This window comes from Triticum urartu, chromosome 6A (genome assembly GCF_056163025.1).
Source record: "Triticum urartu cultivar PI428250 chromosome 6A, HENAU_Tu73, whole genome shotgun sequence".
Lineage (NCBI taxonomy): Eukaryota > Viridiplantae > Streptophyta > Magnoliopsida > Poales > Poaceae > Triticum > Triticum urartu.
The window spans coordinates 393,052,013-393,124,101 of NC_141878.1; positions in this window are offsets into that span (position 1 = coordinate 393,052,013).

Sequence of the window (72,089 nt, forward strand, 5' to 3'; positions counted from 1 at the left end):
GGTTTGCTAGGACTTGGTGGGTTAGAGGTTTGACATGGAAATTTGGGAGGCTTGAAAGCAAGTGGTAGGCATCGTAGCATTGGCATAGCAAAAGAGCGAGCATCTAGCAAAGCAAAGATAGTAGTGATTTCGAGGGTATGATCATCTTTCCTGCAAAGTTGTCAGAGTTGACTGGATCCTCGAAAGCAAACTCAACGGGCTCCTCGTTAGCGAACTCTTCTCCCGTCTCTACCCAAACAAGACAAAAAAGCAACAAGGACACAATCAACCACGTGCAAGGATCAAACAATATGATGCCAAGATGATATGCTATGCGGGATGCGATGCGGGATGCATATGCAAGATTTGACAAGGGATGCATGAACCTGGCCTCAACTTGGGAATCCAAGTGTGCCACTGGAAAGATGAGATGAAATCGCTTGAAAACGATATAAAGAACGCCGGAATCGGAGTTACGGTTTGGAAATGGCAAGCGATTCAAATATGACACCGGTCTGCGATTTATAGTAAGTAGCCATCTAAATGCAATGAGATGAACATGCTACAGAACTCAAACATGACAACAAAATACATGGAAGGGATGCATTCATCATGCTTAACAAAAGTCTAGCACTGAGCTATGGCCAATTCAGCCATTAACAGGTTCAAACAAGCATGGCAAAAATGCATATGGCAAACAGATTTCAGACTTAGTGAAATTAACACTTGTCTGGAATTACAGATCAGGTAGCATTCTTCGGAGCAACAAAACTACATGCTACAGGACCTGAACATGGAAAAGTAAAGCATGGCATGGAGCTACTCAAAGAGCTTAACAAAAGTTCCTTAGTGACCTTGAGCCAAAAGGGATCAGAAAATACAATTGCAAGAATGTGAACATGGCAAAAACATAAAGAGTTCTCAGACTTAGTGAAAACTAGAGCATGCTGAAAACAGATATCAAGTAGGCATGTTTACGAGCTCGATGCACTCACTACGGAGCAAGTCATGACAAACTAAGCATACACCAATCAAGAATACACAAAACGCAAGCTAGAGATGGCAAGAACAATAGCATAGCATGCACGGATCAACTACAACATCCTCGGCAAAATCGCTAACAAGTAGACAATCTGTCCAGATTCACGAAGTAGCAAAAGTAGAACTCGATTGACTCAAGCTAGGGTGCTCCATAATTGCAAACAAAGATATGGATGGATATAGCACTACAAGATTAACAAAACATCCTTACTGATCATCCTCAAAAGAGGCACGGATCACTAGGAAACAACATGAACATAAGGCCATATGAGATAAACAGCTCAAGGACTTGGTGGAAATGCTAAGTCCCTGAAATCAGAATTACCAAGTGCCTCACTTTGCAAGCTTGTGCTAGTCACCACACACATCACAAAAATACATGGGTTGCACCTCTGGAAACATGTCAAAACCCCTAACAAAACATATGTAGAACTCATGGGCGTAACATGCACACAATAATCATGGCAAAAAATGACAAATATCTAAATGGAGTAGCAGATCTGACAATAATCTCAAGTAGCCCTCTTCTAACAGAATTTCGGGCATCAAGATGAGCTCAAATGAAAATGATGCAATGAGATGAAATGATGTACTCTCTGAGATGAACATTTTGATATGCTATATGTCCAAAACGGAGCTACGGATGCAAAGTTAAGGCACGATGAACATGTGCATTTGAAACTGGAATCGCAGGACTTAGCCGAAATAACTACCTCCAGATCTATGGTTTGCCCGACGTGGAAATTGAGGCGGCCAGATCTTCGCCGGAGTTGAAGACGACGGCGGCCGGAGATGGTGGAGCTGCCGGAGCTCCGGGACGGCGGGGAGCTCCTCCGGGGCGGCAGGGCGCGACGGGAAAACGGCAGCGGCGCGGGGCGCCCGAGGCGGCAGGGTGCGGTGGTCGCGGCCGGCGAGCTCACGCGCGGCGGCGCAGCTCTGGCGGAGGAAGAGGCGGGCGGCGCGGCGCTGGATCCGGCATAGGTGGAGGGCGGCGGGGCTCTCGGGCGACGGCGGGCGAAGCGTGCCGCGGGGGCCGGAGGCGGGCCCGGCGGGCCGGCAGCGCGGGGGCGGCGGACGCGCCAATAGGGCGGCGACACATGGCGGCGGCGGGGCAAGTCGGACACGTCCGGCCCGAATCGGACGTGTTCGGCGGCGAGAGGTGGGAGGAGACTAGGTTAGGGTTGGAAATGACCCGAAATTTCAGGGAGAGACCTATTTATAGATGTAGGAGGAGCTAGGAGAGTCCAAATGAGGTGCGGTTTTCGGCCACACGATCGTGATCGAACGCTATAGATGATGGAGAGTGTTTTGGTGGGTTTTGGGCCAAATTGGAGGGGTGTTGGGCTGCAACACTCATGAGGCCTTTTCGGTCCCTCGGTTAACCGTTGGAGTATCAAACGAAGTCCAAATGGTATGAAACTTGACAGGCGGTCTACCGGTAGTAAATCAAGGTCGCTTGGCAAGTCTCGGTCCAATCCGGAAATGTTTAATCCCCACACACGAAAGAAAGATATAAATGACCACCGGAGGAGAACGAAGCGCCGGAATGCAAAACGGACAGCGGGGTAAATGCTCGAATTTAAGAGATGAACACGTATGAAAATGCAATGCACATGATGACATGATATGAGATGCATGATTATGACAACAACACACGGAGGCGAAAACCCGAACCCGAGAAAATAAAATAACTTAACGCCGGAAACGGCAAGAGTTGGAGTACAAATTGGGAAAGTTACATCCGGGGTGTTACAATACCGCTCCATGATTGGCTCTTTATTGTACTTATGTGCACCTAGGCCAGATATAATGCTTAGTGCTTGCATGTGTGCCCAATTTCAAGCTACACCGAAGGAATCACACCATAAGGCTGTGAAGCATATTCTTCGATGTCTAGCTCACACACCAACACTTGGATTATGGTACCCCAAGGGCTCGGCTTTTGATCTCATTGGATATTCTGAATCTGACTATGCTGGTGATCGTGGACCGCAAGTCAACATCTGGTACATGTCATTTCCTCAGACGATCTTTGGTATGTTGGTCCTCGAAGAAACAGAACTGCGTATCACTATCTACTGCTGAAGCTGAGTATATTGCCGCTGGTTCTTGCTGTGCCCAATTGCTATGGATGAAGCAAACTCTCAAGGACTACGGCGTCAACATGAAGAATGTGCCTCTCTACTATGACAATGAGAGTGCCATCAAGATTGCTCACAACCCAATTCAACACTCGAAGACAAAGCACATTCAGATTCGTCATCATTTTCTTCGTGATCATGTATTGAAGGGCGACATTTTTATTGAGCATGTGAAGACGGAAGAACAGCTAGCCGATATCTTCACAAAGCCCTTGGATGAGAAGAGATTTAGCAAGTTGCGGTGTGAGCTAAATATCCCAGAATCTTCGAATGTTTTTTGAAAAGGACACTCATCCTAACACTTATGCAAAATTGAAGACTTAGATGTGCAACACATGAAGAAACGTTTTTCTTCAATCAACAAAGAATAACACTCTTAGTGTGAAGAAATTAACGAAGAATTTGATTCTCAGAACCCTACCATAATTGTACGCGGTGTCTGAAATCATCATTCTTATACGGTGGGTCACGCCACCACCAAAAGTTGAAATTCCTCAGTTATTCATATTCTTCAACTTTGCATTGTCTTCACTGTTTCCGTCATTTTTCTTCATTGGCTATATATATATATATATGAGTTTTTGTCCTCTACAGCATTCACTTATTGCTAATTCTTCAAGTTGGTTTTTCTGTTAAGTGAATGTGATCGGACCCTTCCCCTCTATGCTATACTCAACCCAATCTATTTACAAATTCTTCATGTGCGTTCTATTTGAAACTCGTTCAAAATCTTCACCATGTCCTTGTCAGCTGAAGAAATTGCGAACGGAACTTTAAAACCTATCTTATCTAAATTTTCGGTTTTGCCGCTCAAACCGTTCCGCATCCCATGATATACTTATCCACTCACCCACGATCTAACACGATCTCCACTTCTCACTACGTGGGTGACACCTGTCATGCGAATGAGAAGGGTCAGGGGCACGTTCGTCCAATTTCTTTGGGTGAGCAGTTTTTCACCGTGGCTATAAATACACCTCCGTCCCTTCCTCACTTCTTTTACTCCTCCCGACCTCTCTCTCCAGCTCGAGCTTCTCAAACCCTAGCGCCGCCTCTACTTCTTCGCCGCCGGTGAGGAAGAGCTTCATTGCCTCGACCTCGTCACCGACGTACTCGCGCCGACCACGGAAATCTTCACTCCGCCGCCACCGTAGCCGTCTTCCTCCGCCGAGTTAGGGCGTGGAAGATCTACACAGACGAACTTCATCTCTACACCTCACTGTTCGTCGTGTTCTTCGTCTAGGGTAATTAAAAGTTACTTTTACTGCCTTCGTTGATTCGAATGATTATTTTCAAAATCTTCAAAGGTGTTTTTCTTCATAGCTTCACACACTAAACACCTCACAAGTCATCTGTTCTTGATTCGTTTCTCCAAGCATCATTTTTCTTCAAGATTCCTCAATTGTGTGGATCTTCGGTCTATACAACTCTGGAACCTAAGACAAAGAACTGTAAGTGTATCTAGTGCCCCTTAGTTATTTTGGTGTATTGAAGACTTATAGGTTAAGGGAATAATGCGTGTGTGAGTGTACACAGGTCTATAAGTCTATGAGGAGTTTGATATTTACAGGAAAAGTCGACCCCTAAAAATGAATATCTTCGACTGAAGACTTTGGTATTCTGAAGACTTTCTGAAGACTTTGAAAGTGAAGAAATTGGTGTGACCTTGAAGACTTGGTATTCTTTCGAGGAACATGAACTGAGAAGACTTTTGTTTTCGTAGTTTCATTTTCTCTTTCTTGGGTCATAGGAAACACCGTACTGTTAAAGGGGGTTGAGGAAATACTAAGGAAAAATTTCCACGTGATGCTCAACTCATAATCCTACACCTACCAATCCCTTCGAGTGAAGCCATTGGAAATCTCTTATAGATCAGTCAATTTCTTCAGTGAGAGAGACGAAGTTCTTCTGGTCTCTGAGGAATTTGTCCTGACTGAGGAGTTAGGATTTCGCCAGTGCGAATTGCCTACACAGTGAGGAACATGATAGCCTTGAGGATTTTTCTACTCAAAATTCCGACCGTTGCTGTGCTATGCGCCAACTGTTCCAAAATATCTATCCACCTAACGGTCATATCATTGAAGGGCATTTATGTCTTATCATGTCGGGCTGCTCCCTAGGCTATAAATAGCTGCCCCCTACAACCACTAGCTGGTTGGCTGCTCCGAGAGAAACTGACACTTGTCATTTGAGAGAAACCCATCCTCCGAGGACTTTGAGCGAAAATCATCAAGTGAGGAAAAACCAAAACCCAAAACCCAAACACCTACAAACCCCAAGTGATTGAGCATCACTAAAGAGATTGATCCTAAGTGGATCCGACGCTTGTTACCTTTGAAGACTGTGCTTCTTCCAGATGGTTAGGCGTCATGGTCTAGAGCATCCAAGAGGAATTGTGGATCGCCGAGTGACCAAGTTTGTGAAGGTTTGGAAGTCGCCTGAAGACTTACCATGAGTGATTGGACGAGGTCTATGTGACCTTAGTTCAAGGAGAATACGGTGAGGACTGGGTGTCTTGGACTAAGTGTCCTTGACTGGGTGTTCGGGACTGTGTGTCCTTGAGTTTAAATACTCAGCCGCTCCAACCAGACGTACAACTGAGACAGCAGTTGGAACTGGTCTACCAAATCATTGTCTTCACCGAGCTTACTGGTTCTATTTCCTCAACTCTTTCATTTCCTCATAACTGTGTTGTGTGTTTGTTCATATCTGTGTTTGAAGACTTTGACTGAAAACTTTCTCAATTTCCTCAGTTCAATTTCTTCAGTCTGTTTGTCTTCGTCCTGTGTTATCCTGTGATTAGGCTTCCTGTACTCTGTGCCTGTCTTCATTTCATCATGATGACTATGCTTGTATTCTATTATGTTTACTTTTGAGTACTTATTCCGCTGCTAGTAGTTCTTCGCTAAGGAATTTCCTCACCGGCAAATTCCTCAGTGAAGAATTTCGTAAAAATCGCCTATTCACCCTCCCTCTAGTCGATATAACGCACTTTCAATTGGTATCAGAGCGAGGTACTCCCTTGTTCTTTGTGATTTTGGTTTAACCGCCTGGAGTTTTAGTTATGTCGACCACAGGTATGAAGAAGGTGACATGCACCATCTTTGACGGTCACGAGTATCCCAAGTGGAAGGCCATGATGAAGAAACGCCTCATGGCGATGAACATCGAGTTGTGGACCGTCACTGAGATTGGACTGACTAATCTGTGCAAGATGGCGGATGCTGATGACATTCGCAAGTATACTCTTCTCAACCTCACGGCGAAGGATGTCATCTGCTCCAGCCTGTCACAAAATCAGTTTAGGAATATCATGCATCTTGATCATGCGAAGCTCATCTGGGACCGTCTCTCTGAGGTCTATGAAGGTCATCGAACTTGTCATGATCCTTGGTTTGAGGACTTCAAGGAATCTCTCAAAACGAAGACATTCGAACCAGAATCATCATCTTTCTGCATCATGCCTTATAGAAAAAGATGCTGAGGTAACTGAATGCTACCTATCCGAGTCCAGTGATGATGAATCTGGTGATGAATTTGGACCTAGCTATGTCAAACTTGCTTCCCTTGCTACTAAACAACAAGGAGCTTTGGAAAAAGCTCACTATATGCTAAACAAGAGCGATGATATGTTGGGTGAGGAAATGGATCAGTCAAAAGCTTTGGCTGAAAGTCTTCAGAGACTTCATACTAAGTATGACACCCTTCAAGATCAACATAACACTCTCTAATCGGATCATGAGAAGCTTTCTTATGAATTTTTTCAAAGAAAGCAAGACCTTGAGAAGCTAAGAGTGAGTTATGAAGATCTTCAGAAGGAGCGCTATTCATTACTTGCTCAACAAGTCAGCACTTCTCAGGAAGAATTTGTTCCTCCATGTTTGAAATGCATTGAACGTGAATCTGCTAATTCTTCACCTGAATGTTCAAATGCTGCTAATGTTTCAAATTCTTCACATGCCTCTGCTATCAATAATTCCTCATCTGAGGACATTGCTAGTATCACTGATGATGCAGGGTTGAAGGAATTGTACACGTCAGGCATGTACAAAAGCCTCAAAGGGCATCAGGCTCTTTGTGATGTGCTTAAAAAGCAGATCCTCAATAGGAACCCTAGGAAAGAGGGTATCGCCTTTGAGAGGAAACTCAATGCTGATGGTACATATTGGAAGCCTGAGCAGTACCCCAAAACTACATGGGTTGCTGCAAAGGGACCTCCAGTTGATCCATCTAACTTATCTGGATTTGCATGTGAATCTCCTCATTCTGATGATGAGTCAATTGACTCCAACTATAAGCTATTCAAAAATCAGAATGGTGAAGTATTTGCTAGATATGTTGGCATTAACTGCAGGAACGGCTCCCCTATACAGAAAATCTAGGTTCTCAAAAGATGTCCTGAAAATCTTCAGGTGAATGTCATCATGACACCACCTGTGAAGAATAGGAACCCCAGATCAAATTCCTCATATGGATCAAAGTCCTCATATGAACATCGTCGTGCTAACCCGTCTGTTTCGCAGGGAAGATCTAAGGATTATGGATATATGCATTATTCTTCAAATCATTATGTCCATAAGTCCTCGAAGAATTTCTCTGCATACTCTTATGCTTACTCTAACCCCTCTTATGTGAAACGAAATGGGCTGGCTTCTATGCCATCCTTCTCGTATGGAGCTCGCAGAATGATGAACTCTTTGCCACCCCTTCAGATGTGGGTGGTGAAGAAAAGGAACTAATCTCTTCTGCAGGGTCAGGTCTCCAGACGCACATAATCGTCTGAAGAATTTGCTGGAGACCTGAGCATGCCTGAAAGGACGCAGGCTAACCATGAAGAAATGAACTTTCATTTCTCACGTCCTCATATTGCGTTATTAGTTCTTTTACTTGATGAAATTGATTTGATGAATTGATGTCATATTCTTCACTGATGAAGTATATGAGTTTGTAAGCTGCACTAATTCATCTGCAGGATGATCAACCCAAAGCCACTGAGTGGGTCCTCGATAGTGGATGTACAAACCACATGACTGGTAACAAGAATATATTGATGGATGCTCCATTATCTCCATCACATCTGAAGCATATCATCTTTGTTGACAAAGGCAAAAGTCAGGTATTGGGTCTAGGTAAGGTTGTGATTACAAAGGATCGACACATGGACAAAGTCATGCTTGTTGAGTCCTTAGGATACAACCTTATGTCTGTCTCAATGCTTTGTGATCTTGATATGGTTGTTTTCTTTGGCAAGTGTCGTTGTGTTGTGGTTATGGAAGCTGACAATTCCAAAGTCTTCGAAGGCTTCAGGAGAGGAGACCTGTATATTGTTGATTTCTTTACAGGACCACAACCAGCCGTGTGCTTACTTGCAAAAGCTTCGGAAGGCTGGCTCTGGCATCGATGACTTGGTCATGCAGGCATGAGGAATTTGCACACGCTCGTGAAGAAGAAGCATGTCATTGGCATCGAGAATGTCAAATTCCTCAAGGATCACCTATGCGGAGCCTGTGAAGCTGGGAAGATGACCAAGGCCAAGCATCCAGCGAAGACTATCATGACCACCACTCGCCCATTTGAATTGCTTCACATGGATCTCTTTGGTCCTAATCATTATTCTGCTATTTCAAATGAAGCATCTCAATATGGCTTTGTTATTGTTGATGATTATTCTCATTATACATGGGCACACCTTGTTACTTACAAAACATGAAGTGCAGGAGGTCTTCAAACGATTTTCATCGAGGGCTTCAACCAACTTTGGTGTGAAGATCAAGCACATCAGAAGTGATAATGGCACTGAGTTCAAGAATTCTGGTCTTGATGACTATCTTGATGAACTTGGTATTACTCATGAGTTATCTGCTCCTTACACTCCTCAGCAGAATGGCATCGTGGAGCGCAAGAACAGGACTCTTGCTGAGATGGCTCGCACTATGCTTGATGAATACAAAACGCCCGTCGTTTCTGGACTGAGGCAATTGATACTACGTGCCACATCATCAACAAAGTATATCTTCACAAATTCTTCAAAAAGACTGCCTATGAACTCCTCACTGATAAGAAACCCAATGTAAGTTATTTCAAAGTCTTCGGTGCTAAATGTTGGATTAGAGATCCTCATCACAACTCAAAATTTGCACCGAAAGCACATGAAGGTTTTATTCTTGGTTACGGAAAGGACTCGCACACCTACAGAGTCTTCAACAACATTCTTCACAAAGTTGTTGAAACTGTAGATGTGCGGTTCGATGAAACTAACGGCTCGCAAAGAGAGCACCTACCTACTGTGATAGATGAACCAGCACCTGAGGAAACTATCAAGTTCAAGGCTACTGAGGATGTCATTCCTACTGAAGAATCTGCTGAAGAATTCATTCCAGAACATGAAGAACGTCGAGCTAATGCACCTGAAGAAAATGCTGAAGAAAATGGTGCTGAAGAAACCGCCGATCAAATTCTTCAACGACAACCAGCTCATCCTCGCATTGCAAAAGAAGTGCAAGTTGAAAAGATCATCAATGACATCAAAGCGCCAGGTCCTCTCACACGCTCAAAAGCTTCACATTTGTCTAACTTTTGTGGGCAGTATGCTTTTGTCTCTATTACAGAGCCCACTAAGGTAGATGAAGCATTTCTGGAGCCTGAGTGGATTCAGACCATGCAAGAGGAATTACATCAGTTCGAGCTTAACAATGTCTGGGAACTGGTCAAACGTCCAAATCCTCGCAAGCACAATATCATCGGCACAAAGTGGATCTACCGCAACAAGCAAGATGAAAATGGCCTTGTGGTGAGGAATAAGGCACGGCTTGTAGCTCAAGGCTACACACAGGTTGAAGGAATTGATTTCGATGAAACTTTTGCACCTTTTGCTAGACTTGAGGCTATTCGCATATTACTTGCTTATGCTAACCATCATGATATCACTTTGTATCAAATGGATGTGAAAAGTGCATTCCTCAATGATAAGCTTGAGGAAGAAGTATATGTTGCTCGACCCCCAGGTTTTGAAGATCCAAAGAATTCTGACAAAGTCTTCAGACTCAACAAGGCCCTCTATGGCCTCAAGCAGGCCCCACGGGCTTGGTATGATACCTTGAAGGAACTCTTCATGAAGAAAGGCTTCAAACCCGGTTCACTCGACCCTACTCTTTTCACTAAATCTTATGACGGTGAATTGTTTGTGTGCCAAGTATATGTTGATGATATTATCTTTGGTTGTACTGACCAACGTTATAGTGATGAATTTGCCTATATGATGAGTGAATAATATCAAATGTCTAGGATGGGAGAGTTGAAATTCTTCTTAGGTCTTCAAATTCGTCAACAACACAATGGCATATTCACATCTCAGGAGAAATACCTCAAGGATGTACTGAGGAAATTCGGCATGCAAGATTGCAAAGGCGTCAAAATTCCTATGCCCACAAATGGCCATCTGTGCACCGATGAAAATGGTATCGTCCGAGGAAATGATATCTAGCTCACACACCAACACTTGGATTACGGTACCCCAAGGGCTCGGCTTTTGATCTTGTTGGATATTATGACTCTGACTATGCTGGTGATCGTGTGGATCGCAAGTCAACATCTGGTACATGTCATTTCCTCGGACGATCTTTGGTCTGTTAGTCCTCGAAGAAACAGAACTGCGTATCACTATCTACTGCTGAAGCTGAGTACATTGCTGCTGGTTCTTGCTGCGCCCAATTAATATGGATGAAGCAAACTCTCAAGGACTACGGCGTCAACATGAAGAATGTGCCTCTCTTCTGTGACAATGAGAGTGCCATCAAGATTTCTCACAACCCAGTTTGGCACTCGAAGACAAAGCACATTCAGATTCGTCATCATTTTCTTCGTGATCATGCGTTGAAGGGCGACATTTCTATTGAGCATGTGAAGACTGAAGAATAGCTAGCCGATATCTTCACAAAGCCCTTGGATGAGAAGAGATTTAGCAAGTTGCGGTGTGAGCTAAATATCCTAGAATCTTCGAATGTTCTGTGAAAAGGACACTCATCCTAACACTTATGCAAAACTGATGACTTAGATGTGCAACACACGAAGAAACGTTTTTCTTCAATCAATGAAGAATAACACTCTTAGTGTGAAGAAATTAATGAAGAATTTGACTCTCAGAACCCTACGATAATTGTACGCGGTGTCTGAAATCATCATTCTTATACGGTGGGTCACGCAACCACCAAAAGTTGAAATTCCTCAAATTATTCATATTCTTCAACCTTGCATAGTCTTCACTGGTTTCGTCGTTTTTCTTATATATATATATATGAGTTTATGTCCTCTACAGCATTCACTTATTGCTATTTCTTCAAGTTGATTTTCTGCTAAGTGAATGTGATCGGACCCTTCCCCTCTATGCTGTACTCAACCCAATCTGTTTACAATTCTTCATGTGCGTTCTATTTGAAACTCATTCAAAATCTTCACTTTGTCCTTGTCAGCTGAGGAAATTGCGAACGGAACTTTAAAACCTATATTATCGAAATTTTCGGTCTTGCCGCTCAAACCGTTCCGCATCCCACGATACACTTATCCACTCACCCACGATCTAACACGATCCCCACCTCTCACTACGTGGGTGACACATGTCATGCGAATGAGAAGGGTCAGGGGCACGTTCGCCCAATTTCTTCGGGCGAGCAGTTTTTCACCGTGGCTATAAATACCCCTCCTTCCCTCCTTCACTTCTTTTACTCCGCTCGACCTCTCTCTCCAGCTCGAGCTTCTCAAACCCTAGCATCGTCACTACTTCATCGCCGGCGGTGAGGAAGAGCTTCACTGCCTCGACCTCGTCGCCGACGTACTCGCGCCGACCGCGGAGATCTTCACTCCGCCGCCCCCATAGCCGTCTTCCTCCACCAAGTTAGGGCGTGGAAGATCTGCACAGACGAACTTCACATCTCCTCACTCCAGTTCGTCGTGTTCTTCGTCCAGGGTAATTAAAAGTTACTTTTACTGCCCTCGTTGATTCGAATGATTATCTACAAAATCATCAAAAGTGTTTTTCTTCATATCTTCACACACTGAACACCTCACAAAGTCATCTGTTCTTTCGTTTCTCTAAGCATAATTTTTCTTCAAGATTCCTCAATTGTGTGGATCATCGATCTATAGAACTCTTGAACCTAAGACAAACAACACTTAGTGAAAATCTTCAAGACTCATCCGGTCAAATTCCTCAAACTTGTTCTTTTTGAAAAACCTTCTGAGAACACATATGACCTCTCCAAATTCCTCACAACTATACTCTGTTCACAGGTACACATGTCAGCTGCTGAATCACTAGGTTCTCATCAACTTAACTCATTTGCAGCGTTCCTCAAAGAAAAGTTGCATACTTCTTCAGAGAATTCGATTGTTCAAATTCCTCAACTAAAGAAAATGGCTGATGGTAAAAGGCCACAGAAGGGAGGAAAGAGGCCTGAGGTAAATACAACATTTGAGATCCCTGATGACATATATGGTGGGTACTGCACACCTACTGAGGAAACCAAGAATGAGCGCAAAGTGCGCATTCAGAAGATAGAGAGGAGATGGGCAAGAGAATGGAGGTAGTACAGATATGTCACTCCTAAGTATATGAAGAAATTCACACTCAATCCACCATGCCCAAGAGCACCACTGGCACCTGGCCAAATTGCTGATCCCACCAGCCTCAAGCGAGGTGAGGACTATCCAGATGAATGGGCCAAGCGCCAAGGCAAGTTGGCTAAGCAAGCCAAAGAAGCAGTGAGGAAATTCAATGAAGACTCTGCCGCTGCTGCTACCTCTGCTAAGGCCTTTGCTGTCAAGCCAAAGAAGGCTATGTCAAAGAAGCCTACGCGCAAGCCAAGTGCTTCATCAGCAATGCCCTCACGTCCAGAATCATCAAAGCCCTCACGGCCAATTCCTCATGCTGCACCTGTTCCTCCAAAGTCCTCAGCTCCTCCGCCAAAGCCTTTAGCTGTTTCGACCAAATCCTCAGCACCTGTGCATCTCGCTTCGTGCCAAAGGACTGCTGGCATCTCTATTGTCTCAGGTGTCTCAGCTAGTTCCTCAGCTGCACCAAGTTCCTCAGCTGGCCCCTCACTACTGAAGACAAAGGCCATTACTGGACGAGCTCCACGCCCAAGTCCTCAAAAGAAGCAAGTCGCTTTCCAAGTGCCGTCTGTTGAAGACGAAGCTGATGATGATGAACTTGCATAAATCATCAGAGACAGGCAAGTCAGGGCCGCTAGAGCCAAAGGATCAGAGGTGCCACTGCTTTTGGATCCCGAACTGATCCTCGACTACATTGATAATTGGCACAAGGACCCCAACACTCCCTTGCCTGACTTCAAGCTGACTCCTAGCCAGAGTCACATGCTGACCCACTTCATTCAAGAAGAAAAGTGGAAATTTGAGAAGGCCAGGCAGATCAAGAAAGTGCAGTACAAGAAAGAGCGCTTTCTGAAGAAAAACGTTGTCTCTATGACAACTGAAGAACTTGTCACTACTCAGACTGAGATTAAGAAACTCAGTGATGACTTTGACGCATATTGCGCTGATTGGCTTGGAGCCAAGGTTCGTTTTGTGAAACTTGTGGATAACTTCACTTCAAATGTTGCAGCCCCAACGCAACAGGAAATTCCTCAGGCTGAAGCATCTGCTCAGCCTATGGAAGAAAATGCTAGCACCGCTGATGACAATCAGGCTGCTGAAGATAATGTGAGTTCCAGTGCTGATGACTGCATTCCAGCCGCTGAAGAAATTGCCAGGGCACCCACTAGTGGTGTGCCTGAAGAAACTAAAGAACCCAAGGCAACTGCATCCGTTGTGTCTGAAGAAAATCAACCAGATTCCTCAGCTGCTCCTGCACCAACTTCAACTCCAACCCTTCCATCTGCATCAGATGTGAAGAAGACCAAAGCTGCAGAGCGTGCTGCAGTAAAGAAAAGGAAAGCATCAGCTGCTTCAGATTCTTCAGCTCCGAAGAAAATGAAGCCTGTGACAAGCTCATTTGCAAAACTGATTGATGCTGTTCCCATCTCAACCAGGCCATGAAAGGACCTTGTTCCTTTTGATGAAGAATATGTGATCCCCAGCGGATCTGATGAAGAAACTCCTTCTGCTGCTTCGTCTGAACCTTTGGATGAAGAAATTGAAGTGGATGCGATCCCTTCAACACCTATCATCTCCTCGACTATGCCTCAGTTCACAGCTGAAGAGGCCGGCGTTGAAGAAATGGAAGATGAATATGTGGACATTGGCTGCTCCACACCCGTAATCAGTGATGAATTCTGGGAAAGTCAGCATTCAAAATCTCCAATGTTCACCCCTCTACAGCAAATTCCTCAGTCCCCCACACAAACTTTTCACATGGGCTCTGAAGAAACTCATCCCACTGCATCTGTCCATGAGGAAATTCCAGCCACTAGCCCTGATGAAACTGCTGCTGCTGAACAACCAACTACGCAGACTGCCACTGAGGAGGAACCAGAAATTCCTCAGCCTGAAGAACCTGCGATTGAGATTCCTGAGGTCGTGACGCAACTCACTAACACTCCTTTGCCAAAGCCAAAGGATCCATTCTCACGCAAGCAAAAGTTTAAGGCTGATGATTTCTTCGGCGAGCATGTATTCTTCGAAGATTACAACCCATATGACTCTGCTCCCATTAGGAAGAGGCATTTCTGGACTGCCAATCAAGCCAATTTCTATTCCTCAGTGCTTTTCAACAAGGAGAAGATTTTCTACCATGAGCATATTCCTCACGCGGATATGGAATCTCTGCCGTGCTTCGCACCAGTCCTCAGTGTTCTTCACGACGCTGGACTGCTCAACTTTTGCTCTGACATCTGCGATTGGAATGAAGAACTGATTCTTTAATTCTATGCAACACTGCACATCACTGGAGATGCTGAAGATGTGAATTCATGGGTGCTGGACTGGATGTCTGAAAACACTCACTACACTGCACCAACCTCTGAATTGCTTCGTGCTCTACCACTCAGTCCTCCCCTTGAAGAAGCTCGCTGCATCTACAGTGAACCTGAGCTCACACATCATTACATGCAGATGCTGATGAAAGCTTTGGAGCCAGGTCAAGCACCAAGAACCAAATTCCTCGTGAAGGAATTGCTGTACGTGCTCAGAACTGTCTATCGTATTCTTACAAGGACAATCAGTCCTATCAAAGGCCATGACTCATCTGATGAGGAAATTATTGGCATCATGAAGAATCTGGTATTCAACATCGTTCATGGCATTCCTGTCAATTATCACGATTTCTTCATGAGGACTATGGCCAATGTTGCACTGTCTCCATTTGAGTTGAAGCCTTATGCACCTTGGATTATGAGATTCCTCAGGACAAGGTCTTCACTCAACTACAAAGCTGATTTCCAGAATCACCTCAGCTACTTGCCCCCAATTGAAGTCCTCAAGCAGACATATTCCTCAGTTGATGGAAAGGGCAAGGCACCAGCTGTAATAGATGAAGGCATTCGTCCATTGGATGGTCAGTTTCGCAAAGCTGCATCTTATTCCACCAATGATGACTCTGCCACACATGACTCTGCCAATGCACCTAAGTCCACTCCTCAAGCCACTGCTCCGCGTGTGATGACTGACCGTGAACTTCTGCTTAGTCTTCACCAGAAGGTGGATCGAAATCACAAATGGGTTAAGCATCAGTTTGGTTCACTTCTTCACAACATGACTCCCACACACAATGCAGTGAAGAAAAACCACTACTACCTCCATCAAGTCTTCGGTCGCACCTGGGCAATCCTGTCACATCTATATGGTGAAGAAGATCTGAAGAACATGGGTCTTAAACAAGATTTTGACTCGTCTGCACCTCCACCGAAGAAATTCAAGAAGGTCCAAGTTTCTTCTCTGGTGGCCAGCTCATTTTCTTCATCACGCGACACTGATGAACATGAAGATTTGGACGACACTGCGGCAGGCCCTACATCAACAAACGACCCCAACAACGCTGGCGCTCCTTCATCAACATGATTATCTTCAGGGGCGTTAGTCCTCATTTTAGATCCTTTTGGTCATTCGATGACAAAGGGGGAGAAATATGAGTTAGTCTTCAAGAGGGTCTACTATATGGGTGTTTTTTTGCTAAGTTACAACTCTCGTTCTTCTTAAACTTGATTGGATCGAGTTGTAATCTTATACCCGATGGTGCTCTGATACTTTTGATGCACTATGATCTGATACTCTTGATGCACTATTCTGCATGCTTATTCCTCGTTAAATATTATTGCACGCATGCTGAATTTCATCAGGCACCCTATTTCATCATGCATTTCAAATTCTTCATATTATATGTTAAATGCGTGTATGAATTACAAGATATAGGGGGAAATCTCCATGATTCAACTCTTCAAGTGTGCATTGCTTCAAAAGCAAATTCCTCACTATGCACATCTTCAGGGGGAGTTCTTCTATATGTTTATCCCCGTTGAAAACTTAACCTATATTGTCATCAATCACCAAAAAGGGGGAGATTGTAAGTGCATCTAGTGCCCCTTAGTGATTTTGGTGTATTGAAGACTTATAGGTTAAGGGACTAATGCGTGTGTGAGTGTACACAGGTCTATAAGTCTATGAGGAGTTTAATATTCACAGGAAAAGTCGACCCCTAAAAATGAATATCTTCGACTGAAGACTTTGGTATTCTGAAGACTTTCTGAAGACTTTGAAAGTGAAGAAATTGGTGTGACCTTGAAGACTTGGTATACTTTCGAGGAACATGAAGCGAGAAGACTTTTGTTTTCGTAGTTTCATTTTCTGTTTCTTGAGTCATAGGAAACACCATACTGTTAAAGAGGGTCGAGGAAATACTAAGGAAAAATTTCCACGTGATGCTCAACTCAAAATCCTACACCTACCAATCCCTTCGAGTGAAACCATTGGAAATCTCTTACAGATCAATTAATTTCTTCAGTGACAGAGACGAAGTTCTTCTGGTCTCTGAGGAATTTGTCCTGACTGAGGAGTTAGGATTTCGCCAGTGCGGATTGCCTACACAGTGAGGAACATGATAGCCCTGAGGATTTTTCTACTCAAAATTCCGACCGTTGTCGTGCTATGCGCCAGCTGTCCCAAAATATCTATCCACCTAACGGTCATTTCATTGAAGGGCATTTATGTCTTATCATGTCGGGCTGCTCCCTAGGCTATAAATAGCCGCCCCCTACAACCACTAGCTGGTTGGCTACTCCGAGAGAAACTGACAATTGTCATTTGAGAGCAACCCATCCTTCAAGGACTTTGAGCGAAAATCATCAAGTGAGGAAAAACCGAAAACCGAAAACCCAAACACCTACAAACCCCAAGTGATTAAGCATCACTGAAGAGATTGATCCTGAGTGGATCCGACGCTTGTTACCTTTGAGGACTGTGCTTCTTCCAGACGGTTAGGCGTCATGGTCTAGAGCATCCAAGAGGAACTATGGATCACCGAGTGACCAAGTTTGTGAAGGTTTGGAAGTCGTCTGAAGACTTACCACGAGTGATTGGACGAGGTCTATGTGACCTTAGTTCAAGGAGAATACGATGAGGACTGGGTGTCTTGGACTAAGTGTCCTTGACTGTGTGTCCTCGAGTTTAAATACTCAGCCGCTCCAACCAGACATACAACTGAGACAGCAGTTGGAACTGGTCTACCAAATCATTGTCTTCACCGAGCTTACTGGTTCTATTTCCTCAACTCTTTCATTTCCTCATAACTGTGTTGTGTGTTTGTTCATATCTGTGTTTGAAGACTTTGACTGAAAACTTTCTCAATTTCCTCAGTTCAATTTCTTCAGTCTGTTTGTCTTCGTCCTGTGTTATCCTGTGATTACGCTTCCTGTATTCTGTGCCTGTCTTCATTTCATCATGATGACTATGCTTGTATTCTGTTATGTTTACTTTTGAGTACTTATTCCGCTGCTAGTAGTTCTTCGCTAAGGAATTTCCTCACCGGCAAATTCCTCAGTGAAGAATTTCGTAAAAATCGCCTATTCACCCCCCTCTAGTCAATATAACGCACTTTCAAGAACGCTTAGTGAAATTCTTCAAGACTCATTTGGTCAAATTCCTCAAACTTGTTCTTTTTGAAAAACCCTCTAAGAACGCATATGACCTCTCCAAATTCCTCGCAACTATACTCTGTTCAAAGGTACACATGTCAGCTGCTGAATCACTAGGTTCTCATCAACTTAACTCATTTGCAGCGTTCCTCAAAGAAAAGTTGCATACTTCTTCAGAGAATTCAATTGTCCAAATTCCTCAACTGAAGAAAATGGCTGACAGTAAGAAGCCACAGAAGGGAGGAAAGAGGCCTGAGGTCAATACAGCGTTTGAAATCCCTGATGAAATATATGCTAGGTACTGCACACCTACTGAGGAAACCAAGAATGAGCGCAAGGTGCGCATTCAGAAAATAGAAAGGAGATGGGCAAGAGAGTGGAGGGAGTACAGGTATGTAACTCCAAAGTACATGAAGAAATTCGCACTCAGTCCCCCATGCCCAAGAGCTCCATTGGCACCTGGCCAAATCGCTGATCCCACCAGCCTCAAGCGCGATGAGGACTATCCTGATGAATGGGTCAAGCGCCAAGCCAAGTTGGCTAAGCAAGCCAAAGAAGCAGTGAGGAAATTCGATGAAGACTCTGCTCCTGCTGCTGCCTCCGCTGAGGCCTTTGCTGTCAAGCCAAAGAAGGCTATGTCAAAGAAGCCTGTGTGCAAGCCAAGTGCTTCACCAACAATGCCCTCAAGGCCAAGTTCCTCAGCAATGCCCTCACGGCCAGAATCCTTAAAGCCCTCATGGCCAATTCCTCATGCTGCTCCTTCTCCCTCAAAATCCTCAGCTCCTCCGCCAAAGCCCTCAGCTGTTCCAACTAAATCCTCAGCACCTGTGCATCTCGCCTCATGCCAAAGGCCTGTAGGCATCTCCATTGCCTCAGGTGTCTCAGCTAGTTCCTCAGCTGCACCAAGTTCCTCAGCTGGCCCCTCACTGCTGAAGACAAAGGCAACTGCTGGACGAGGTCCTCGCCCAAGTCCTCAAAAGAAACAAGTCGCTTTCCAAGTGCCGTCTGAAGAAGACGAAGCTGATGATGATGAACTTGCAGAAATCATCAGAGATAGGCAAGTCAGGGCCGCTAGAGCCAAGGGAACAAATGTGTCACTGCTTTTGGATCCCAAGTTGATCCTCGACTACATTCATGTTTGGCACAAGGACACCAACACTCCATGCCTGACTTCAAGCTGACTCCTGGCCAAAGTCACATGCTGACCCACTTCATTCAAGAAGAAAAGTGGAAATTTGAGAAGGCCAGGCAGATCAAGAAAGCGCAGTACAAGAAAGAGTGCTATCTGAAGAAAAACGTTGTCTCTATGACAACTGAAGAACTTGTCACTATTCAGACTGAGATCAAGAAACTCAGTGATGACTTTGACGCATATCGCACTGATTGGCTTGGAGCCAAGGTTAGTTTTGTGAAACTTGCGGATAACTTCACTTCCAATGTTGCAGCCCCAGCGCAATAGGAAATTCCTCAGGCTGAAGCATCTGCTCAGCCTAATGAAGAAAATGCCAGCACCGCTGATGACAATCAGGCTGCTGAAGAAAATGTGAGTTCTAGGGCTGATGACTGCATTCTAGCCGCTGAAGAAAATGCCGGGGCACCCACTAGTGGTGCCCCTGAAGAAAATGAAGAACTCAGGGCAACTGCATCAGTTGTGCCTGAAGAAAATCAACCAGATTCCTCAGCTGCTCCTGCACCAACTTCAACTCCAATCCTTCCATCTGCATCAGATTTGAAGAAGACCAAGGCTGTAGAGCATGCTGCAGTGAAGAAAATGAAAGCATCAGCTGCTTCAGATTCTTCAGCTCCGAAGAAAATGAAGCCTATGACAAGTTCATTTGCTAATCCGATTGATGTTGTTCCCATCTCAACCAGGCCATCAAAGGACCTTGTTCCTTTTGATGAAGAATATGTGATCCCCAGTGGATCTGATGAAGAAACTCCTTCTGCTGCTTCGTCTAAGCCGTTGGATGAAGAAATTGAAGTGGATGCGATCCCTTCAACACCTATCATCTCCTCGCCCATGCCCCAGTTCACAGCTGAAGAGGCTGGCGTTGAAGAAATGGAAGATGAAGATGTGAACGTTGGCTGCTCCACACCCGTAATCAATGATGAATTCTGGGAAAGTCAGCATCCAAACTCTCCAATGTTCACACCGCTGCAGCAAATACCTCAGTCACCTGCACCAACTGTTCAAATAGGCTCTGAAGAAACTCATCCCACAACATCTGTCCATGAGGAAATTCCAGCCACTAGCGCTGAAGAAACTGCTGCTGCTGAACAACCAACGATGCAGACTGCCACTGAGGAGGAACCAGAAATTCCTCAGCCTGAAGAACCTGTGATTGAGATTCCTGAGGTCGTGATGCAACTCACTGACACTCCTCTGCCGAAGCCAAAGGATCCATTCTCACGCAAGCAAAAGTTCAAAGCTGATGATTTCTTCGGCGAGCATGTATTCTTCGAAGATTACAATCCATATAACTCTGCTCGCATTAGGAAGAGGCGTTTCTGGACTGCTACTCAAGCCAATTTCTATTCCTCAGTGCTGTTCAACAAGGAGAAAATCTTCTACCATGAGCATATTCCTCACGTGGATATGGAATCTCTGCCGTGCTTTGCACCAGTCCTCAATGTTCTTCACGACGCTGGACTACTAAACTTTTTCTCTGACATCTGCAATTGGAATGAAGAGCTGATTCTTCAATTCTATGCAACGCTGCACATCACCGGAGATGCTGAAGTTGTGAATTCATGGGTGCTGGACTGGATGTCTGAAAACACTCACTACACTGCACCAACCTCTGAATTCCTTCGTGCTCTACCACTCAGTCCTCCCCTTGAAGAAGCTCGCTGCATCTACAGTGAACCTGAGCTCACACATCATTACATGCAGGTGCTGATGAAACCTTTGAAGCCAGGTCAAGCACCAAGAACCAAATTCCTCGTGAAGGAATTGCTGTACGTGCCCAGAACTGTCTATCGTATTCTTACGAGGACAATCAGTCCTATCAAAGGCCACGACTCATCTGATGAGGAAATTGTTGGCATCATGAAGAATCTGGTATTCAACATCATTCATGGCATTCCTGTCAATTATCACGATTTCTTCATGAGGACTATGGCAAATGTTGCACTGTCTCCGTTTGAGTTGAAGCCTTATGCACCTTGGATTATGAGATTCCTCGGGACAAGGTATTCACTCAACTACAAAGCTGATTTCCAGAATCACCTCAGCTACTTGCCCCCAATTGAAGTCCTCAAGCAGACATATTCCTCAGTTGATGGAAAGGGCAAGGCACCAGCTGTAATAGATGAAGGCATTCGTCCATTGGATGGTCAGTTTCGTAAAGCTGCATCTTATTCCACCAATGATGACTCTGCCACACATGACTCTGCCTATGCACCCAAGTCCACTCCTCAAGCCACTACTCCGCGTGTGATGACTGACCGTGAACTTCTGCTTAGTCTTCACCAGAAGGTGGATCAAAATCACAAATGAGTTAAGCGTTAGTTTGGTTCACTTCTTCATTACATGACTGCCACACACAATGCAGTGAAGAAAAACCATTACTACCTCCATCAAGTCTTCGGTCGCACCTGGGCAATCCTGTCACATCTGTATGGTGAAGAAGATCAGAAGAAAATGGGTCTCAATGAAGATTTTGACTGGTCTACTCCTCCACCGAAGAAATTCAAGAAGGTCAAGGTTCCTTCTCTGGTGGCCAGCTCATATTCTTCATCGCACGACACTGCGGCAGGCCCTACTACAACAAACGACCCCAACAACGCTGGCGCTCCTTCATCAACTTGATATTCTTCAGTGGCGTTAGTCCTCATATTCGATCCTTTTGGTCATTTGATGACAAAGGGGGAGAATTTTGAGTTAGTCTTCAAGCGGGTCTTTCTATATGGGCCGTTTTTTGTTAAGTTACAACTCTCGTTCTTCTAAGACTTTATTGGATCGAGTTGTAAACTTAAATCCGATGGTGTTCTGATCCTCTTGATACGTTTTTCTGCATGCTTATTCCTCGTTAATATTATTGCACGCATGCTGAATTACATCAGTCACCATAGTTCATCATGCATTTCAAATTCTTCATTGTTATATGTCAAATGCGTATATGAATTACAAGATATAGGGGGAGATCTCCATGATTCAACTCTTCAAGTGTGCATTGCTTCAAAAGCAAATTCCTCACTATAAGTGCATCTTGTGCCACCCCTAGTTGGTTTTGGAGTATTGACGACAAACCTAGTTGAGGGACTAATGTGTTTGTGAGAATTGCAGGATAACACAGGTAGAAGTCCCTCATTGATTTGGTTTTCCTACCAGAGACAACCCCTAAAAATGTATGAAGACATTGAAGTCAAAGGTGGTATGTGAAGAAATTCACATTGAAGACTATGACAAGAGAAGACATCGCGTGAAGACTATGGAGCGCAAAGACTTAGCAGTTTCATCGTTCTGTGTTTTTCTTTGTTGAGTCATAGGAACCACCGTACTGTTAAGTGGGGTGCAAGAGAACCAGTCAGAATGACTGAAGCGATGCTTATCCAAAATCCTATGTCTTCGAGTGAAGACTATGAGAGCAAATCTTGTCCAGAGTTGGATAAGTCATCTTTGCTTGTAGCCCAAGTAAAGTTGCCGTGTGTGTTTGAAATCTGACCGTTGGAACATGTGTCAGTTCCTTAGTGACCCAGGGTCATTTCGGACAAATCAGGTTGGGTTGCCTAGTGTCTATAAATAGCCCACCCCCTACAACCATAAACGGTTGGCTGCTCAGAGTTAAAGCACGGCTTTTGTCGTTTGAGAGCAACCCACCTCGAAGCCTTTGAGAGAGAATTCCTTGAGAGGATAAAGCCCTAACCACCCAGAGCCAAAGAGTGTTAGGCATCACTTAAGTCTTCCTGTCTATGTGATCTGAAGACTTATTACACTTGAGGACTATGAATCCTCCAGCCGGTTAGGCGTCGCGTTCTGAGCATCCAAGAGTCATTATGGATCACCGGTGAACGAAGTCTGTGAAGGTTTGGAAGTCTACCTTGAAGACTTACCAGAGTGATTGGGCGAGGACTTGGTGTCCTTAGCTCAAGGGGAATATGGTGAAGACGAGGTCTTCTGAGTTGAATCTCAGCCTCCCTAACTAGACGTACAGTTGTCACAGCAACTGGAACTGGTCCAACAAATCATTGTCTTCAACGAGTCACTGGTTTCATCCTTCCCTTCCCTTTACTTACTGTTGGTCCTTGTGAAGTCATTGTAGAATTGCATCACCATTTGGCTTCACCGAGTGATTACTTGTTCTGATTGGCTTCACAATATCTTCCTACCTGATCCTTACTGCCTAGCCGCTATTAGTCATTGTGCTTTCACTTCATTGAATACTTGACTATGGTTTGCCTACTGTAGTCTACCTTCCGCTGCATGGTAATAGGTTTATTTCTATCGTTTGTCTTCGAAACTTACATGTTTTGAAGACTTTCCTAAAAATCGCCTATTCAGCCCCCCTCTAGTCGATCACTAGCACTTTCAATTGGTATCAGAGCAAGGTACTCCCTTGTTCTATGTGATTCAGTTTAACCACCTAGAGTTTTAGCTATGTCGACTGCAGGGATAATTAAAGTCTCCACTGCGTGCCCCGTCTTCGATGGAACTGAATATCCCTACTGGAAGAATAAGATGCGCATGCATCTTGAAGCCATTGATGTCGACCTATGGTATGTCGTCAAGAACGGCATTCCCAAGGCTGGAGAAGGTGTCACTGCTGCTGATGTCAAGAAGTTCGTTCAACTGGACTCTACTGCCAAGAATATCATCTGTGGTCATCTGACCAAAGGACAGTATGGCCGCGTGAGTGCTTTGGAAACATCTAAGCTAGTCTGGGACTGGCTCTCCAAGGTCAACGAAGGCCTCTCAACCTAGAGAGATCAGAGAATCAGTGTCCTTCGCAACCTCTTCAACCGCTTCAAGAGAAATGACAATGAGAATGTCCAGCTCACGTTTGATCGACTCACTGACATCACAAATGAGCTTCAAGCCCTCGGCGCTACTGAGATCACCAAGCATGAAGTCGTCAAGACACTCCTGAGATCACTTGACAGTTCGTTTGACACCCTAGCCCTGATGATTCAAGAACGTCCTGATTTCAAGACACTCGATCCGTCTGACATACTTGAGAGGCTCAACACACACGAGTTTCAGCTTTCTGAGAAAAGAGACATCTACGGTCCCAACTATGGGCGAACTCGTGCCTTGAAGGCAAAGGCTGTCTCCTCATCTGAAGAAGAATCTGACAACAGTTCTGATGATCCTGAAGACATTGGAAAGGAGCTTGCTATGCTTGTGAAGAAGTTCCAAAAATTCACCAAGAAGAAAGGCTTCAGAAAGTCTTCACGATCAAGCTCAAGGAATGATGAAGCTTCTGCTCATGACTACAAGAAGAGAACATGTCACAAGTGCAAGAAACCTGGCCACTACATCTCTGAGTGTCCACAGTGGGACAATGAGAACAACAAGAAGAAGAAGAGCAAGGAGTATGACTCTGACGACAAGAAGAAGAAGAAATACTCAAAGTCTTCTTCCAAGTCTTCCTCCAAGTCTTCATCACACAAGAAGAGCTCATCTGGAAAGGCACGTGCGTTTGTTGGCAAGGAAATGGATTCTGAGGAGGAGTCCGCTTCTGAGGAGGCGGAGGTGGAGTCTGAGGAGGAGTCCGATTATGGCGTTGCGAGTCTGGCTACATCATACGTTGCCAAGTCCATCTTCAACACTGAAGACAATGACTTCATCACCGACACCGATGCAAATGACAAGGACTACTCCGCTCCTTCCTACTGCTTCATGGCACGCGGTGCCAAGGTAAACACACGCACTACTCACTATCAAACATCTAGTGACGATGACTCTGATTGTGGTTCCAAACCCAGCTAAAAAACACTTGCTAAAATTGCAACTGAACAACAGAAAGCTATGGAACACATTCAAAAACTGTTAGACAAAAGCGATGATTTGTTAGACGCTGAAATGACTCGATCTTAGTCCTTAATTGAAGACATAAAAAATCTTCACGTTAAGTATGAGGAACTTGAAAGTCGTCATGAAACGCTCTCAACAACTCATGAAAGGCTTTCCTATGATTATCTTCAAAGGAAGCAAGATCTTAAGAAATTGAGAGTGGCTCATGAAGATCTTCAAAAGGAAAATGAGTCACTTCGCGCCGAACAGATCAGTTCATCTCAGGAAGGATTTGAACCACCATGTCTTAAATGCATTGAGCATGATAACGCTACTTCTGTTGCTGAATGTTCTACCACTGCTACTATTGCAATATCTTCAACTATTGATGTGGTAACTAACCCCTCTGCTGAGGATACCACTGCTATTGCTGATGAGAATGCTAGGTTGAAGACACTGCTTGAAACAGGGATGTACAAAAGTCTCAAAGGGCATCAGACACTATGTGATGTCCTCAAAAGGTAGATCCTGAACCGAAACCCTAGGAAAGAGGGTGTTGGGTTCGAAAGGAAAATGAATGCTGATGGATCTTACTGGAAACCTGAGCAGTATCCCAAAACCACATGGGTTGCTGCAAAGGAACCTTCAGCAGATCCATCCACCCTATCTGGCTTCACTTGTGCTAATCCCATTGTTATTGATGAATCCTTTGATGCAAACTATAAACTGTTTAAGAATCAGAATGGTGAAGTGTTTGCCAGGTATATTGGTACTAACTGCAGGAATGGACCGCCTATGAAGAAGATCTGGGTGCCAAAAAGATCTTTGGAGAATCTTCCTGTGAATGTCATCATGACACCACAGGTGAAGAAGACAAATCCCAGACCATAGGCTTCATACGGTCCAAAGGCTTCATACAGACAGAGGACTCACCTGAGTCACACTAACGCAAATGTTTCGCAGGGAAACCATACTCAGGCCTGTGAATATGAACGCGTTTCATCAAACCGCCATGTTCATAAGGCCAAGAACTATTCTGCTTATTCTTATGAGTACTATTGTCCACCTGCGAGACTTTTTGCTAGGGCTCCAAAGCCAAAGTTCTCAGATGCTGCACTTAGACTCATTGCTTCGAAGCCACCCTTGAAGATGTGGGTGGCTAAGAAAGCTTAACTCTCGTTTGCAGGGAAAGGTCTCCAGCCGAAAACCAAAATCGTCTAACACTATTGCTGGGGACCTTAAACATCTTGTAGGGCGCAAGATCAAATGCCCATATGGTCTTATTATGTACTTTGTTCCTGAATCACTTGCTACTTGCCCTATCAGTCCTAATCTCGATCTAAGATTTAATAATCCACTGGTTCGTCAAATGTTTTTGCTTCACTATTCTCTTCGTGAAGCCTATCCCCCTAACTGCACTGTAGGGTACGACACCAGCTGCTTCAGAATGGATTATTGATAGTGGGTGTACAAATCACATGACTGGCAAGTGAAGCCTTCTCATGGACTCAACTTTACGTCCATCTAAGAAAAGTCACATCACATTTGCTGACACTAGTAAAAGCAAGGTATTGGGTCTAGGTAGACTTGCAATCTCAAAGGATCAACACATGGATAAAGTCATGCTTGTTGAATCCCTTGGTTTCAACTTAATGTCTGTCTCAATGCTTTGCAATGTAAAAATGATTGTGATTTTTGGAAAATATCGTTGCCTTGTACTAATGGAATCTGACAAGTCTCTAATGGTTGAAGGGTATCGGAAAGATGATTTGTACGTGGTAGATTTCTCAGAAGGACCACTACTTGCAGTATGTCTTCTAGCAAAAGCTTCTAAATGCTGGCTCTGGCATCGGAGGCTAGGGCATGCTGGCATGAGGAACCTCCACACCCTTGCAAGAAATAAGCATGTCATAGCCATCGAGGGCGTCAAGTTCAAGAAGGATCACTTATGCGGTGCCTGTGAAGCAGGAAAGATGACGAGGGCCAAGCATCCCTCGAAGACAATCATGACAACGACTCAACCCTTCGAACTTCTCCACATGGATCTTTTCGGTCCCACTCATTACTCAACTCTTACTACTACTGCTTGTCTCTATGGCTTTGTCATTATTGATGATTATTTAAGATATACTTGGGTGCATATAATCCTCTACAAGACTGAAGTGCAGGATGTCTTTAGACGCTTCGCCAGTCGAGCAATGAACAACTATGGCGCCAAGATAAAGCACATCAGAAGTGACAATGGCACTGAATTCAAGAACACTGGTCTAGATACATATCTTGATACCTTAGGCATCACACATGAAATCTCAGCTCCGTACATGCTACAGCAGAATGGCGTCATCGAGCGCAAGAACAGAACACTTATTGAGATGGCCCGGACGATGCTTGATGAATACAAGACTCCAAGAAAATTCTGGCCGGAAGCCATTGATACTGCATGTCATATCATCAACCGTGTTTATCTTCACAAGCTTCTGAACAAGACATCCTATGAGCTCCTTACTGGCAAGAAGCCAAATGTCAGTTACTTCAGAGTATTGGCGCCAGATGCTGGATCAAGGATCCACATCACACTTCAAAATTTGCACCAAAAGCACATGAGGGTTTTATGCTTGGATATGGAAAGGATTCGCACTCCTACAGAGTCTTCAACATTTTTCACTATAAAGTGGTTGAAACAGTGGATGTGCGGTTTGATGAGACGAACGACTCACAAAGAGAGCACCTGCCAAATGTGCTAGATGAAGTTCCATCTAGTGAATCAATCAAACTTATGGGAACTGGAGAAATCATACCGTCTGAAGCTCAACCTGAAGAGGAACTTATCATCTCCGCACCTGATCAACCTGAAGACAATGCTCAGCCTGAAGACAATCCCTCTAATGATGACAATGATCAGCAAGAGCAAAATCTTCGTCCTGTACATCCTCGTGTTGCAAATGAAGTACAGATTGAGAGAATAATTGATAGCATCAATGCACCAGGTCCACTCACTCGTTCAAGGGCAACACAGCTAGCAAATTTCCGTGGTCACTTCGCATTCATCTCAATATCTGAACCCAAGAAAGTTGAAGAAGCCTTCATGGAACTTGAATGGATTCAAGCTATGCAAGAAGAGCTTCAACAGTTTGAGCTGAATAATGTATGGGAACTGGTTAAGCGTCTTGATCCTCGCAAGCACAATATAATAGGCACCAAATGGATATATCGCAACAAGCAAGATGAGCATGGTCAAGTTGTTAGAAACAAAGCTCGTCTCGTTTCTCAAGGGTACACTCAAGTTGAAGGGATTGACTTCGATGAAACATTTGCTCCCGTGGCTAGACTTGAAGCCATACACATACTGCTGGCCTATGCGAATCATCATAACATACTTCTATATCAAATGGATGTGAAGAGCACTTTTCTCAATGGCAAGATTGAAGAAGAAGTGTATGTTGCACAACCGCCTGGCTTTGAAGATCGAAAACATCCTGACATGGTGTACAAGCTCAACAAGGCACTGTATGGCCTCGAACAAGCCCCTCGGGCTTGGAATGACACACTCAAAGACTTCCTGAAGAGCAAAGGCTTCAAATCTGGTTCCCTTGACCCCACTCTCTTCACGAAGACATATGATGGTGAACTGTTTGTGTGCCAAATATATGTGGATGACATTATCTTCGGCTGCACCAATCAGAAATACAGTGAAGAGTTTGGATATATGATGCAAGAGCAATATCAGATGTCCATGATGGGTGAGTTGAAGTTCTTCCTTGGTCTTCAAATACGTCAGCAATGCAACGACATCTTCATATCTCAAGAGAAGTACCTCAAAGATTGCCTAAAGAAATTTGGTATGCAAGACCGCAAAGGCTTCACGACCCCAATGCCAGCCAAACATCATCTGGGTTCGACGATAATGGTAAAGAGTTCAATCAAAAGGTATACCGCTCCATGATTGGTTCTTTGCTTTATCTATGTGCATCTAGGCCAGATATTATGCTTAGTGTTTGCATGTGTGCTCGATTCCAAGCGGCACCAAAGGAATCGCATCACTTAGCTGTGAAGCGAATTCTTCGATATTTGGCTTACACCCCAACACTAGGATTATGGTATCCAAAGGCCTCAGAGTTTGATCTGGTTGGATTCTCGGATGCTGATTATGCTGGTGACAAGGTGGATCGCAAGTCTACATCAGGCACATGTCATTTTCTGGGACGATCACTTGTATGTTGGTCTTCAAAGAAGCAGAACTGTGTATCTCTCTCCACTGCTGTATCTGAATACATTGCTGCTGGATCTTGCTGCGCTCAGCTTCTGTGGATGAAGCAAACACTCAAAGACTATGGCATTCATCTAAAGCAAGTGCCACTCTACTGCGACAACGAAAGCGCCACCAGGATTGCCAACAACCCAGTTCAGCACTCGAAGACAAAGCACATTGAAATTCGTCATCACTTTCTCAGAGATCATGTTGTGAAGGAAGATATTGATATCATACACGTCAACACTAAAGAGCAATTGGCAGATATCTTCACCAAGCCCTTGGATGAGAAGAGATTTTGCAACTTACGGTGTGAGCTAAATATCTTGGAATCCTCAAATGTCCTGTGATCAGGCACACATCCTAACACTTATGCATATTGATGACTTAGATGTGCAACACACGAAGTAAAGTATATCTTCAATCAATGAAGACATACATTCTAAGTGTGAATACATTAATGTGGAATTTTACTTCGGAGCGCCACGATAATTATGCGCAGTGTCTGGGTCTAATACTTCCTATACGGTGGGTAACACCACCAGCAAATTCTTCTGTTTGAAGTGTTTCACCCATGCGTTGCATTTGCTATGTCTTCACATTTGGTTTGGCTTCAATCTCAACCTGTCTTCTTGATTATCTTCACTATGTTGATTATATATATATATATACTAGTGTTCTGTCCTCTACAACATTCACTTATAACTATGTCTTCTTGTTGAATCTTTTGAACTAAGTGAATGTGATCGGACCCTAACCTCTCTATGCTTTCTATCTCAAACTCTATCTCTCCAAATCATATGCATTCTCTTGAAACTGTCGAATGTCTTCTCTGCGTCCTTGTCAGCAGAAGATACAGAGACAAACATTAAGTCCGCTTTCAATGCTAATTCCTTCACCTGAAACCCGGAGAAGTGGGAGCGACCACCCGACAATCCAGGCGTGCGTGGGAATGTGGAACAACCTCTGATATGTTGCATGATGGCCACGTGTCCTTCAAATGTGAATCGCCAGGGGCACCTGTGTAATAACACTGTGCCGTCCCTGTCCCTATAAATACACGTCTCACCACAGCCATTATCCTTTCTTCCACTCTCGCACAAACCCTAGCGCCACCGCTAGCCCTCAACGACGCCGGCGACAAAGCTCTTAGCTGCCGCGACCTCTCCGACGCCGTCTTCACGCCGGCCATGGACATCGTCTTCTCCGCCGTCGCCATAGGTGTCCTCCGTCGCCAAGTTAGGGCACGGACGATCGAACTGCTCGGCCTCCTCTTCCACTCCGTCTAGCAGTTCTTCGTGTGGTAAATAAAACTTCCTTTTTACGGCCCCTTTGATCCTATAGATTCGCCACTTTCTACCACAAGTAGTTTCTGTTCACACAAGTTGGATCTATTTCATACTGCATCTCATAATATGCCCAGTATGTTCACTTGTACTTCACAAAGTAGTTAGATTTCTCACTTGTACTGATCCGTGGATTCGTACAAATCTGGAACCAACTCCTTATCTATGAGTGTATGTCTTCGCACGATGAGGTCAATGTCTTCTAAAATAATTTATCTTCAAAATCTTCTGAGAATGCATATGACCTCTTCCCCTTCCCTCGCACCTTAATGCTGTCAGTGGTACATGTCCGTGGGAGAATCCCTTGGTTCTCATAGTCTGCATTCATTTGCAGAATTCTTACAACATCATATAAATTCTCCCGAAGCCAGTTCCTGTTTGTCCAGCAAGCGAAAGCCTTTGAACGTGTTGAAGCCATTCAGTTTGAAGTTCATGGCTGCAGAGAAATCAGTAAGGAAGGGTGGCAGACAACGTCGTGGGGGAACGTCAAGAGATTTGCCTGATGACCTCTCAGAGCTTTACAAGACAGATCCTGAAGAGGATTACAATCAGCGCAAGACCCGAATCCAATGGATTCGAAGATATTGGGCAGAACAATGGTTCAAGTACCGGTTTGTGACCCAGGAATATGCTGAGAAAAATGCCATCAAGCGACCTTGGGGAGACATCCTATACAGAAATCTTCAACCCAGGTCCAGAGATGAAGCCATTGAACAAGGCTTCTATCACTAGTAGAAAAAGGGTCAAATGTGAAGCACATTAGTGCCGGTTTGAATTTGAGCCGGCACTAATGTGACCATTAGTGCCGGTTCCAACGGCTAGGCGGGCGGGCATCATTAGTACCGGTTCGTGGGTAACCTTTAGTACCGGTGCATGCCACGAACCGGTGCTAATGAGGCTGTGTCAGGCTATGGTCAGTCTGGGGCCCCCACGAAGACCTTTAGTACCGGTTCATGCCATGAACCGGTACTAGAGTTTCTTTGTAAGCTGATTTTTAGTCCCACCTCGCCAAGAGAGAGGCAGTATGACCGGTTTATAAGCCGTGAGTGCACAGACAGTGACGAAGAGTTGCAATGCTCACCTACATGTTGATTAGCTTCAAGCCTTGCGGAATAGCATAGATTGCACTGAGATATGTGCAGTGCAGTCTACACTATTCTGAATGGCTTGAAGCAAATTAACCAGCATTGCACCTCTTTTTTATTTTTAATAACTTATTTGAACTCCGGACTTCTTTTGTATTCAGTATGCAATATTCAAAGCGACGTCATCAATTTCCAACAGGTTCTGACATCATTTGTTGTTTTTCGGTCATTTACCTAATTGTTTAGAGAGCTAAATGACCGTGAAATTGAAAATCACTACAAAATGAATCCTGAAAATGTTGAAACATGGCATGGTATCATCATATCACCCGCATAGCATGCGCGAAAGAGTAGACAGGGTCACGGCAAAAACTGGATGCACTTCGTGTACAAACTGGACATACTCTTTCGGAGTATCAGGGTTTCGGACGAGAACTCATCTGTTACACGGCCACTTCAATGTTTTTCAAACTTATTTGAACTCCGGCCTTCTTTTGTGTTCAGTATGCAGCATTCAAAGCGACGTCATCAATTTCCAATATGTTCTGACATCATTTGTTGTTTTTCGGTCATTTACCTAATTGTTTAGAGAGCTAAATGACCGTGAAATTGAAAATCACTACAAAATGAATCCTGAAAATGTTGAAACTTGGGATGGTATCATCATATCACCCGCATAGCATGCACGAAAGAGTAGAGAGGGTCACGGCAAAAACTGGACGCACTTCGTGTACAAACTGGACATACTCTTTCGGAGTATCAGGGTTTCGGACAAGAACTCATCTCTTACACGGCCACTTCAATGTTTTTTAAACTTATTTGAACTCCGGACTTCTTTTGTGTTCATTATGCAGCATTCAAAGCGACATCATCAATTTCCAACATGTTCTGACATCATTTGTTGTTTTTCGATCATTTACCTAATTGTTTAGAGAGCTAAATGACCGTGAAATTGAAAATCACTACAAAATGAATCCTGAAAATGTTGAAACTTGGCATGGTATCATCATATCACCCGCATAGCATGCGCGAAAGAGTAGAGAGGGTGACGGCAAAAACTGGACGCACTTCGTGTACAAACTGGACATACTCTTTCGGAGTATCAGGGTTTCGGACGAGAACTCATCTGTTACACGGCCACTTCAATGTTTTTTAAACTTATTTGAACTCCAGACTTCTTTGTGTTCAGTATGCAGCATTCAAAGCGATGTCATCAATTTCCAACATGTTCTGACATCATTTGTTGTTTTTCGGTCATTTACCTAATTGTTTAGAGAGCTAAATGACCGTGAAATTGAAAATCACTACAAAATGAATCCTGAAAATGTTGAAACTTGGCATGGTATCATCATATCACCCGCATAGCATGCGCGAAAGAGTAGAGAGGGTCACGGCAAAAACTGGATGCACTTCGTGTACAAACTGGACAAACTCTTTCGGAGTATCAGGGTTTCGGACGAGAACTCATCTGTTACACGGCCGCTTCAATGTTTTTTAAACTCATTTGAACTCCGGACTTCTTTTGTGTTCAGTATGCATCATTCAAAGCGATGTCATCAATTTCCAACATGTTCTGACATCATTTGTTGTTTTTCGGTAATTTACCTAATTGTTTAGAGAGCTAAATGACCATGAAATTGAAAATCACTACAAAATGAATACTGACAATGTTGAAACTTGGCCTGGTATCATCATATCACCCGCATAGCATGCGCGAAAGAGTAGAGAGGGTCACGGCAAAAACTGGACGCACTTCATGTACAAACTGGACATACTCTTTCGGAGTATCAGGGTTTCGGACGAGAACTCATCTGTTACACGGCCACTTTAATGTTTTTTAAACTTATTTGAACTCCGGACTTCTTTTGTGTTCTGTATGGAGCATTCAAAGCGACGTCATCAATTTCCAACACGTTCTGACATCATTTGTTGTTTTTCGGTCATTTACCTAATTGTTCAGTATGCAGCATTCAATTTCCAGAAGAAAATAAATAGAAGAAAAGAAATAATGCAGAAAATAAAAAAACTATACACAAAAATTACTCAAAAATAAATAGAAGAAAATAAATAATGCAGAAAAGAAAAACTATATAAAAAGCTACTCAAAAATAAATAGAAGAAAATAAATAATGCAGAAAAGAAAAAAACTATATAAAAAATTTGTTGGCGCGCTGCCCAGTGGGCCTGCCAGACCTAGGGTGTGCAAATGCAGACCCAGAAGGGCCAGCAGGCTCACAGGGCAGCGCGCCCTAGTTAATTAGGCCCAGAAGCCTGCTATATAGAGAAGCTCGAAGGAGCAGCCACGGCTAGGTTTATAAACCAGTGCGGCTGCCCTTCGCTTGGCGAGGTGGGACTAAACATTATGCACCGCCGGTGGCAGCGCACAACCTTTAATACCGGTTGGTGGCTCCAACCGGTACTAAAGGGGGGGTCTTTAGTACCGGTTTGTGGCACGAACCGGTACTAAAGGGGCCGTTTCCTGCCCCTTGGCCTGGCGAAAATTGGCCTTTAGTACCAGTTGGTGGCTCCAACCGGCACTAATGACCCCTCCTATATATATGGAACCTACGAAAAAATCAGTTCATCGACCACCAGTAGTTCTTCTCGATCCAAACTTCTTCGCCGCGCGCCCATCGCCCCATCGCGCGCCGCCCTCGCCGCCCCCGCCGCCCGTCGCCGTCATCGCCCGACCCGTCGCCCCCGCCGGGCCCGTACGTCGCCGCCGCCTCTCGCCCGCCGCGCCCGTCCCCCCGTCGTCGCCCGCCGCCGCCCGTACGCCGCCGTCCCCCGGTCGTACGTACACACACACATACACACACATTGTTAATTTTTACTTATTTTCTATTTTCTGTTGTTTAGATTAATGTTAGATAAATTACGTAGATAATAATGTTAGAATGTTAATGGTTAGATGAATTATATGGAAAAGATGTTAAATATTAATGTCAAATATATTTTACATGAATTAGAACAAGTTGAACTAGTTGAATTAGTATAGCTAGATATTAATTAGGTATATATATGAGATTATTTGAACTAGTTGAATTAATATAACTAGTTTATTTTTATTATGAAAATTAATAGAACAAGTTTATTTTTAGTAAGAAAATTTAGGTATATGAGATTTGATGATCTAATCAAAATATTACTATATAGAACTACCTACTTTATTTTAGTAAGAAATTAATAGAACTAGTTTATTTTTAGTAAATGCTTAGTTGAATTAATAGAACTAGTTTATTTAGTTGAATTAATAGAACTAGTAAGTGTTTAATGTTTCACCTATATATGAACATATATGTTAGATATTAGATGAATTAGTTCAATTAATTAGTTGAACTAGTTAGTTGAATTAGTTTAATTAATTAGGTATATTCTTCGTAAGTGCTTAGTTGAACTAGTTGAATTAACAGAATTAGTTGAATTAATAAAACTAATAAGTGTTTAATGTTTCACCTATATATGAACATATATGTTAGATATTAGATGAATTAGTTCAATTAATTAGTTGAACTAGTTAGTTGAATTAGTTTAATTAATTAGGTATATTCTTCGTAAGTGCTTAGTTGAACTAGTTGAATTAACAGAATTAGTTGAATTAATAAAACTAATAAGTGTTTAATGTTTCACCTATGAACATAGGAATGTCGTCTGACGACGAACACGATTTCATTATGTGTGAATACTGCGAAGACCAGCGCGGGCGGCCAAAATTTTCTAGTTGATGATAGACGCTTCCGCATGAAGCTGGATGAGAACTTCGAAGTGGATACAGTAAGTCACAACGACAAGTCTTTTTTCGTAATTAAGCATGACTTATGCTTCATTTTGCTTCACCTTTTAATTTTAATTTTTCACTATTCTACTAGCGTATCCCCTGCCATGCAAGAATTTTTGTCTTGTATAAGATAGGTTTCAGTCCTAACGAAACTATGGAGGTAAAAAGAGTTTACTTGAAGACCGAGCATGGTTATACCTTCAACGTCAAATTATACAATGCAGACACATAGACCTATTTTGAATGCAAAACTTGGCAAGCACTATGCAAGGCTTATGCATTTGAGCCTGATATGGTTATCACCTTTGATATTCGTCCGAAATATGATATTAAAGGTAATAGAGACATCTGGGTTGATGTGCAGACGCCTCCAGTTCTACCATTATGTAAGTTTCTCAACCATATTTATGTCTTCGATATGAGATTATTTGAACCAGTTGAATAATTAATAGATCTCAATTAATATTGACAGCTTACTTCCAGTCAAGCAAACATGTCCGACGCTTGGTAAACAGGACCATCCACTGTCCCGGAGCTGAACTAAACTGCGAGGAGACAAGTCATTATGTTTCATGGCTTGAGGATCTTGATGCTGTCAAGACAAATTTCTTTCCTGCACTTAGAAATGTTAGTACTCAAAACGTGCGACCAATAGTGTTCGTACTGAACTACGGTCACATATATTTAGGAAAGATGGTAAGATTTCTACTATTTCTTCTCAGTGCATCTTTTGCATACATTATTTTTTTAAGCTAAACTTCATTGCTAAGTATGTTACTATACGATGTTCTTCAACAGGGACTCCCGATGAATGTTGTGCCTGATTGGATCGAAACTAAAGGTACCATGAATATTGTTAGCTTACGGCCAAGATATCCTACAATGCACTTTAGTGCATTCAGGATTTCTAATAGCGAGGAATGCTTAATAGTAAAAGACTGGAGCAAAATTGTGAACGATCACAGAGAAGTACTAGGGGCCAGCAATCAGAAGCGCAACCCACGATTAGGAGACAGGTTCATCTGCATGCTCCAATATGATGAATTAGCAAAGCTATACATGTTCTATGCTATTTTACCTGAGAGAGAGCAGCAGGAGTGATTAATTAGCTAGTTCATGCTCTTAGTACTTGTCCTCTCATGTCCATGTTCTTCATCCTGAACTTAATCTCAAACAGTGATTTGCTTTTGTGGTGTTATGAACGCTTATAATATCATTACCATGTTGAACTCGATGATATCTTTGCTATGAAAACCGCTGGTGATGATATATATGATGCAAGAGTTTTTATATTAATTAATATGATGATGATGATGATGAGTTATTATATCATTTATGAAAGAAATTGCATATTAGTTTCAACTGGATGGATTCTAGCTAAGTGATCAAGTATATATATGCCATATCCATATTACCTCGATCACTTAAGTAGGTGATCAAGTATATATAATATGGATATGACATATACTTGATGACTTAGCTAGGATCCACACGCATCCAGTCAAACTAATCACCTAATGATTTAACAACTCATTATAATGTAAAACAATCACTAAATTAAATTTAAAACACATAATTAAAGTAAAAAAACCAAAACACACCAAAACATTTAGTACCGGTTGGTGTTACCAACCGGTAGTAATGTCCTATGCGCCCACGGAGCTGGCTCGTGCCACGTGTTTGCCCTTTAGCACCGGTTCATGCTGAACCGGTACTAAAGGGGGGGGGCTTTAGTGCCCACACTTTAGTGCCGGTTATGGAATCGGCACTAAAGGGCCTTACGAACCGGTGCTATTGCCCGGTTCTGCACTAGTGTATCCCTGCATGGTCCGTGGACCACAGCCTGCGGATGCTCACCCATCGTCATTGCTATGGTGTCGTGACGACAATCTATTCAAAAGCAACTTCCAATTTGCCAAGAATTCGTCTAAGCAAAACAAGAAGTCATTGGGACTAGACTTCAACCCTAGCCCTTCTTCTCCCCGTGCCGATGGCACCCATGAAGCTGAACCCAATCTTGTTGGGCCCTTCTACAACCTGGAAGGTCTCATCACTCATATCATGGTTCAAGGGACAGCCGTGGATGAGCCTGCAGATGACGCTAAATCTGATGAAGCGCTTGCACCGCCGAAGCCACAGAAACTGAAGAAGCCTAAAGCTTCAATGCCTGCCTCAGCACCAAAAATCTCACCGGAGAAGCCACTGGCTACTGCACCTCCTGAAGACAGTGTGCAGTCTGAAGATTTGTCACACATCTCCAAGCCCTCGAGAGTCAAGATGCCTTTGCAACACACCAGCCAAGAACTGACTGCTGCTGCTATTCTGCGCAACGACGCCATTGATCTGTCCAGTGATGAAGATCTTGTAGATGACGCTCTTGAGCAACTGATCAAGAGCAAAGAAGAAGCAGAAATCTTCAATGATTTGCCTCTCTTTGACGTGGCAATCATCCACAACTTCATTGATGAGTGGTTTGACACGCCCAACCTCAGCTTTGAAGATCTGCAACTTCCAATTGGCCTCAGTGTCGCCTTCCATGGTGCCATTGCTTCAGAGCTAGCTCTAGCTCAGCGCATCGTTGAACTGAAGCAAAAGATCGACTTTGAGAATGCTTAGTTCAAGAAGCACATGGCCAAGCTCATCGTGCAAGAGGTCAAAATTTTTAAGATCATGCTGCACGAGCTCAAAGAAGCCTTTCTCAAGAAGCGTGAAGAAGCTCAAGGTTCTTGTGAGTGCATGAAGAGTCTGGCTGACAAGTGTGTGCAAGCCTACAATGAGGCTGAGAAGCGCAAGGCCCTTGGTCGTCCTGGCATCGATCCTAGGATGGCTGCAAAGAAGAAGAAGAAGCCAGCTGTGGCCGAACCCAAGGCACCAAGGCAGGAAGCACATCCCATTGTCTTCTCAGCCAGCATGACTGGCTCGAAGCCAAAGGTCAGGTCAACTGCTTCAGAACTGAAGAAGACGAGGACTGCTGAGGCTGAAGAGAGAAAGAGGAAACATCCTGAAGCCTCTGATGCTGCTCCCTCCAAGAAGAAGCGCAAGACCAAGAAGGATCGGGCTGCTCCCACAAAGCCTTTAGTTGTTGAACCTATCTCCATGGTTCACCCTGCAGCTGAACATCAAGAGCGCCAACTGACTGTCCATGAGCCTGCTTCCACAGAGGCTCATGAAGCTGAAGACATTCCAGTAGCTGATCCCACCGCTGCTGAAGACATTGGTCACCATGACAATGTTGAAGATGATGTAGTTCTTCCTTAGATCGAGCACAACTTGGTATCATCGCCTGTGCTTACGCACAACGAACTCATCAGCATTGGTCGTCCTCTGACGCCAATTGCTCAGGATGCATCATGGGCTGATCACCCACAACAACAAGTCACACCACCCCGGCAAGAAGAAGAAGATGACTTTGAGGCCCATCCAACTCCATCTCCAGAGGCGTCGTCGGCGTTACGCAGGCTTCGCAAAGGACCAAGGTCTCAAGTCCCTCTTTCGAGCATTCCAGAAGGAGAAGTGCCCCACCAATCTGTTGCACGTCAAGTGTTTCCAGATGCCACTCCTACTGTGAATGTCTCCGAGTCTGAGACTAAAGCTGCTGAAGACATTCCGGCTGCATCAGCCGACGACACACAAGAAGAAGAATGTGTCCCTACTCCCCCATTACTGAAGAAGCTGTTCTCGAGGAGAACATGTCTGTGCCCGACCCTCTAGCTCATCAAGTGGAGGTTGAGAATCTTGAGGCTGCCACCACCAACACAAATGAAGCCAATGATGTTGTCATGGCTGAAGCAAATGTGGAGCCTGCACCAACCAATGTGTCAGAAGTCAGTGAAGCCAATGATGCAACTGCTCCTATTCCTACGCCTGCTGCTGGTCCTCAGTTTGACTATCACGTTGAGCACAGGCCTCAGGTACAAAAGCCAATGCCAAGGTTGCCCAGGTTTCCAGGTCCTGCATCAGCACCCGGATCCTTTAATATCAACGGCTTCAAAGCAGACAACACCTTCTTCAATAGCGCCAAGAACCCCTACTCAAGGGAAAGAATATCTTCTGATCAGTTCTGGAGTTATCCGCAGCGAAGTTATTACTCATGCATTCTGTACAATCAAGGTCGCATTTTCCCTCATATGCGTCTTGACACTGAAGCCATAACTGATCTGCCTTGCTTGGAAGAAGCTCTGGATTGCTTCAAAGAGTCTGGATTGTTGCCTTTCGTCACCGACCAAGAGCACTGGAACGAAGAGTTGCTGCTCCAATTCTATGCCACTCTTCACATTTGTGGCTACAACAGAGATCCGAAGACTTGGGACCTTCAGTGGATGACCGGTAATGTTCATCACGAAGCCAAAGCCTTTGATATCATTGAGCTCACTGGTCTGCCCACTCCTGGAGATTTTTATGAACCTGGTTGTCAACTTCATAGTGCAGCTATGGAGAGCATCTTTCAGAAGCCTGAATCGAACATGAGTCAGATGCTTAGCATGATGAAGCCTTTGCCTCTAGATGCTGCATATCCTAAGGAGTTCTTTGTTGAAGATCTTGAGTATCTGCCATGCACTATCTATCACATTGTCAGGCGAACTCTCTGGCCCATCAAAGGACATTCTCCACATGCAAAGCTGGAAGGTGCAATGAAGACTTTGGTATTTTATATTCTTCATGGGAAATGCTTCAATGCATAAGACTTCTTCATCCGCTAACTCGCTGCATCAGGATCTGATCTTTTTGGCTTGAAGTTTTACGCTCCATGGATAATGCGGCTAATCAAACTACACTCAGCTGTCTCATATCAGCCCTCTGCTCGCAATCATCGGATCTTTCTGCCTGACGTTGATATGTCCGTTGAAGCCATCTATCCAGAGCCTGCCAAGGAGCCTCTTAGTCTTCAGAATGCTGAGCATCAAAGTTTCTCTCAAAACAATGAAGGAGTTGAAGCAGTCACTCGTGTTTATCCTCTGGCTGGTACTACACGTGCACCTCATCGTGCCCTCACTGAAGCCACTGAAAGCACTATTGCCCAACGCCGCAAGAAGCGATCTCGTGTTCTCAATGACCGAGAGCTTTTGGTTGCCCTTCATCAGAAACAGGATAGGCATCATGACTGGCTGAAGCGCCAAATGCAAAGCCTCTTGGTGGATCTCAACCGCATTCGCAATCTTGCCACCAAGAATGCCTTTGTTGCCCATGAAACCTGTCGGCGTACATGGAAAGGGCTGATGTTTATGTGTTCAGAAGATGATCTTCAAGAGGATGGCTTCTCTGAACGTTTCAAGTTTGACTCCACACCTCCAAGAAGGACTGTGCTGCCACGAACTCCGTCTCTTGAAGACTCTGAGTTCTCGTCCTCCGCGGCAACTGTGAATGCCAGAGTGATCGAGGACGAAGACGATGCCACTTCACCGCTCCCTACTTCTGCACGCGTCGACACTTCCCCGAGTTCGTCTGCACTGCCGAACAACACCGACGACCTTGCTGCTTCACCTACTCCTCATGGGAACGAGTAGACGCTCTATGTGTTCAAACCTTTTTGGTCCTTACTGACAAAAGGGGGAGAAGCATATGAGTTTGATAGTCTTCAAGCGGGTCCATATAGGCGGTTGCTTTATGTTTTGCCTAGTGTTTACAACTCTCGTTTTGATACATTTGGTTCCTTGAGTTGTAACACTTAAACTCGATGGTCGTCTGCTACTTATTTGCTATTCTGTGATGCGATGATAAATTCCGCATGTGCGACGATAAATTCCGCACTTAGATCATTTTGCAGACGTCCATTTTTCATTATGCATGTCATTATCTTCACATACTTTTCATGCATAATGAATTGTCATCATAAGCTGAAGAGGATCTCCACAAGTACAACCTGCCATGTGCATTTACATTCCAAAAGCAAATTACCTATATGCACATCTTCAGCGGGAGCCCTTGCAACTTATGAAGACAATTCCCTATCCTTTACAATTTGACATATTATATTCCCCGTTGAAAACTTCAACTAGTTTGTCATCAATCACCAAAAAGGGGGAGATTGTAAGTGCATCTAGTGCCACCCCTAGTTGGTTTTGGAGTATTGACGGCAAACCTAGTTGAGGGACTAATGTGTTTGTGAGAATTGCAGGATAACACAGGTAGAAGTCCCTCATTGATTTGGTTTTCCTACCAGAGATGACCCCTAAAAATGTATAAAGACATTCACATTGAAGACTATGACAAGAGAAGACATCGCGTGAAGACTATGGAGCGCGAAGACTTAGCAGTTTCGTTGTTCTGTATTTTTCTTTGTTTAGTCATAGGAACCACCGTACTGTTAAGTGGGGTCCAAGAGAACCAGGCAGAATGACTGAAGTGATGCTTAACCAAAATCCTATGTCTTCGAGTGAAGACTATGAGAGCAAATCTTGTCCAGAGTTGGATAAGTCAGCTTTGCTTGTAGCCCAAGTAAAGTTGCCGTGTGTGTTTGAAATCTGACCATTGGAACACGTGTCAGTTCCTTAGTGACCCAGGGTCATTTCGGACAAATCAGGTCGGGTTGCCTAGTGGCTATAAATAGCCTACCCCCTACAACCATAAACGGTTGGCTGCTCAGAGTTAAAGCACGGCTTTTGTCGTTTGGGAGCAACCCACCTCGAAGCCTTTGAGAGAGTGCCGGGGCTGCTGATCCACGGGCACCTATGGGACCGGCGGACCGGGTCCCTTTTGGTTCGGCGGGGGCGGAGGTCGCGCAAAGAGCAGATCGAGGCGGAACACGCGAGCGATTTACCCAGGTTCGGGCCGCACGGATGCGTAAAACCCTACTCCTGCTTTGTGGTGTTGTATTGATTTCTAGCTCGGGAGCGCAGAGTGCTACAATACACCCCAGCAGCTAGCAAGACCGAGCGTGAGAGTTCTAAGTGGCTAACCCCCCTCTACGTTGCTCACGGGCCTCCTTTTATATGCTCAAGGGGTTACCGACATAGCAACGGAGGTAAAGGGCAAAAATGGAAAAGGTGCTGTGGTAGGTACAGCTACCTGCTACAGTGTTATCATACCTAACCCTGGCGGCAGGGGACAAGGGCATTAATTGCCCGTCTGTGTCGCCTAAACAGTACCGAAAAGGACCGCTAGGGACGCCACCGTTTGCCACGATGGTTCTCTTGTCAGCGCCTGTTTGCCACCTCGCACCCCTAGCTGCACGGCCTCCTGCCACGTGTGCTTGGGAGGGTCCCAGAGCGACACGGTGGCAGGTGTGCTGGAGCGCGGGCACGAAGTGGGGGTTTCCCGTGGCAAGCTCCTTGCCGCGGTCGTCGTCTTGTCGTGTTCGGGAGCTTGTCGCTCACCGGGCCTTGCCGGGACGCGCGGCGCGTCGTGGCAAGCTTTTCTTGGTACGCCTTGAGTGGCCTTCCCAGCAAGCTCCTCTTGCCGGGGTCTTGTTCCCTTCCCGGCCAGCTTCTCTTGTCGGGGCCTTGGTTTGAGTACTTTGTTCTTGAATGGTCTTCAATGTATCCGTGGAGGGTCTCGGCGGCCACTCGGCAAGCCTTGCCGCGGGACGCTGCGACTGCCCGTGCACAAGTTCGGGATACTAGGGTACCCCTACTCTAGTACACCGACAGGAGCCCCCGGGCCTGGGCCAGACACGGTGCCGAGCGCTGTTGGGCCAGGCCCAAAACAGTGCAGGGCACGCGCGGCCTAGGTCACGCCGCGTATCTCTCCGCTTCCACCGCGCACGCCCAGAACGGCACGCGTCAAACGCGGCATCGTGGGTGACGTGGGCGGCATGCGCGGGGCTAAGCCCCGCGAGCATGCGTTAAGCCATGATGAAGGGGGCGGTTCACGCCCTCCTACCTAAACGGAGGTAGGCGTGGGGGCGTGGTGCATTTACTGGACGGGGCCGGTGCGCGGTTTTTCGAGGCGTCCACTCCCCGCGATCACGGGGTGGGGCGAGGCCGCCTCATCCATCGCCTTGGTTCTGCATCCCCGCCACGCGGCTCCCATGCATTTGGGGTCGCGGACGGTGGAGGTGGGAATCTGGGCCGTCGCGAGGAGAGGCAGCGGGTCGGCCCCGGCTCCCTGCTCTTCCCGTGCCTTGATTCGCTGAGCGGGGCGGCCGAGCCCCCACCTCGCTCCTTTATAAAGAGCGGGAGGGGAGCACAGAAGCCCGCACTCTCTCATCTCCTCCTTTCTTCAGCTTCTACTCCCCTTTCTCTCATTCTCCATGGAGAAAGGGAACCCTGGCCCTTCATCGGTGGCGGCGAGGGTTGCCGCCAGACAGCGCACCCCTTCCTCCCCCGCGCCCATGGTGGCAGAGCCAGCCATAATGGGAAGAGGGAGGGGGCGAGGTCGTGGACGAGGTCGAGGACGAGGTCGAGGCGCTCGGGGGAGAGGCAGACGGGGCGGCGCGCCAGCTTCGCCTCCGCCGGCGGCTCCTCCCCCCACGGCGGTCCATATAGAGGACGACCCTTGCGAGTTCTTCGTCAGGCTGCGCCGGGCGCCTCGTCGTCGCCTCCGGCTTCCAGCTCCATTTGCGAGCGCGATGGAGTTGGACCCGCCCGAGACACTGAGACTGCACATGAGGGGCTATGGGATCAGCGGCACGCGAGTCCGCATTGTATTCCCAGCCCCTAATGTGATGTATCTTGATCGAGGGTGGAAGACGTTCGCCCGTATCCACAGCCTGATGGAGGGGTTTACCCTCCATTTTAAGTTGATGGAGGGCGATCTCCTCTCCGTCAAGGTCTTCGGGTGCTTCGGCACTCGGGCGAAGTGCTGCGTGGACAGCTCCTCCGATAGTGAAGGCTCCCCCTCGAGCGAGAGTGACGAGGGGGAGAGCGACATCGACGATGAAGGTAGCGGGCGGCGGGATGGCGTGTCCTACTAGGTGTCAGGCGCCGCCTCGCGCGGCACCGGTGACCCCATCATCCATGTCGCCGGCTCCTTGAACTCCCCGGGGTCGTCTCCTTGGGCGGCTGGCGTAGGGAGGCTGCGGAAGGGGAAGAGGGCTGGCGACAAGGCCGTCAGGTCGGAGTACGAGGGCGTGGTGCCCTCGACAGCGTGCTGACGTCCTGCTGGCCCGTCTTCGAGCCCCGCTTCCGGCGCCGCCGTCACCGTCCAGCCTTCGGACGGCCCCGGGATGTTCTCTTGGTGTCTTCTGGCACCCGTAGCTCGCCTAGGCGCCCCTTTTGCCCTTTTCGCCTCCTTGACCTACCTCCTGAAGAGAGGGACAGGAAAGGGATTACGGGCATCTTATCTTTTTAATTTGTAAGCCTTCGGGCCTTAGTTGCATCTAAAACTTGTAATCCTCTCTTTCATGTTTTTCATCCTCTATGGACTGTACCTGAGTGGGATGTTTTTTAATGAAAAGGGGATGTTTGCCGGGTTATTTTTCCCGCGGGTTGAACCCACGCCAAGGAGCAAATCCTTGGTATCCCTCGGACAGACAGTTCGCCTCCCGGCAACAGGCCCTGCCGCCTTCCCACGTCGCTCGACCTTTCTCGCGCCTTTGATGGAGGCGGGAACGAGGTGGGTGCGGCCTCCTCGTTTCATCCTTTTGCTGCCGCGACTACGACCAAACTCGGCTCCGGGAACGAGCCCCAGGGCCTAGAGTTGAGGGAGCACGGCAGTTTTCGGGAAGAAACGTGGTTTCGCATTCCCCAGTCTATAAGAGGATGCATGAAGAGGGACGAAAGACTTATCTGATATCGCAGCCCCCGGCAACTCTGGCTTGCCGTGGATGAATCTTAGCACCCGCAGCCCCCGGCAACACTGGTTTGCCGGGGCCCAGGTGCCGGCGCGCCCTTCTTCTCCTTTTCGTCCTCAAGCGGTCCGGCCAGGATATGCGAGCCCTGCAAACGAAGGAAAAGCAAAGGGACGGACTCTCGACCTCTAAGCTAGGGGTTAGCCGCTGTTAGGCACTATCAACCCTAACCAAGGACGAGACTCGACCTAGCATGCATGCTATAACCCCGGGGTGATCAGCGCTTCATTTTCTGGTGCTCAGGGTCTGCGCCTGGCTCTGTACAAAGGATTACATGCAACAGCAGCAAGACTTGTACAGAAGGGTGGTTGCCGGACAAGGTCCGACAACCGCACCTTACGGGTAAAACTTACGAAGATGCTCGATGTTCCAGGAGTTGCTCACTGATACGCCATCTTCAGTCTCAAGGCGGACAACACCAGGCCTTGTGACTCGCTTCACCCGGTAAGGGCCTTCCCACTTCGGCGTCAACTTGTTGGAATTCTTGGCCGACTGAACGCGCCGAAGAACAAGGTCGCCTTCCTCGAGACTCCTGGCATTGACTCTGCGGCAATGGTAGCGGCGTAGATCTCGCTGGTAGCGAGCAGCTCGCACAGCAGCCTGGAGACGGTCTTCCTCAAGGAGCAGCGCGTCATCTTGTCGCAGCCGCTCTTGCTCGAGCTCATCATAAGCGAGCACTCAAGGTGACCCGTATACGAGTTCCGTGGGGGTAACTGCCTCTGCTCCATAGACTAGAGCAAAGGGTGTCTGTCCAGTAGCTCGATTTGGCGTCGTTCTGATCGACCAAAGAGCCACCGGCAGCTCCTCGATCCAGTTTCTTCCGCACTTGTGCAGCCTGTCGAAAGTTCTGGTCTTGAGCCCGCGCAGCACTTCAGCATTTGCCCTCTCCGCTTGACCGTTGCTCCTCGGGTGAGCAATAGAAGCGAAGCAGATCTTGGCGCCAAGGTCTTGGACGTGTTGCATGAAGGTGCGGCTTGTGAATTGTGTACCGTTGTCGGTGATTATCCTGTTAGGGATCCCGAAGCGGCAAACAATCGACCTGAAGAACTTGACGGCTAACTGTGCGGTCACCTTCCTCACTGGTTCCACTTCCGGCCACTTTGTGAACTTGTCGATTGCAACGTACAAGTACTCAAAGCCCCCGACAGCTCGGGGAAAGGGGCCGAGGATGTCGAGCCCCCAGACCGAAAATGGCCAGGATAAAGGGATCGTCTGGAGAGCTTGAGCTGGCTGGTGTATCTGCTTGGAATGGAACTGGCACGCTTCACACTTTGTTACTTGTGCAGTTGCATCCTGGAGGGCTGTTGGCCAAAAGAAACCTTGCCGGAACACTTTGCCGACAAGTGCTCTTGCGCCAATGTGGTGACCACATATGCCTCCGTGTATCTCTGCCAACAACTTTTGTCCGTCTTCCCGGGGAATACACTTCAATTTCACCCCGTTGAGTCTTCTTCTGTACAGCGTCTTGTCGACAAACTGGTACATACTTGACTGCCGGGCTACTCTTTTCGCTTCTTCTTGCTCTTCGGGAAGTTCTCCTGTCTGAAGGAAACGGACAATCTGCTGCGCCCATGTTGGAGCTTGTGGCTCGACAACAAGGACTAAAGGCAAATCTGCCGCTGCGGGAACATCCGCTTCTACGGCAAGAACCTGCGGCTCTGCTGGAGCTTGACGTTCCCCGACAAGCTTGCCGGAGCAAAACTTGTCGGGAGCTTCTGCTTCGACGGAACAAACCCTGGGGCTTGCCGGAGCATCTTGCTCCTCAGCGCTCTTGGTGTTGGTCTCAGCTGCCGCGGGAACATCCGCTTCTACGGCGAGAAGCTGTGTCTCTGCCGGAGCGTGACGTTCCCCGACAAGCTTGCCAGGGCAAAACTTGTCGGGAGCTTCTGCTTCGACGGAACAAACCCTGGGGCTTGCCGGAGCATCTTGCTCCTCAGCGCTCTTGGTGTTGGTCTCAGCTGCTGCGGGAACATCCGCCAGAGATGCCGGGGCTGCTGATCCACGGGCACCTATGGGGCCGGCGGACCGGGTCCCTTTTGGTTCGGCGGGGGCGGAGGTCGCGCAAAGAGCAGATCGAGGCGGAACACGCGAGCGATTTACCCAGGTTCGGGCCGCACGGATGCGTAAAACCCTACTCCTGCTTTGTGGTGTTGTATTGATTTCTAGCTCGGGAGCGCAGAGTGCTACAGTACACCCCAGCAGCTAGCAAGACCGAGCGTGAGAGTTCTAAGTGGCTAACCCCCCCTCTACGTTGCTCACGGGCCTCCTTTTATATGCTCAAGGGGTTACCGACATAGCAACGGAGGTAAAGGGCAAAAATGGAAAAGGTGCTGTGGTAGGTACAGCTACCTGGTACAGTGTTATCATACCTAACCCTGGCGGCAGGGGACAAGGGCATTAATTGCCCGTCTGTGTCGCCTAAACAGTACCGAAAAGGACCGCTAGGGACGCCACCGTTTGCCACGATGGTTCTCTTGTCAGCGCCTGTTTGCCACCTCGCACCCCTAGCTGCACGGCCTCCTGCCACGTGTGCTTGGGAGGGTCCCAGAGCGACATGGTGGCAGGTGTGCTGGAGCGCGGGCACGAAGTGGGGGTTTCCCGTGGCAAGCTCCTTGCCGCGGTCGTCGTCTTGTCGTGTTCGGGAGCTTGTCGCTCACCGGGCCTTGCCGGGACGCGCGGCGTGTCGTGGCAAGCTTTTCTTGGTACGCCTTGAGTGGCCTTCCCAGCAAGCTCCTCTTGCCGGGGTCTTGTTCCCTTCCCGGCTAGCTTCTCTTGCCGGGGCCTTGGTTGGCCTTCCCGGCAAGCTCCTCTTGCCGGGGCCTTGGTTTGAGTACTTTGTTCTTGAATGGTCTTCAATGTATCCGCGGAGGGTCTCGGCGGCCACTCGGCAAGCCTTGCCGCGGGACGCTGCGACTGCCCGTGCACAAGTTCGGGATACTAGGGTACCCCTACTCTAGTACACCGACAGAGAGAATTCCTTGAGAGGATAAAGCCCTAACCACCCAGAGCCAAAGAGTGTTAGGCATCACTTAAGTCTTCCTATCTGTGTGATCTAAAGACTTATTACACTTGAGGACTGTGAATCCTCTAGCCGGTTAGGCATCGCGTTCTGAGCATCCAAGAGTCGTTGTGGATCGCCAGTGAACGAAGTCTGTGAAGGTTTAGAAGTCTACCTTGAAGACTTACCAGAGTGATTGGGCGAGGACTGGGTGTCCTTATCTCAAGGGGAATAAAGTGAAGACAAGGTCTTCTGAGTTGAATCTCAGCCTCCCTAACTAGACGTACAGTTGTCACAGCAACTGGAACTGGTCCAACAAATCATTGTCTTCAACGAGTCATTGGTTTCATCCTTCCCTTCCCTTTACTTACTGTTGGTCCTTGTGAAGTCATTGTACGATTGCATCACCATTTGGATTCACTTAGTGATTACTTGTTCTGATTGGCTTCATAATATCTTCCTACCTGATCCTTACTGCCTAGCTGCTATTAGTCATTGTGCTTTCACTTCATTGAATACTTGACTATGGTTTGCCTAGTGTAGTCTACCTTCCGCTGCATGGTAATAGGTTTATTTCTATCGTTTGTCTTCGAGACTTACATGTTTTGAAGACTTTCCTAAAAATCGCCTATTCACCCCCCTCTAGTCGATCACTAGCACTTTCACTCACAATGCACATCTTCAGGGGGAGTTCTTCTATATCTTGCAATCAAATTTCCTCAATATCAGTATTTACACTTCATATGTTTATCCCCGTTGAAAACTTAACCTACATTGTCATCAATCACCAAAAAGGGGGAGATTGTAAGTGCATCTAGTGCCCCTTAGTGATTTTGGTGTATTGAGGACTTATAGGTTAAAGGACTAATGCGTTTGTGAGTGTACACATGTCTATAAGTCTATGAGGAGTTTGATATTTACAGAGAAAGTCGACCCCTAAAAATGAAGTTCTTCGACTGAAGACTTTGGATCTCTGAAGACTTTCTGAAGACTTTGAAAGTGAAGAAATTGGTGTGACCGTGAAGACTTGGTATTCATTCGAGGAACATGAAGCGTGAAGACTTTTGTTTTCGTAGTTTCATTTTCTCTTCTTGAGTCATAGGAAACACCATACTACTAAAGAGGGTCGAGGAAATACTAAGGAAAAATTTCTATGTGATGCTCAACTCAAAATCCTACACCTACCAATCCCTTCGAGTGAAGCCATTGGAAATCTCATACAGTTCAGTCAATTTCTTCAGTGACAGAGACGAAGTTCTTCTGGTCTCTAAGGAATTTGTTCTGACTGAGGAGTTAGGAATTTGCTAGTGAGGATTTCCTACACAGTGAGGAACATGATAGCCCTGAGGATTTTGCTACTCAAAATTCCGACCGTTGTTGTGATATGCGCTAGCTGTCCCATAATATCTATCCACCTAACGGTCATATTATTGAAGGGCATTTATGTCTTATCATGTCAGGCTGCTCCCTAGGCTATAAATAGCTGCCCCCTACAACCACTAGTTGGTTAGCTGCTCCAAGAGAAACTGACAATCACTAGTTGGTTAGCTGCTCCGAGAGAAACTGACACTTGTCATTTGAGAGCAACCCATCCTCCGAGGACTTTGAGCGAAAATCATCAAGTGAGGAAAAACCCAAAACCCAAACACCTACAAACCCCAAGTGATTGAGCTTCACTGAAGAGATTGATCATGCGTGGATTTGACGCTTGTTACCTTTGAAGACTGTGCTTCTTCCAGACAGTTAGGCGTCATGGTCTAGAGTATCCAAGAGGAATTGTGGATCGCCGAGTGACCAAGTTTGTGAAGGATTGGAAGTCACCTGAAGACTTACCACGAGTGATTGGACGAGGTCTGTGTGACCTTATTTCAAGGAGAATACGGTGAGGACTGGGTGTCCTGAGCTGCGTGTTTAGGACTGGGTGTCCCGGACTGTGTGTCCTCGAGTTCAAATACTCAGCCGCTCCAACCAGACGTACAACCGAGACAGCAGTTGAACTGGTCTACCAAATCATTGTCTTCACCAAGCTTGCTGGTTCCATTTCTTCAACTCTTTCATTTCGTCATAATTGAGTTGTGTACTTGTTCATATCTGTGTTTGAAGACTTTGACTGAAGACTTTCTCAATTTTCTCAGTTCAATTTCTTCAGTCTGTTTGTCTTCATCCTGTGTTATTCTGTGCTTACGTTTCCTGTACTCTGTGCCTGTCTTCATTTCATCATGATGACTATGCTTGTATTCTGTTATGTTTACTTTTGAGTACTTATTCCACTGCTAGTAGTTCTTCGCTAAGGAATTTCCTCACCGGCAAATTCCTCAGTGAAGAATTTCATAAAAATCGCCTATTCACCCCCCATCTAGTCGATATAACGCACTTTCAGCTGTGTGATCGGCAAAGGATCAATGGCTCGCCCGCAGATCAACTGCAACGCCGGCATCTTCGTCGCCGGCTTGACTGGTCACCTCGGCTCGACCGAGGACCGTGCTCCATATCCGATCGTCGTGTTCGGACGGGGGCCTACATCAACATCAACTCCGATCTCTATCAAGATCATGGAGGGATCATCCATGGAGGTCGGGGGCTCAACGTCAACATTGCCCTCGGGCGACTGTGCTGTTTTTTCCGAATAGCGAACTTGTATCCGCTGCCACCGCCTCCTCGAGCATCGCTTTGACGGTTCCTTTGGTGCAATTGTGCGGAATTGAGTCTACAACAACCATGCAAAATTTCGTCGAATTCCGATGAAGGAATCTCCGGCAATCTAAGATATACCGGAGCCCTGTCAAATCTGGACGGGAATCTGGACAAGTTTAGGGCGTGGTCTCCAGCGCCTAGCTCAGATGTCCTTTGGAAGATCCAACCGTTGATCGGCTGTGGAATTTCCATATCTACCATCCCTCCAAATTTCAGCTCGATCCAACCGTCCAAACTTCGGGAACCTTCCGATTGGTGCATCAATTTTCGGATCTGTTTTCTACGCGAATACGGATCCGACCCGAATTCATGTTTATTTATAAACGTGATATGAGACAACCTTCTTAAATGAATTTGCTCCTAGGGTATTTTGCACTGTTTTTAAACACATGCCCATAAAATTTTAAGCCTCCTCTGAGGTAATCTTCACTATCATGCTGGTGTCAAACCAGTCCGGCAATACTGCTCCACGGCTGCCGACCTGCGCTAGACACGTCGTCGCCTTTTGAGCCGAGCTCAACTTCTTCGGATCATCATCTCGGCGAGCGAACAAGAGTTCAGAATCACCAAGGATAAATCATCACCAACATCGGCGCCCCACGGATTACACAGAGCGGGAACACACGCATCGCCGCATGGTCACTTCATCAAACTGGCATTGACCGGGTCACAAGTTACGACCTGCGTCGGCATGGCCGCACTGTTGCTTCTTCAAGCCGATGTCCATCGCGCCGAACTGCTTCAACACGTCGGCTGACACGGCAGCTGCAACGTCTCCTTACCGACCTGCTCCGTCTCCTCGGCTAGACCAAGGGTTTCACCATCTCTTCATCAACTTACTTCGGAGACTTCGGCGTCACCAGCCGACCAGCTTCATCACATTAGCTGCACCACAAGCTTTTCCTCGGCGAGCCAACCTTTGCTAGCATCGCCATGCCACCGCTTCATCTCCCATCAGGCAATGGGTGTGCGGATCGAGCCCTAATTTTGGGAGTAACCTTTCTCCAGATTGCTACAACAGATAAACCAGGTCTATCAAATGGTGGCTGTATTAACTATGGTGGCGTGGTGGTTCGGTCAGTTTCCGTATACAGTTCGGCGAATACCGCATCCGGAACTCAGACCGGCCTACGAATTCGGGCTTGGCTACGCCTTCACCGTGTCACGCCGACGCCCTACATTGACATGACTTCGACGCCAGGCCACATCTCTTTTAATAAATTATTTTTGCGAAAAGCAATTATCCTTTTTGGACCACACTATTTTATGTGTGTAGGTGATCGACTTCGACCACGTCACGTGGTCTCTTCGGCAAGCCGACGCCATCGTCCTAATCGGCGTAAATCGGCTCGCGTGATCACCTTGTTGGTCGTATTGCCATACCGATGTGTTCGGTTGCCCCGGGGACTTCGGCATCGCCAAGAGAGCTCTACCTCATTGAGTGTTCCGCGCACAGGCCATATTTCTTTTATTACTCACTTTGCATAAATTACTGATTATGCAACATTTTTTTATTATTCCTACTATCTCCGGCTTGCACTATTTTTTGTGCACAGGTAGATAATCCGGGCAGCGCTGTCACCGCGGCGTACCGATGTACCACGTCACCTCGGCTGACCGGGAGCTTCGTCATCACTTCATTAACACATGCTGGGGGCTTCGGCGTCACACTGCCGGCCTGCTCTGTCGCCGCGGTCGGACTGGGGTTTTCACCTCGCCCATCGACTATGCTGTGTTACCACTTCATCAAGCCGAGTTCTTTACTCGGACATCTCATGGCCGGTTTGGGGGCTGGGATCTCGTCCCGCCACAATCTCGGCCTGCGTCATCAACATCGAACACATTAACCATCTAAGTTGCCTTCATGCTCAAAGTTTTAAATTTTTAACTTGTGTTCGGTTCGACCAAGCATTATACTTTTTTGGAAAAAAGTTGCTTGTGAATTTTTTTCCTTGTCCAAACTTTGTTTGTGACACAGAAATTCAAATACCCCATTTATTTAGGGGCTTCCTTTATGAAGCTCTTCCTCTTGCATATGATTATACTTGTACGGCTTCGTTCCTTGTTCATGTATTACGCCACAATATGCACCATATTGACTTAAGCGATTTGCAAGCTGGGTTGCCTGGCTCCTGTGCTTACCCCTACGTTCCCGATTGTTCGGCTAGGGAGTAAAGGGAGCACCTCTGCGATTGTCACAATCGGGTCCTCCGAGCTCCAACCTCAGACTGGGTGAAGCCGAAAGCTAGCGCTCTTATTGTTTTCAATCATGGTCGGCACACAACGGAACTCATGAGTACAAAAAATCTATTGCACAAGTCTCATAGTAATAATGAGCACTGAAGAAAGGTATCGGTGGGGGTACTATTTTCTTCGAAGATGCTTCTTACACTTCGTCTGTAATATAGCATAAGTTCCCTGAGCGTGCTTTGTCTGTTACAACCTTATGGCCCGGTTGCCTGGTTATCGGAAACACTGTCGATATTCTCGACAGGTGGAGTACATAACACTTTTCGGTCCTTGACCGAAGAGGGAGAAGTCGACGGTCGGTTAAGACGCGTTTAAAGTTCGGGTGAACAAAGATATGATATTTGTACTTCGGTACATACAATAATTATACATAAAATTCTTTTACCCAAGTCAGTTGGGGGCTCTTAAATTTATATGAGCCATTTTATAATAAGTGTTCTTCTTCTTAGTTGTTGCAAAGTTTTTATTAGTATTATTATTCATCACTCCTTTTTTCGACACGAGTGTGTGGTCACTAGCCGGGGAGCCTAATTTCTCTCTCAAAGCCGCTAGAGTTTAGTTTGCTAAACTGGCCTAATGAGAAGTACTCCGCCTTCAGGATAGGAGGTTGAAGCCGTAGGCTGACCCGCTTGGAGCCTTGAGATAGGATGTGTCATGTTAAAGCATGACAGAAGCACTCTTTTTTTCTAAGACCAATTTTCGGATTGGCACCGAACACTTGATCTTGTTCGGACGTCATGTTTTTACTAACAATTTTTGGTTTTCCAAGATTTTGGCACTTTTAAACCATTTGTGTGTTTTCAGCACAAGTTTTGCAGTGCAACGCCGGACACCTTTAGAGATTCGGCAAAAACATTCTCGGATATTGCTATATATGCATTGGTTTCGAATTGTGCCTTCGGTCAATAGTTGGGTTGCCCGGCTCCTGCGCTTGCCTCCTACGTCCCGCTTTGTTCGGCTAGTTGTGCAAAGGGAGAACCACTGCGATTGTGCTTCCAGCTCACATGGTTAAGCACCTCAGTGGAGAAAGCCAAAAACTGACTGTCACAATAAACGTAAACTGGTCAGCGATCCGATGATTGTGTTATATGATGGGCCATTCATAACATTGGCCGAAGTGTTTACGGCTTGACCTCGATTGTCGCCGAACACTACCGGGGGCTAGTAACTGGCCTCCCAAACTAAATCCTCAATATTTTGCTCTTACATTAGAGCTGAGGTTTCATGATCATGCTTAGCATGACAACCCAAATAAAGGAACCGCTAGCGGGACTATTTTCTTTGGAAGACATTTCTTATGTTAAACAGTAATATAACATATCTCTCTGCGTACCTTTGTTTATAAAACCGTATGACCAGATTGCCTTGTTTGTCGTAAATCTTTGCCCTCATAAAGGCTTTATAAAGTAGGACAAACACTCCTCAGCTGCTAGCCGAGGAGGTGGAAGCCGATGGTCGGTCAACAAAGTTTTGTGCAATGCGGATCTGAGCATTAATGATGTAAAGTACTTGGATACATACAGTCATTACACATAATTTGTGATTTTACTATGGATATCGATCCTTAATTCGGCCACCCATGCCGGCATTAAGGCTCGGGGGCTACTGGGCTTTGGGCTTATTATTTACAAATATTAAAGGGGCACATCGATCCCCTGATCTGGTGTTGCCACCCGACCAGTGTCTCAGGGGCTACTGCATTGCCTGTCCAATGCATAAAATTTTATGTGCAATATAGTTTCCGAGGAGATTTTGATCCTCAGGTTGGTCGGCCGCACCCAACCTGAGTCTCGAGGACTGAGCACGCTGCTTTTTGTGTCCCGAAGTATTCTGCCGAGCTAGGACTTGATCCTCAGGCCGATTTTGCAAATGAACCTGAGTCTCAGCGGCTACTGGGATCAGTGGTCTTACGTCATCCTTCAGGTGCATCTCGGGTTTTAGACCGATACACATCTTGACACATCCTTCAGGTGCACCACCTCGAAAGCAGTCCGGCATAAAGCTCGGGCGCTAGTGGCTAGCTCCATAGAGGGCATTTCTGGCATTAAGCTCGGCTAAACTCCTTCAACTTTTTTGTACCAAGATGATCTATGACATCTTGGATATAGTCCGGCGTTGGAGCTTGGACACAGTCCGGCGTTGGAGCTCAGATACATTTTGGCGTTGGAGCTTGGACACAGTCCGACGTTGGAGCTCGGATACATTTCGGCGTTGGAGCTCGGAAGCAGTCCGACATTGGTGCTCGACTGCAAAAGATACCTCGAATGCAGTTCGGCGTTGGAGCTCGGACGCAAGAGGACGTTGCCTCTAGGGAACAACTTCAAAACTCGAGGTGTGGCATAAAAATAACAAGGCATTGATAAAGGCCGGAAACTTAAAGGGGCTCCTCGGATACCCGACGTATAAACTTGTCGAATGTATTTCGGCGATCCTCAAGATCGAAGATGAGAAGATTTGTTGAACCAGTTTTCAAGACCGACAACCGAAGATGAAGAATGGTTCAGAAGAATCGAGGAGTGTCCCTAACTTGAAGACCGGTTTAGGGGGCTACTGACAGTGTCCTGGACTAGGGGGTACTCACTACGTCATCTCCCTATCTGTTAGATTGGGCCGAGGACCCCCATGGCCGTATACTCATGGGCCAGTTCAGACAACTGCTGCATACATGGAAGATTCCACAAGACTTGGTGATCAAAACAAGGACTCCTCCCCGCCGGTGTATTCGGCTAGGATAGCACATATCATGTGAAGAAGAAAAAACTTAGGCTCAACCAAAACTGACCGATAGTTGTTGAAGAAGAAAGGTGGGATGCCAAACGGGGCATCCCCAAGCTTAGATGCTTGAGACTTCTTGAAATATTAACTTAGGATGCCTTGGGCATCCCCAAGCTTGAGCTTTCTTAATTCCTTTCGTATCGCAGGTTCCCTAAATCTTAAAATCTTCATCCACACACATCTCAACAAGAACTCGTGAGATAGGTTAGTATAAATCCATGCATAACCTTATCATTCTCTGCTATAGAAAATCACTAAAATTATAATTTAACGTTGCATACTAAATTCCTCTGCATATTTAATACTCCCATCCTCAAATAGAATCATTAAACAAGCAAACTTATGCAAACATAACAGCAATCTGTCTAAACAGAACAGTCTGTAAATAATGCAAGAGGAATCATACTTCCCTAACTCCAAAAATTCTAAAAAATTACCACGCTGTAGAATTTTTGTTACTCATTGTGTAAAAATTTCAATATTTATCATGTTCTGACTATTCACCAATATTCAAAACATAACAGCAAACTTTCTATTTTCAAACAGCAACATATAGACTTGCAAAATAAGCATGGTAAAGGCTATACTTGTCCTTTTTTATTAAAATAAAAGACGCAAAACATTACTCCAAATAATAGCAAGCAAATGCTAATAAAATAAAATGATGCTCCAAGCTAAACTCATATCATGTGGTGAATAAAAATATAGCCTCAAGTAAACTTACCGATGAACGAAGATGAAAGAGGGGATGCCATCCGGGACATCCCCAAGCTTAGGCTCTTGGTTGTCCTTGAATATTACCTTGGGGTGCCTTGGGCATCCCCAAGCTTAGGCTCTTGACACTCCTTATTCCGTAGTAAAAACTTAGTCAATGCGCACTCCCTTCGATGTCGTCAATGCGCGTTAGACGCGAGGGCTCCTGCAATGCAAGCTGGTAAGCCCATCAACCATCGTTTGCCATGCAGGCTTTGCCCACCGGCTCCTCCAATGGTGGCAAGGTAGGAGGGAATACAAGAGAGAAGGATTGTGGCAACGTCCAGGGTTTCACCCGGCCCTTATGTTGGGAACAACTCGGCGAGTATGTGTCTATAGGAACAACCCTCTATTAATAAATGTAGTAGGAAAGGTGAACCATTGATCTGGCAACTCAATTTCCAGAGATTCGCCTTATAATGCCTCTAATATGTACTGCACATTTAAACATGAAATAGGTATGTGCCCATGCATTGTCACGGGGACCAAAATATTTTTTATAACACAATAGAAGAACTGTATAGGACAAATCTTAATGCAGAACAAATAAGAAAAATAAGATTATGTTTTGGTTATAAAACACAGATTTACTGTCATTTGTTAAACTAATAAAATAGGTGTGTACATTATTAGTCTGATTTATGTCCCTTTTTAAATAGTATATGAAAGGACAACATAGGAGACTCTCTATCATGAAGATCATGGTGCTACTTTGAAGCACAAGTGTGATAAAAGGATAGTAGCATTGCCCCTTCTCTCTCTTTCTCTTATTTTGTTTTTGTTTTTTTGGACCCTCTCTTTTTTTACCTCTTTTTATTTTATTTTTATTTTTCGTCAGGAGTCTCATCCTGACTTGTGGGGGAATCATAGTCTCCATCATCCTTTCCTCACTGGAACAATGCTCTAATAATGAAGATCATCACTTTTATTTACTTACAACTCAAGAATTAAAACTCGATACTTAGAACAAAATATGACTCTATGTGAATGCTTCTGGCGGTGTGCCGAGATGTGCAACGAATCAAGAGTGACATGTATGAAAGAATTATGGACGGTGGCTTGCCACAAATACGATGTACACTACATGATCATGCAAATCATGCAATATGTCAATGATGAAACATGTTATAATAAACGAAACGGCGGAAAGTTCCATGGCAATATATCTCGGCATGGCTATGGAAAATCATAATAGGTAGGTATGGTAGCTGTTTTGAGGAAGGTATAAGGTGGGTGTAAGGTACAGGTGAAGGTTGCGCGGTACGAGAGAGGCTAGCAATGGTGGAAGGGTGAGAGTGCGTATAATCCATGGAATCAACATTAGTCATAAAGAACTCACATACTTATTGCAATAATCTATTAGTTATCGAAACGAAGTACTATGCGCATGCTCCTAGGGGGATAGATTGATAGGAAAAGACCATCAATCGTCCCTGACCGCCACTCATAAGGAAGACAATCAATAAATAAATCATGCTCCGGCTTCATCACATAACGGTTCACCATACGTGCATGCTACGGGAATCACAAAATTTAACACAAGTATTTCTACAATCCACGATTACTCACTAGCATGACTCTAATATCACCATCTTTATATCTGAAAAGAATCATAAGGAATCAAACTTCTCATAGTATTCAATGCATTTAATATGAAAGTTTTTATTATATCCCTCTTGGATGCCCATCATATTAGGTCTAAATTCATAACCAAAGCAAATTACCATGTTGTTTAGATACTAACAAAATAATATAAGTGAAGCACTAGAGCAAATGACAAACTACTCAAAAAGATATAAGTCAAGCACCATGAGTAGTCGAATAATTATGTAACTATGTGAAGACTCAAGACTCTCTAACATTTTAGAATTTCAGATCTTAAGTACTTTTATTTAAACAACAAGCAAAACAAAATAAAATGAAATGCAAGGATAGTACATATCATGTGAAGAAGCAAAAACTTAGGCTCAACCTAAACTGACCGATAGTTGTTGAAGAAGAAAGGTTGGATGCCAACCGGGGCATCCCCAAGCTTAGATGCTTGAGATTTCTTGAAATATTAACTTAGGATGCCTTGGGCATCCCCAATCTTGAGCTTTTGTGTCTCCTTAATTCCATTCATAACTCGGTTTCCCTAAATCTTAAAAACTTCATCCACACAAAACTCAACAAGAACTCATGAGATAGGTTAGTATAAATCCATGCATAACCTTATCATTCTCTACTATAGAAAATCACTAAAATTATAATATAACATTGCATACTAAATGCCTCTGCATATTTAATACTCCCATCCTCAAATAAAATCATTAAACAGGAAAACATATGCAAACAATGCAAACATAACAGCAATCTATCTAAATAGAACAGTCTATAAAGAATGCAAGAGGAATCATACTTCCCTAACTCCAAAAATACCGACAAATTACCACACTGTAGAAAATTTGTTGTTACTCATTGTGTAAAAATTTCAAGATTTTATCATGTTCTGACTATATAGCAATATTCAAAACATAATAGCAAACTTTCTGTTTTCAAACAACAACATATATACTTGCAAAATAAGCATGGTAAAGGCTATAATTGACCTTTTTATTGAAATAAAAGACGCAAAACACTACTCTAAATAACAACAAGCAAATCCTAATAAAATAAAATGATGCTCCAAGCTAAACTCATATCATGTGGTGAATAAAAATATAGCCTCAAGTAAACTTGCCGATGAACGAAGGCAAAAGAGGGGATGCCTTCCGGGACATCCCCAAGCTTAGGCTCTTGGTTGTCCATGAATATTACCTTGGGGTGCCTTGGGCATTCCCAAGCTTAGGCTCTTGGCACTCCTTATTCCATAGTAAAAATTTAGTCTCCAACGTATCTATATTTTTTGATTGTTCCATGCTGTTATCATTCTTAGATGTTTTACAATCATTTTATAGTCATTTTATTTCATTTTTTGGTACTAACCTATTGACATGGTGCCAAGTGCCAGTTGCTGATTTCTGCATGTTTTTTACATCGTAGGAAATCAATATCAAACGAAGTCCAAAAGAAGTAAACTTTTTGTCGATTTTTTTGGACCAGAAGACATCCAGTGGGCCAAAGAAGTACCGAAGAGGGAGCCCGAGGTGAGCACAAGACACCTGGGTGTGCCTGGACGCCAGGCGTGCCCTGGTGGGTTGTTCCCACCTCGGTGACCTCCTGAACCGCCTCTTTGTTCTATAAATACCCCAATATTCCAGAAACCCTAGGGGAGTTGATGAAAATCAATTCCAGCCTCCTTAAGTTCTAGAACCAACAGATCCCATCTAGACACCATCACGGAGGGGTTCATCATGTCCATTTGTGCCTCTCCGATGATGCGTAAGTAGTTCTTTGTAGATCTACGGGTCCGTAGTTAGTAGCTAGATGGCTTACTCTCTCTCTTTTGATTCTCAATACAATGGTCTCTTGGAGATCCATATGATCTAACTCTTTTTGCGGTGTGTTTGTTGGGATTCGATGAACTTTGAGTTTATGGTCAGATCTATCTTTTTATCCATGAAAGTTATTTGAGTCTTCTTTGATCTCTTATATGCATGATCTCTTATATGCATGATTGCTTATAGCCTCATATTGATTATAGTCTTCTTTGAGTCTTCTTTTGTTTGGCCAACGTGATCTATTTATCTTGCAATGGGAAGAGGTGCTATGTAATGGGTTCGATCTTACGGTGCTTGATCCCAGTGAAAGAAGGGGAACCGACACGTATGTATCGTTGCCATTAAGGATAACAAGATGGGGTCTATTTCTACATAAATAGATCTTGTCTACATCATGTCATCGTTCTTATTGCATTACTCCATTTCTCCATGAACTTAATACACTACATGCATGCTGATAGCGGTCGATGTGTGGAGTAATAGTAGTAGTTGTAGCCAGGAGTCGGTCTACTAATCTTGGACGTGATGCCTATATAATGATCATTTCCTGGATATCGTCATGATTATTTGAAGTTTTATCAATTTCCCAACAGTAATTCGTTTACCCATAGTTTGCTATTTTTCTCTAGAGAAGCCACTAGTGAAATCTATAGCCCCCGGGTCTCTTCTTTATTATATTTGCCTTCATGATCTATTTTTATTTGCTTTTATTTTCATATCTATTAGACCAATAATAGAAAAATACCTTGCCTTAATTTTTACTTATTTATTTTATCTCGTGCTCCCGCACGATCTATCTATCAATTTATCCATTTGCCAATTTCTGGCGCCGTTGCCCAAAAGGGATTGACAACCCCTTTAATATGTCGGGCTGCGAGCATTTGTTATTTGTGTGCAGGTGCCGTTCACGTAGTGTTGCATGGTTCTCCTACTGGTTCGATAACCTTGATCTCATCACTGAGGGAAATACCTACCATTGTTGTGCTGCATCAGCCCTTCCTCTTTGGGGAAATACCGACGTAGTTCAAGCAAGCATCAAAAGGAATTTCTGGCGGCGTTGCCGGGGAGACATCATCAACATCTACCAGATTCCTAATAACAAATATCATCTCCTTGCAATTTACATTATTCGCCATTTGCCTCTCGTTTTCCTCTCCCCCACTTCATAAATTTTTTCCGTTTTATTCGTCCTCTTTTCCGTTCGCTGTTTTCTCGTCAGATCTCATGTTTGCTTGTGTTGCCATGTGCCTTCTATATGCTTGCATCTTCGCTTGCTAAAAATCTATTGATATCGATCCTCATCCACTTGCTAATCTTTTCAAAAGATCCAATTATGTTGAACCAATTGATAGTGAATTGAGTTCACTAGATTATCTTTATAAAGTTTTGGTTGAGATTCATGAATCTGAAAATTGTGATGAAGTGTTAAACGAAGGAATTTATAAAGTGATTCATGATAGCTCCTTGAATGAAAAACATGATTGCAATGATGTTATTATAAATTCTATTAATGTCAATTGTGTTAGTGATATGCAAAACCCCAAGCTTGGGGATGCTTGTTTTGCTTTCTCCACTACTTATTGCAATGATCATGATTGGGGTGATAATGATTCTTATGATCTTGAAAATTTATTTAAACCTCATGACGAATATGCTTGCAATAATATTAAAAGTGGGTTTTGAAGAGCGTCAACTTTAGATAAAAATAATCTCACATATTTGGAGAGTGTTCAATCTTATGAAATTTTTGATGAAAGTGGGTTTGGAGAGGTCATGACTCTAGTTGATGATAATCCCACTATATTGGAAGAGTGTCAACTTTGCATGCCTGTGGATCATGTAGAGAATATGTTATGTGATAGCTATATTGTCGAATTTGATTATGATCCTACATGTAATTATTATGAGAGAGAGAGGGAAATATGGTTGTAGAAATTTTCATCTTACTAATTTACCTCTCGTTATGTTGAGATTGCTATTGTTTCTTTCTTCTTCCTTGCATATGCTATATATTTCTTGTCTTGATAATTTGTTTGCCTATAAAATCCCTATGCATCGGAAGTATGTTAGACTTAAACATGTTTGTCACATGTATTATGATGCTCTCTTTGTGTTTCAATTCTTGTCTTTCATGGGAGCATCATCAACATTATTATGCCTAGCTAGGGGCATAAAATGATAGCGCTTGTTGGGAGGCAACCAATGAATAAAATTTATTTTTGTCTTCTTCTTTCTGTTCTTGAGTGTTTACACAATTATGCTACTGTTATGATTGTGTTTTTATGTTTTAGTTAGTGTTTGTGCCAAGTAAAGCCTTTGGGATCATGTTGGGTGATAGTTGATTTGATCTTGCTGAAAAACAGAAACTTCCGCGCTCATGAAAATAATTCTCATTTCTAACAGGAGCGCGATAAAATACCAATTCTTCTTGCAGAAGATTAATATACAAATTTCTCACTTTGTCCTAATTGTTAATTTTTGGAGTTACAGAAGTATTTGAAATATCCAGATTGATACAAACTGCTCTTTTTTGACAGATTCTGTTTTCTTTGTGTTATGTGCTTGTTTTGATGATTATATGGTTTTTCTTTGAAGATTTTTTCCCATAGAAAAGTTGGAATACAGTAGATATAATGCAAGAATAAAATATGAATGGGTTTGCAACAATACTTATAGTAGTGATTTTTTCTTATACTAACGGATCTCACGAAGGTTTTGTTGAGTATTGTGTGATTGAAGTTTTCATGTTTTGGGTGATGTTACGATGGATGAAAGAAGAGCCTAAGCTTGGGGATGCCCATGGCATCCCAAGATATTATCCAAAGAGAAGCAAGCAACTAAGCTTGGGGATACCCGAGTGGCATCCCCTCTTTCTTCTAACAATCATCGGTATTTTACTCGGAGCTATATTTTTATTTGTCACATACTATGAGTTTTGCTTGGAGAGTCTTGTATGATATGAGTCTTTGCTTGTTTTGGTTGGTGTTTTAAGTCTTGAATCCTTACTGGACAGACCTATTTGAGAGAGCCAAAATTATGCCATGACTTATTAGAGTTGCTCTCTATGCTTCACTTAAATCTTTATGAGCTATGGAATTGCTATATTGCTTCACTTATATCTTTTTAGCACGGCGTGCTTTGTTATTTTTGAAGAAATGCTCTCTTGCTTCACTTAGATTTATTTGAGAGTTAGTATTTTTTTAAGAAATTCTCTCTTGCTTCACTTAAATTAATTTGAGAGAAAATAAATATTATGCTCATGATCTTCAATTATATTTGCTTGAGCTTAACAAAAGCAACACATGAAAATTAGTCCCAAAGTGATAGATATCCAAGGAGGATATAATAAAAACTTTCATGAAGATCACTGGACAAAATAAACTTGATTCTTTGTAATAGTTTTGAGATATGATGATATGATATGTGAGTCATGTTGATGAGTAATTATGCTTTAGTAAGTATATTGGTGTTAAGGTTTGTGATTTCCTATGCAAGCACGAAAGTCAATAGTTATGCAAGGAAATTACATCCTACTTGTGGTGTATTATTCGGTGTTAATTATGCTTAATGCTCGCTTATGAGATTTTTCGTTTCTTGGTCGGTCGCTGTCGGTGTCAAAACTGGCAGATCTCGGGTAGGGGGTCCTGAACTGTGTGTCTAAGGATCGAAGGTAACAGGAGACAGGGACACGGTGTTTACCCAGGTCCGGGCCCTCTTGATGGAGGTAATACCCTACATCCTACGTGATTGACTTTGATGAGTATAGGGGTTACAAGAGTTGATGTACCACGAGATCGTAATGGCTAAACCCTAGATGTCTAGCCTGTATGATTATGATTGCCTCTATGGACTAAACCCTCGGGTTTATATAGACACCGGAGGGGGATAGGGTTGTACAAAGTCGGTTCACAGAGAAAGGAATCTTCATATCCGCAAGCCAAGCTTGCCCTTCAAGCAAGGACAGTCCCATACGGACACGGGGGAAAGCCTTCTATCTTGTATCTTTGCAGCCCATTAGTCCGTCCCATGTTAAATAGCCTGGAGACCCGACGACCCCCTAATCCAGGACTCCCTCAGTAGCCCCTGAACCAGGATTCAATGATGATGTGTCCGGCGCGCAGATTGTCTTCGACATTGCAAGGCGAGTTCCTCCCCCGAATACTCCAAAGTAGTTGATCAACAAGAACTATGTCCGGATCTGTTTAACAGTCACAATATCGCGACCACATGGGCATAATACTTAATCAAAAAACACGATATGTCTTCACTGGCAGTTTTTGCTGGCGACACATTATGTCTGGCCTCTTTTTTATTTTGAATCACTTTTCAGTTTCCAGTTTCAAGTTTCAAGACACTGCCTCCGGTGACACGTCTTATCAAAACAGAGATCGTTTCCTCTTATCGCAGAATCTTCATCAATATGGGTTTGGGTAATCTAACTGTGCCGTCTGCATGACCCCTTGGGAATAGGCGAGTTTTAAGGCTCGTGGGGGAACGCTCTATATTCACTGCCTTTATAAGGAGATAAGAATCCACCTTTTCACCCCACGCCTTCTTCTTCCTCAGCCCACCCGCCCTTAAGCTCCAGAGCCCAAGATTCGATCCCTTTTGTACCCAGAAAACATTCCAACCATGTCTAGATCTGGAGCGCAGGGCAAGTGGATGGCCTCCTCCGTCACAGAGGAGGACATCAAGGAGCTGCGGGAAGCAGGGTACTTGGCCAAGGAAATCACCCACCGGCTTCCGGCCAAGAAGCAGATCGTCCGTACTCTGGAGCCCCATGAGAGGGTAGTATTTATCCCTCATTTCCTGCACAGATTAGGGTTTCCCCTCCATCCTTTCGTCCATGGCCTTATGTTTTACTACGGGATAGATTTCCATGATCTAGATCCGAATTCCTTCCTCAACATTTCGGCGTTCATCATCGTATGTGAGGCATTCCTCCGCATCCCTCCCCACTTCGGCCTATAGCTCAAGGTCTTCAATGGGAAGCCAAAAGTGGTGGATGGTCAACACGCGGAGGCGGCGGCGGCATGGTGAGCAAGCTTCCCAGCGTCACTTGGCCTAAAGGCACCTTCGTGGAGACCATGAAGGGGTGGCAGTAGGGGTGGTTCTATGTCACGGAACCCCGTGACTCCACATGGGCCGCTCCTCCCGAGTTCAAGTCCGGGCCTCCACTGCGGATGACATCCTTGCTCAACAAGGGTCTGGACTGGGCGTCATCCGATGAGGTGACGATGCTGCAGAAGTGCATCAAGAGTATGGTACACAAGAATACCGGACTTGCCAGCGTGATCCAGGTAATGCTCTTTCGCCGGATTCTCCCCTGCCAAGACCGGACTCAGCGCATGTGGGAGTTCGACCCGGCCGGTCCCTAGACCCTGTGGTGATTCTTCGGCATGGAGCATGAAGACATGTGGAAGCTGCTATTCAAGACCCAAAAGACGTGGCCAGAAACGACTGAGGATCTCAGTGTCGACTGTACTAACGCATCGTCTCCCGCAAGTTTTTATGATAACTTTAGTATTTGCAAATCCAAGGGGCTTACTAAGCTTTCCATTCTTCCCACAGGGCTGGACGAAAAAGGTGGAGCGGATTCACTATCCAGCTCCACTACCCAAAGACCTAGCCATCCCTCTGTTAACGAGGATGCTGGTTCCGGTGCCATATCAGGCATCGAAAAAGCGGGCCAAGAAGAAGGGCAAGGAGGCCAAAAGCGGCCTTCGCCGTAAAGGTGCTTCGGACGTAGTGTCCGAAGACACCGAGACCCACTCCTCCCCTGAGGAAGATGAAGGGGAGGAGGAAGAGAGTAAATCTCCCCTTAAGGGGGGAAATAAGAAAAGGGGGGCTTCCGCAGATTTGGAGGCGGAGGCGTCCAAGAAAGGGAGAATCTCCCTCACGGACGACTCCGAATCGGACCCTGATGAATGGCGCCCCAGGCCAAAGCCCCTGGCCGGATCATAAGTACCCCAAAGGCACTTGTACTTATATATCTATCCGGATTTCCGCTTTGTGACCTAAATATACCGCATTACGTGCTGCATTCCGGCTCGCGTCCTCCCCCAACAATCCTCATCTTCGGGGAATTCGCTGGATCCGAAAGTGATGGACAACGGGACGCCTCCATCGGCGTCCTCCCCCAAAGCTACGGATGATGCCGAAGTGTTATCCCGAAGGACCCCTCGGGGTCAGGGGGAGGTGCGGGAGCTGCCATGGTGGCGCCAGAGGGCGATATCCCTGCTACCGGAAACATGGAGGAATCGACCCCCATGGAGACTGACGACGGGGGCCCTGCCCAATTCGGCCCCAACCGAATATTATTCCGGAGGCCAATACGGCTCCGGGATCAGGTGGGAAACCTCCTTCGAAAGAAGAGGGTGCGCGAATCCCACCGGCGACCTCTATTAATCCAGAGGCGCCGGATACTCTGGTGGAAGCACTTTAGAGTGCCACCATTGTAGAAGAACATCATACTCTTATGGGTACGGTGGTTGAAAAGGTTCGGTCCGCTAAAAGCGGATTGAATGAGGCCTATACTAGCCTTTGGAGTGGCTTTGAGGTACGTTTATATAATACCTTTTGGCTATATGAGAAAAAGTCTTTGTGTATAGATAGTAGCCCCTGAGACTCTGTTCGGTATTCACAAGGAAAGGATGAACAGAGTATCTAATGACTCAATTAGGAGATTAACACACATATCTATTTGAACCAAACAGGCTGTGATGTAGGCGTCAGCTACCCATGCCGCCGAAGCGTCTGAGCTGAGGCGGAAGTTAGCGGAAAAGCAAGGTACGTGATACTGAATTTTTTTCTAAAATAATATCAGCAATAATTTGCCATCTGAATGAGTCTTATAACTTTTCTCATAGCTGCCGCACCTAAGGTCGATACCCTCAAGAGCGCGCTGGCCGAGGCCAAGAAAGAGGCGGAGGAGGAATGAGCCGCCCGCCTAAGACATGAGTCAAGGGTGGAGGAAGTCCAGCAAGAGCTCAAGGATGCTATAAGCAAATGTGAGTCCTTCGAGCACAAAATTTTGGATCAAAAACCCGAACTCGCTAAGGCCCTCCAAAGTGCTCAGGAGGCCCGGACTAAAGCCCAAAACGCCTGCCGGGACATCCTGGAGGCAAAGCAAAATGCGGCTGGTAAGGCCTTTATCATGCAGAGCAAATTTGTGGGGAAAATACATCTTACAGACCCGGATTTGGAGTTCTCCAGGAGCGTTTGCGGACCTGCCCTGGAGTGTTGCCAATGCTGTAGAGTTCTTCCGAGCCGAAGAGGGGAGCTCGATGGAAAAGGTATTCTGGTCGCAGTACTTTGTGCCTGAGCCTCCCGTGCCCCTCAGCAATCAGCTGAAGCAGTTTACCGAACTGCATAGGGTGGCCGGATTGGCCATGAGGGATTTTATAATCCGCCTGTGGCCTGCCGAACCCATACCCAGCAGCTACTTCGGGCTCGTGAAGCGGCTGGTTAGTGCCTGCCCCTGGCTTGATGCCGTGAAGCGGCTAGTCTGCATTGAAGGTGCACGGATGGCCTTTTCCCGTGGCAAAGTGTAGTGGGCGAAGATGGACGCCGTCAAGCTCGAAACCGAGGGACTGCCCGTAGGCAAAGAGCACCGCACACTGGAGCGGTATTTCGATGATGTCCTAGAAGGATCCCGCATTGTAGAGGGCCAGTGTTCGAAGGACATCATTTTTGAATGAATGTATCCTATGTTGTCCAATCCTGTATTATGAAACAAGTATTATGTATGATATGCTACTTGTTTTATTTTAAAATATTTTCCTCCTGTGCGGCCGTTTACGACATCTGAGAGTTGGCCAGTCGTCGGCTTCAGCCCCCACGTAGGTAGTATGGGGGCATTCGGGATAGCAGCTAAACACACTTGACCCAGTGACTTGACCCAGTGAAGGAGGTGTTAGTGCCACGAACTAGGAAATCGAACTATATGGCTTTATCGCTCTCACTTAGCCATAGGAGTTTTATAATGGGAGTATAGGTGCAACCCCTAGTATTGTTAGGTTATCCGAACTTGGGTGCTGTGGATGCCCAGCCGGGTGAAGGCTGGCCTATCACGTAATGCGGAAAAAAATGCTAGAGATTTATACTTAGTCACCGAATAGCTGGCCAGCTATCGCCGCATCATGATAGTCAGTTTTCGGCTTTCTCTACTAAGGTGTCTTTCCGGATGAACCGGAAACACAATCGCATTAGTTCTCCCTTTACTACCTTAGCCAAACAAGCGGAACATAAGGTAGTAACCACAGGAGCCGGGCAACCCAACTATTGACCAAAGACATGATTCGGAGCTGATGCATATAATGCTATATTCGGGATGCCGAATTGAACTATGAAAGTGTTCAGACTTTGTTTAGTTTTTTTTAAATAATGTACGTGGCTCGATAGAGCCCCTGGCGGTTTAAGTCGTATCAAGGTGTACATGACAAACGGACAAAAACAGAGAGACACATATTAAGAAATAGAACAATACCGCATAGGTTGGGCTAGAGACTGTTTCCATTATAGTATGATTGATACGTCAAAACGTATTGGTACAAATAGTGTAGTAAGCAACAAGGCTATTTTACATGCCGAGCATAAGGGAAAGCTATGCATGTGTCCTAAAAACGGACAAGGCGATCTTTAAAGACCCTGTAGGTACTCCACCACGTGTCTACGTTGCTTTTTCCCCTTGGTGTATTGTCCTTCGAGAGGATCATCGATCGGTGTTTTCATGATAGGCCTTGAAAAGAGGCCTTGGTACTGTCAAACAGGTGACGTGGGTTGTGAGGAACCTGAAAAAAGAGAAAGAAAAAAAGGAAATATGAGTGTCCAGATAGGGTTTAGCCGTACTATGGACTTTATCTTTATTATGCCTCCATCCTTTCCCATGGTATCTTTAGGGGCTGAGATGGAGGCCGAATTGCTAATCGAGCTCCTAACGAGCTGGATTGTCGTACTGTGGGGTAGTCTAGACTCGTTTGACAGTGTCCGGGGACTTGGTTGCCCATGTAATAGTCGGCTTGATAAGGTCGCCCTGTACTTCCGCTGCCAGGGCCGCTGTGTGCTCCTCAGTACGGAGGGAGCGTTCCATGTTTCCATTGACCGTTATAACGCCGCTTGGTCCGGGCCTCTTGAGTTTGAGATAGGCATAGTGTGGGACCACATTGAAGCGAGCGAACTCGGTTCGTCCGAGCAGTGCATGGTAGCCATTGCAGAAGGGGACGATGTCGAAGATCAAGTCTTTGCTTCGGAAATTGTCCGGTGAACCGAAGACAACCTCCAATGAGATTGAGCCCGTGCAACGGGCCTCTACACCAGGTATTACTCCTTTAAAGTTAGTTTTGCTAGGCTTGATTCTTGACGGATCAATACCCATCCTGCGGACTGTGTCCTGATAGAGCAGGTTAAGGCTGCTGCCGCCATCAATGAGGACTCGCGTAAGGTGGAATCCGTCAATGATTGGGTTGAGGACCAGTGCGGCCAAGCCTCCGTGACAGATACTGGTCGGATGGTCCCTGTGATCGAAGGTGATCGGACAGGCCAACCATGGGTTGAATTCTGGGGCGACTGGCTCTATCGCATAGACGTATATCATATTTACCATTTTTATTTCGGGGGAAAATTTCTTCTGTCCCCCTGTGTTTGGTGGACGAGGCTCCTCGTTGTCGTCCTCGCTGGGCGACCCTTTCTCCTTATGTTCGGTGTTTAACTTGCCGACCTGTTTAAAGACCCAACAACTTTGGTTGGTATGATTGGCAGGCTTGTCGGGGGTGCCGTGAATCTGGCAGGGTCGATCGAGTATTCGGTCCAAGCTGGATGAGCCCTATTTGTTTCTTTTGAATGGCTTCTTCCGCTGACCGGACTTGGAGCCGCTGAATCCAGCATTGACCTCCATGTCTTCGGTATTGTCATTATTGCTGCGGCGCTTGTGTTTGTTGTGTCGGGCCCTGCCGTTGTTATTCTTAGCTTCGGAAGTGCCAGGTTCGCTTGTACTATTACTGCTATGGGCTAGCTAGTTGTTTTCGCCCGCGCAAAATCGAGTCATGAGTGCCGTGAGGGCTGCCATGGACTTTGACTTCTCTTGGCCGAGGTGTCGGGCGAGCCATTCGTCACGAATGCTATGCTTAAAGGCCGCTAGGGCTTCGGCATCTGGACAATCGACAATCTAGTTCTTTTTAATGAGGAACCTAGTCCAGAATTTTCAGGCGGACTCTCCGGGCTGCTAGACAATATGACTGAGGTCATCAGCATCTGAAGGACGGATGTAGGTGCCTTGGAAGTTGTCTCTAAAGGCATCCTCCAGGTCTTCCCAACTTCCGATAGTGTTTTCTGGGACGCTGTTTCACCAGTGCCGAGCTGTCCTGAGGGAGTCCTGGATTAGGGGGTATCCGGACAGCCAGACTATATCCTTTGGCCGGACTGTTGGACTATGAAGATTGGAGACTTCGTCCCGTGTCCGGATGGGACTCTCCATGGCGTGGAAGGAAAGCTTGGCAATACGGATATGTAGATCTCCTTCCTTGTAACCGACTCTGTGTAACCCTAGCCCCTCCGGTGTCTATATAAACCGGAGGGTTTAGTCCGTAGGACCAAGAACAACAATCATACCATAGGCTAGCTTCTAGGGTTTAGCCTCTCTGATCACGTGGTAGATCAAATCTTGTACTACTCATATCATCAAGAATAATCAAGCAGGACGTAGGGTATTGCCTCCATCAAGAGGGCTGGAACCTGGGTAAACATCATGTCCCCCGTCTCCTGTTACCATCCGCCTAGACGCATAGTTCGGGACCCCCTACCCGAGATCCACCGGTTTTGACACCGACATTGGTGCTTTCATTGAGAGTTCCACTGTGCCGTCACCGTAAGGAAGGATGCCTCGTCTCGTTGTTAAAAACAACATTACCGCCGGGGGAGCCCTGGCTATCGGCCAAACTCTCCGGCTAGGCAGTTGCATCATGACCGCACGTTCGGCTGCTGCACCGACGATGACTTCTCGGGTCATCGAAAACAGCCTCCACGTCGGCTCGGAATTTGCTGAGCAGATGGATCCAATGGAGATCTCTTCCCTAAACAAGCTCTTGGATCACATCGCCGCCTTGGGAGTCTCTAAGGACTATGATCCGATTGGGCTTAAACCCGATCAAAGGGAGATTAACTCTCCACCGGTCACCCATCATATTGTGGTGGTGGAGGAACAATGTGGTGTTTCTTCCTCTATCTTGAGGACTAACTATGTCCGGATTCCTGAGCTCTCTGAGCCGGATACCCGTTTATGGGAGGACATCACCCAAGCCCTGAACCCAGAGTCAGGTAGCGGGCCAGACTTATCGGGCAACATCCCGGAATCCGAACTTCCAAGATTGGAAACTCCTCGGCCCCTGGGTCTCAGATCGGGTAAGGGTTCGGACTCAAATCCACCCACTCACCCAAACATAAACGATCTTTCCCACATCAGGCAAGAGCCCCAGGAAACAGTACATCATTATTGGGCCAGATTCCTCCTTGTGATGAACAAGGTTAAGGACTGTCGCGAGGAAGACGCAGTTTCATTTTTCTGCAATAATTGCACGGACAAGGGAATCCTTAACGCCATAAGTCGCCGTGACATATCATGCTTCGCCAACTTGGCGTCCATAGTACGATAGTACTGTGCGATGGAAAGCGCCTGGAAAATTGAAACAAAATTTTGGGATAATCCGGCTCCAAATATACACCCAGTCCGAAGTAAAAGGGTGCACTATCATAAGACACCCGAGTTAATTACAAATAAGCAAAGACCCTCTACAGGGCGTGGAACCGTATTGGAGGGATGGCTCAAC